At 37.8% G+C, this 59,603-nt stretch overlaps 4 pseudogenes; all 4 read left to right on the top strand.

The window, feature by feature from the left end:
- Window positions 1-4,010: 4,010 nt before the first annotated feature.
- Window positions 4,011-6,223, top strand: LOC149229428 (monooxygenase 2-like; annotated as a pseudogene).
- Window positions 6,224-6,266: 43 nt separating this feature from the next.
- LOC149229427 (monooxygenase 2-like) lies at window positions 6,267-8,304 on the top strand (annotated as a pseudogene).
- Window positions 8,305-8,577: 273 nt separating this feature from the next.
- On the top strand, window positions 8,578-10,214 carry LOC149229426 (monooxygenase 2-like; annotated as a pseudogene).
- Window positions 10,215-10,784: 570 nt separating this feature from the next.
- On the top strand, window positions 10,785-13,203 carry LOC149229425 (monooxygenase 2-like; annotated as a pseudogene).
- Window positions 13,204-59,603: the final 46,400 nt, after the last annotated feature.

Below are 59,603 nucleotides of genomic sequence, written 5' to 3'. Positions count from 1 at the left end.
TCTAGGTGTTCTTTTCCTGAATGGGCCACATGTATCTGTATGTACTAGCTCAAGAGGCATGCTAGCTGATCCCTCTTTCTCTGGAAAGTTAGTCCTGGTTTGTTTTCCAAACTGACATGATCTGCATATGGTGTTGTCAGGAATTTTGATATCTGGAAGATCGCGAACTGCCTGATATTTGCATGCTTTCCTTATTTGTGAGAAGCTTAGATGTACCAACCTTCGATGCCATAACCAGTGCTCTTCATCCTTGCTAAGATAGCATTGTTGTTGTCCTTCTTCAAATATGTACAGATTATTTGGAGTTCTTTTGCCTTTGAGTACTGTTTTACCTGTATCAAGATCACGAACAAGACATCCATTTGATCTGAAAATAACCTCGGTTTTTTGATCACACATCTGGCTGACACTTAGTAGATTATGCTTCAATCCATCAACATACAAAACATTTCCAGCCTTGACCTTTTCTTTCAAAGGAGCAATACCTTTTCCTTTTATAGTTGCAGGAGTATCATTTCCAAAAGAAACTTTCTTTCCCTTTTCTAAAGTAGAATAAGATTCAAGTTTTTCTTTATCACCTGTCATATGTTTCGAACATCCACTGTCAATGTACCATAGATTTTCCTGTCCTTCTGCATAAAATGCTATCCCACATCTTTCTGTTTGAGGTTCCTTTATTCTCCATGTTTTGGTGCTTGTGGCTTGTTCCTTTTTCTCCTGAAACCTGCTCCTGCATTCAGAGTCTTCATGACCAAAATTATTGCAAATAGAACATTCAACTTCATTTTCAAGAACCGAAAAGTTGTTATAGGTCCTTTTTGTAATCCCTGTCATACTTCTTTGTTTTTGAGCTTCCCTAGTCATGATTGTTTTATATGCAACACATTGAGCTGCTTTGTGACCAAAGTTATGGCAAGAAAAGCATTGTCCATTGAAGAAGCTTCTGCGGTTATTGCTACTACCAGCCAACTGATTGTAATTTCTATTTTCATCTATTCTTGAACCAAACTGAGAAGATTTTACCTGTGGATGGTTGTAGCTTTTGTTCACCCTTAAGATGGATTGTCCCTGATAGTTTCTGTTTGTAATTCGTCCCTGCTTTACCTGATTATCTTCATTGTTCTTCTGCTCATTTCTTCTTGCTGCATCAAGATAACTTTTTGAGGTGGATGCTTGAGAGGTTTCTCCATTATAGCCCAAACCTGTCTTGTTTAGAGGAGACCGCTGCACATTGATAATCTCATCCAAAGTTTCAGATCCTTTGACAAACTTAAGATTAATAGCTTTTGTTTTCTCAATTTCTTTTCTGAGACCAACAATTTCACCTTCTAGTTTTTCAAGATGTTTTTCCTTTTCATCAATTTGAAATTGCAAAGTATCAATGATCACATTCTTTTCTTCTATGCATCTCTTGAGTCTAGTAATTTCATCATAGAGATTATCCACATCTACAGCATCCTCATAATCATCATCTTCAAATGCCATTAACAGCTTATATTTATTACCTTGTACATCTTCATCATTGTTTGATAAGCCATCACTATCTTCATGGGTGTAGTAGCTTTTCTTATTTGCACTTTGTTTCTTGTTCCATCTAGCAGGTTCCTTTCCTTTATCCTTATAAGGACATTTTGCAGCATAATGACCTACTCTTCCACAAGCAAAGCATTTGAAAGGTAGCTTACCTCTGAACCTTCCAGAACCCCTTTGAAGATTTCTGACAAAATTTGATTCTTCTTCCTCTTCTTCTGGAACATGGCTTGCTTCATAGTAATCTTCTTTGCCTGATGCCTTAAAAGCAGCTTCCCTTCTGTCTGATGGACCTCCCTTTCTCATTTCATAAGCAGTTAGAATTCCATGTAGCTGAGACATAGTGAGAACACGGAGATTTTCCTTTTCTTCTATTGCAGATACTTTAAATTCAAACTTGGGGGATAATGATCTTAGAATCTTTTGAACTACTATAGTCTCTTTTATTTCTTCACCCAAATTTTTCATACAATTAACAATCTCATCTACCCGAAGAAAATAATTAGCCACACTTTCATCATTATACATCTTGAGAGTCTCATATTGAATCCTGAGAGTTTGAAGTTTAGCTTGTTTTACCTGTTCATCTCCTTCATAGCTAGTGATCATTTTGTCCCATATCTCTTTTGCTGATTTGAAGTGCATTACCTTCATGAATTCTGTTTGGGATATACTTCCTAATAGAGTACTGACTGCCTTTGCATTTGTTTCATACTTCTTTTTCTCAGCAGGATCTGTAGGAGTAGCTGAAGGAAAAGCATAGCCTGTTTCTACAATGTTCCAAACTTCTGTACCAAGAGATTGAAGATATGCAGTAACTCTTACCTTCCAATAATTGAAATTTGTCCCATCAAAAATCGGTGGCCTGATTGATGCTTCTTTCTCGTAGTTGCTCATGATGAACGATCTACCTTCAAGCGATCAAGCTTCTCTGAAGGACCTGCTCTGATACCAATTGTTGAAAATAATACTGAGAGGGGGGGTGAATCAGTATTATCAAGCAATTTGAATAAATCTTCCTTATTTGATCTTTGAATTATTTTTGCATATCAGTACCATAAAATAATGAGCATGAAAAACAAATAGTCACACCAAAGAACACAAGATGTAAGGTGGAAACCCAATGTGGGTGAAAACCACCTGCTGCAATATGTCTCTATCTTCTTTCAATTTAGAAACTTCTTTTACAATGATTTTGTACTGGTGCAGTCCTTTACCAGTACGCAGGCTGCAACCTGCGGAGAGCTACAACTCTCTCTCTTTCTCGTTTTCCAGTCTACTGCTGGAAGGGAGCTACAACCCCCTACTTCTTTTCATAAAGCATCAGATGATCAACAAATACATAACAGATATAGACCATTACAGATATCAGATCAGCAATAACAGAACTAACCCAGAACACCTTATCAACAGAGAAATTCAATCAACAGAACATCTTAAAACAGAGACGCAGTTTTTCTTTCAATGGCCTGCGACCAGACGCCGTTAACCTTCTGCTACTCTGCGTCCACACGCAGATATCCTTCTGCTCCGCTGCGTGCCCACGCACTGTTCCTGTGACTGCTCTGCGTTCTGTTGCTTCAGGGACGCACCCAAAGATACTATCGCGCCGCGTCTTTCGCTACAGAGACGCACCTGAAAACATTATCGCGCCGCGTCCTTCTGCTTCAGAGACGCACCTGAACCTTGATCTCCCTGCGTCCACACGCAGGTCTCTCTATACTGTGCTGCGTCTCGGCGCACTTGCCCTTTACAGTATCTGCGTCCCGGCGCACTTTCCCTTCACTGATCCTGCGACCCTTCAGATATAAATGATATGAAGACTTCAAGACAAACCCAATCAGTCAGATCTACAGATCTGATCATGCGCCATAGAGATCACAGTCCATTAGAAGATTCGCCCTCTTAGATCTGGACTAGATCTCACCAAATAAGATATTCAACCCAAGACAATTGCTCAATCCAAATGAACACCTTTGCTTTATATAGGTAAGCTCCTCCCCAAAACATGGAACAATACCACGAGCCGACACCATAGAAACACAAAACCGTCGGCTAGATACCACACAAGAAACCCCCACGTGCTTTTCTCTGCCTTGAAATGTGTGCACTGGGTAGACGCACCCCTTGAACGGCTGGCCGGCGTCCCTGGACGCGGGTTTTGCATGGTATACCTGTGGGGACGCACTTTCTGAACCGATAGTCTGCGTCCTTCTTAATTTTTTACAAACTGAGAGCCTTACCACTGGAGTTGCCATCAAGTACAACATCTGTAACATACAGTCATACCAGAAAACATAATGCCAACAGATTGCTCTTAAAATTTGCGGTGTAGGTCACTTTTTAGTCTGGTTGGTTCTTTCAGATTAATGCTTCTGCTTCTCTGTTTTAGCTTTAATGCTTCACCTACTGCTTCTTTGTCTAGGGTATACCTGTTTGTATTCTTTATTTCTGTTCCTGGTCATTTCTGCATCTAGGAGATGGCTTCAGCACTCCCTCATTACCACTATGACATGATGTAATTTCTATCCCATTAACTATTTTGGTCATCTTTTTTCACATGCTTTGTAATACTAAGTACTTTTCCTGTCTATCAGTGGAAATCATGAAGTTCGATGCGTGCAAAGGAGTGTGCTTCTGGATACCCTTGCAACCAAGAACAATCAAAATGAACTACCCTTCTTGTCTCCTTGTCACCATTAGATACCCTTAGATGATATGTTAGACGATTGAGAAAGGTTGAACCGTTCGATCACATAAAAATAGTTACAAATTCATTGCAGGTAGGTAGGTATTCGATTCGCATAGGTAAAGACCCGTATGAGAACTCAGGCAGCAAGCTCTTCAATCTAGTTGTCGAGAAGGGAAAACTGAAGGAAGAGGAAGCAAAAACTATTTTTAGCAGTTGATCAGCGCAGTTGATTTCTTGATTTTCCCATTTTGTTATCCAATGCTTCTCGTCTCAAATCCCTCACTTTTTAGTTTGGTTGGTTCTTTCAGATTAATGCTTCTGCTTCTCTGTTTCAGCTTTAATGCTTCACCTGCTACTTCTTTGTCTAGGGTATACCTGTTTGTATTGTTTATTTCTGTTCCTGCTCATTTCTGTATCTAGGAGATGGCTTCAACACTCCATTATTGCCACTATGACATGATGTACTTTCTATCCCATTAACTATTTTGGTCATCTTTTCTTCACATGCTTTGTAATACTAAGTACTTTTCCTGTCTATCAGCGGAAATCATGAAGTTCAATGCATGCAAAGGAGTGTGCCTCTGGATACCCTTGCAAAAGAATTGGCTCCAGGAACGATCAGATTCAATGCTAAAGTTGTTTCCATTCAATAGTCTATAGATTCTTCTTTAACTATAGTAAAACTGGGAGATGGAATTCCTATCAAAGCTAAGGTAGCATCTTAAATCCAAACTTCTGACTCCCATTTGAAGTAGTAAAACTAGGGCGTAAATTTAGTAATGAATTGAATCCCCTCTTTCTAAACAAAGGTAATATTAATAACCCATATGCGCTGGTTTCTATCATATAGGAATTTCTGTGGTGGTTTCTCTCATACACGAGTACTAGATGTCCTTTTGTATTTGAGAAAAAACGACAGGGGTCTGTTGAATGCAAGTTTGATCATTAAATCTATCTTCTATGTTATCATGTTTCTCTCAACCATTTGGAATTTGTTTCTACTCACATGTAATGATAGGTTGTGATGGAGGGAATTCTATAGTCGCTGAATAGTTGGGTCTTCCAGCCCCTAGTCTTTCTGGGAGATCTGCTATTACGGGATTGGCAACGTACCCTGAAGGACATAAGTTTGGGCCAAAGGCGCAGCTATTTTGGGGAGAACATTTGAGGGCAGGTTTTGTTCCATGCAATGAGAAGGATGTTTACTGGTTCACAACCCAGAGTTCACTTCCTTGTGGTATAATATTATAGCACCCTTTGTTATAATTGTTATGTGGATCATGTGTAGGTGCAGGAAATCATGAATCTTAAAAATAGATTCTTCAAAAATTATTGAAACCTTCTATTATATTCCTTTCAGATAATTTTGAACAACTGCGTTGCGTTTGAATTTTTTATCTTGATATTATAATCCTCATATAGTAGTCACAAGCTCTGTGAACTATTTGACAGAAAATAACAAGAATATAAGGCATGCCTAACTGGATGTGTTGCAGATACAGATATTGGACGTGATCCAAAGAGTATATTGGAAAATGCATTGGAAAGACTTCGAGACTATCCAGAGGAGATTCTGGATATAGTAAAGAAAACTCAAATAGACACTTTAACATTAACGCACTTAGCTTGAGGTGGCCATGGGCAGTGTTATTCGGAAAACTATGTAAGGGAAATGTCTGTGTTGCAGGGGATGCAATGCATCCTATGACTCCAGACTTAGGACAAGGTGGATGTTCTACACTTGAGGATGCAGTGGTGCTAGGAAGGTTCTTGGGAGAAGTAATGACAATCACGAATGGTCTAGAAGAAGACAAAAGAATTGAAGCACCATTGAAGAAATATGTGGAGGAGAGGAGATGGAGAGCATTTGGGCTGATAAGTGGAGCATATATAACAGGAATACTGGAACAAGGATCTGGGGGCTTTATGACAAGATTCTTACACCAATTCTTATTGGGCACAACATTCTTAACATTCTTTGCAATCACAGCACCTATGTAACCTGGTATCCAATAACAGCATAATAAAACAGAGGAGAAAAAATATGGCTATCCAGATTGATATCAAGTAGCTTTTTATTTCGCATCTAGAGGGTACCTTAAAATTCTATTTTAAAAAAAAATCTCACTTACATTGGATGTTTTCTTGATTTGCCCATTTTGACCCTATGCTTAGATCTGACCCATTACAATTCAGAACCTTCTACAATCTTTAGACATGCCGAATTCTACTAGATAGATATTCCATAACAACTGTTTCATGAATCAAGGTAAGCTTGCTCTTAAAATTTGCGGTGTAGGTCACATTTTAGTATGGATGGTTCTCTTAGATTAATGCTTCTGCTTCTCTGTTTCAACTTTAATGCTTCACCTGCTCCTTCTTTGTCTAGGGTATACCTGTTTGTATTCTTTATTTCCGTTCCTGGTCATTTCTGCATCTAGGAGATGGGTTCAGCACTCCCTCATTGCCACTATGACATGATGTACTTTCTATCCCATTAACTATTTTGGTCATCTTTTTTTCACATGCTTTGTAATACTAAGTACTTTTCCTGTCTATCAGCGGAAATCATGTTCGATGCATGCAAAGGAGTGTGCTTCTGGATACCCTTGCAAAATAATTGGCTCCAGGAACAATCAGATTCAATGCTAAAGTCGTTTCCATTCAATAGTCTATAGATTCTTCTTTAACTATAGTAAAACTAGGAGATGGAACGCTTATCAAAGCTAAGGTAGCATCTTAAATCCATACTTCTAACTCCCATTTGAAGTAGTAAATCTTGGGCGTAAATTTAGTAATGAATTGAATCCCCTCTTGCTAAACAAAGGTAATATTAATAACCCATATGCACTAGTTTCTATCATACATGAATTTCTGTGGTGGTTTCTCTCATACATGGGTACTAGATGTCCTTTTTTATTTGAGAAAAAATGATAGGGGTCTGTTGAATGCAAGTTTGATCACTAAATCTATCTTCCATGTTATCATGTTTCTCTCAACCATTTGGAATTTATTTCTTAGACTCACAGGTACTGATAGGTTGTGATGGAGGGAATTTCGTAGTTGCTGAATGGCTGGGTCTTCCAGCCCCTAGTCTTTCCGGGAGATCTACTATTAGGGGATTGGTAATGTACCCTAAAGGACATAAGTTTGGGCCAAAGGTGCAGCTATTTTGGGGAGAACATTTGAGGGCAAGTTTTGTTCCATGCAATGAGAATGATGTTTACTGGTTCACAACCCAAAGTTCACTTCCTTGTGGTATAATATTATAGCACCCTTTGTTATAATTGTTCTGTGGATCATGTGTAGGTGCAGGAAATCATCAATCTTAAAAATAGATTCTTCAAAAATGATTGAAACCTTCTATTATATTCCTTTCAAATAATTTTGAACAATTGCGTTGCGTTTGAATTTTTTATCTTGATATTATAATCCTCATATAGTAGTCACAAGCTCTGTGAACTATTTGACAGAAAATAACAAGAATATAAGGCATGCCTAACTGGATGTGTTGCAGATTTAGATATTGGACGTGATCCAAAGAGTATATTGGAAAATGCATTGGAAAGACTTCGATACTATCCAGAGGAGATTCTGGATATAGTAAAGAAAACTCAAATAAACACTTTAACATTAACGCACTCAGCTTGAGGTGGCCATGGGTAGTGTTATTCGGAAAACTATGTAAGGGAAATGTCTGTGTTGCAGGGGATGCAATGCATCCTATGACTCCAGACATACGACAAGGTGGATGTTCTACACTTGAGGATGTAGTGGTGCTAGGAAGGTGCTTGGGAGAAGCAATGACAATCACGAATGGTCTAGAAGAAGACAAAAGAATTGAAGCAGCACTGAAGAAATATGTGGAGGAGAGGAGATGGAGAGCATTTGGGCTGATAATTGGAGCATATATAACAGGAATAGTGCAACAAGGATTTGGGAGCTTTATGACAAGATTCTTACACCAATTCTTATTGGGCACAACATTCTTAACATTCTTTGCAATCACAGCACCTATGAAACCATGTATCCAAAAACCGCATAATAAAACAAAGGAGAAAAAATATGGCTATCCAGATTGATATCAGGTAGCTTTTTATTTCGCATCTAGAGGGTACCTTAAACTTATATTTTAAAAAAAAGCCTCGCTTACATTGGATGTTTTCTTGATTTTCCCATTTTTTTATCCAATGCTTCTCGTCTCAAATCCCTCACATTTTAGTCTAGTTGGTTCTTTCAGATTAATGCTTTTGCTTCTTTGTTTCAGCTTTAATTCTTCACATGTTGCTTCTTTGTCTAGGGTATACTTGTTTGTATTCTTTATTTTTGTTCCTGGTCATTTCTGCATCTAGGAGATGGCTTTAGCACTCCCTCATTACCACTATGACATGATGTACTTTTTATCTATTAACTATTTTGGTCATCTTTTTTTCACATGCTTTGTAATACTAAGTACTTTTCTTGTCTATCAGCAGAAATCATGAAGTTCGATGCGTGCAAAGGAGTGTGCTTCTAGATACCCTTGCAAAAGAATTGGCTCCATGTACGATTAGATTCAATGTTAAAGTTGTTTCCATTCAACAGTCTACAGATTCTTCTTTAACTATAGTAAAACTAGGAGATGGAATGCTTATCAAAGCTAAGGTAGCATATTAAATCCAAACTTCTGACTCCCATTTGAAGTAGTAAAACTTGGGCGTACATTTAGTAATGAATTGAATCCCCTCTTGCTAAAAATATGTAATATTAATAACCCATATGCGATGGTTTCTATCAGACAGGAATTTCTGTGGTGGTTTCTCTCATACACGAGTACTAGATTTCCTTTTGTATTTGAGCAAAAATGACAGGGGTCTGTTGAATGCAAGTTTGATCATTAAATCTATCTTCTATGTTATCATGTTTCTCTCAACCATTTGGAATTTGTTTCTACTCACAGGTACTGATAGGTTGTGATGGAGGGAATTTCGTAGTCGTTGAATGGTTGGGTCTTCTAGCCCCTAGTCTTTCTAGGAGATCTGCTATTAGGGGATTGGCAACGTACCCTGAAGGACATAAGTTTGGGCCAAAGGCATAGCTATTTTGGGGAGAAAATTTGAGGGCAGGTTTTGTTCCATGCAATGAGAAGGATGCTTACTGGTTCACAACCCAGAGTTCACTTCCTTGTGGTATAATATTATAGCACCCTTTGTTATAATTGTTATGTGGATCATGTGTAGATGCAAGAAATCATGAATCTTAAAAATAGATTCTTCAAAAATTATTGAAACCTTCTATTATATTCCTTTCAGATAATTTTGAACAACTGCGTTGTGTTTGAATTTTTTATGTTGATATTATAATCCTCATATAGTAGTCACAAGCTATGTGAACAATTTGACAGAAAATAACAAGAATATAAAGCATGCCTAACTGGATGTGTTGCAGATTTAGATATTGGACGTGATCCAAAGAGTATATTGGAAAATGTATTGGAAAGACTTCGAAACTATCCAGAGGAGATTCTAGATATATTAAAGAAAACTCAAATAGACACTTTAACATTAACGCACTCAGCTTGAGGTGGCCATGGGCAGTGTTATTCGGAAAACTATGTAAGGGAAATGACTATGTTGCAGGGGATGAAATGCATCCTATGACTCCAGACTCAAGACAAGGTGGATGTTCTACTCTTGAGGATGCAGTGGTGCTAGGAAGGTGCTTGGGAGAAGCAATGACAATTACGAATGGTCTAGAAGAAGACAAAAGAATTGAAGCACCATTGAAGAAATATCTGGAGGAGAGGAGATGGAGAGCATTTGGGTTGATAAGTGGAGCATATATAATAGGAATACTACAACAAGGATCTGGGGGCTTTATGACAAGATTCTTACACCAATTCTTATTGGGCACAACATTCTTAACATTCTTTGCAATCACAGCACCTATGAAACCCGGTATCCTAAAACAGCATAATAAAACAGAGGAGAAAAAATATGGCTATCTGGATTGATATCAGGTAGCTTTTTATTTCACATCTAGAGGGTACCTTGAACCTCTATTTAAAAAAAAAAAAAATCTCACTTACATTGGATGTTTTCTTGATTTTCCCATTTTGTTATCCAATGCTTCTTATCTCAAATCCCTTACTTTTTAGTCTGGTTGGTTCTTTCAGATTAATGCTTCTGCATCTCTGTTTCAGCGTGAATGCTTCACCTGTTGCTTCTTTGTCTAGGGTATACCTGTTTGTATTGTTTATTTCTGTTCCTGCTCATTTTTGCATCTAGGAGATGGCTTCGGCACTCCCTCATTGCCACTATGACATGATGTACTTTCTATCCCATTAACTATTTTGGTCATCTTTTTTTCACATGCTTTGTAATACTAAGTACTTTTCCTGTCTATCAACGGAAATCATGAAGTTCGATGCGTGCAAAGGAGTGTGCTTCTGGATACCCTTGCAAAAGAATTGGCTCCAGGAACGATCAGATTCAATGCTAAAGTTGTTTTCATACCCCTGTCATTTTTTGATCCTCTGTACTTTACCTCCAGATGCTCTTCCCACTATAATTTAGCTTCTTTTATGCCAATTCATAGGGCACAAGTGACTTCCTTCCCTTCAGCATTTACCAAACAGCTCTCGTACACCGACTTTGGAAAATGGTAAGTATGCCAGCATAACTCTTGGCTGATAAATGTCTCAGAAAGCATGCAAGACCATAGCAAACATAGATGTAGAAATTGTAAAAGCTCACCGTATTATTGTTTCTGCCCTCATGCATTCAGGATTTGATCGCCAAAACAATAAGACCACAATGGCCAACACACAACTTATCTCAAGGCATGCAGCGTTGCATTTAGAGTAATAGGTTTTTAGTTTTACCATTTACAGGGGGTTGATATAGGTGCACCCAGTGGACAGTTAGAAAAATGTCCATATTCATTTGAATATTTTCAAGATTACAATGACTGTAGGGCTCACTAGAGGGGTCTTCCATGGCAGATAGTCCATGCCATGCTAGAATATGGACTCCTAAAAGGTGTGAACCCTGAGTTTAACCAATAGAAATTCAAAATCATATAAGCCAATTCTTATTGGGCACAACATTCTTAACATTCTTTGCAATCACAGCACCTATGAAACTTGGTATCCAAAAACAGCATAATAAAATAGAGGAGAAAAAATATGGCTATCCAGATTGATATTAGGTAGCTTTTTATTTCGCATCTAGAGGGTACCTTAAACTTCTATTTAAAAAAAAAAAATCTCACTTACATTGGATGTTTTCTTGATTTTCCCATTTTGTTATCCAATGCTTCTCGTCTCAAATCCCTCACTTTTTAGTCTGGTTGGTTCTTTCAGATTAATGCTTCTGCTTCTCTGTTTCAGCTTTAATGCTTCACCTGCTGCTTCTTTGTCTAGGGTATACCTGTTTGTATTCTTTATTTCTGTTCCTGGTCATTTCTGCATCTAGGAGATGGCTTCAGCACTCCCTCATTGCCACTATGACATGATGTACTTTCTATCCCATTAACTATTTTGGTCATCTTTTTTTCACATGCTTTGTAATACTAAGTACTTTTCCTGTCTATCAGCAGAAATCATGAAGTTCAATGTGTGCAAAGGAGTGTGCTTTTGGATACCCTTGCAAAAGAATTGGCTCCAGGAATGATCAAATTCAATGCTAAAGTTGTTTCCATTCAACAGTCTACAGATTCTTCTTTAACTATAGTAAAACTGGGAGATGGAACGCTTATCAAAGCTAAGGTAGCATCTTAAATCCAAACTTCTGACTCCCATTCGAAGTAGTAAAACTAGGGCATAAAATTAGTAATGAATTTGAATCCCCTCTTGCTAAACAAAGGTAATATTAATAACCCATATGTGTTGGTTTCTCTCGGACAGGAATTTCTATGGTGGTTTCTCTCATACACGAGTACTAGATGTCCTTTTGTATTTGAGAAAAATGGCAGGGGTCTGTTGAATGCAAGTTTGATCATTAAATCTATCTTCTATGTTATCATGTTTCTCTCAACCATTTGGAATTTGTTTCTACTCATAGAAAATGATAGGTTGTGATGGAGGGAATTCCGTAGCCGCTGAATGGCTAGGTCTTCCAGCCCCTAGTCTTTCTAGGAGATCTGCTATTAGGGGATTGGCAACGTACCCTGAAGGACATAAGTTTGGGCCAAAGGCACAGCTATTTTGGGGAGAACATTTGAGGGCAGGTTTTGTTCCATGCAATGAGAAGGATGTTTACTGGTTCACAACCCAGAGTTCACTTCCTTGTGGTATAATATTATAGCACCCTTTGTTGTAATTGTTCTGTGGATCATGTGTAGGTGCAGGAAATCATCAATCTTAAAAATAGATTCTTCAAAAATTATTGAAACCTTCTATTATATTCCTTTCAGATAATTTTGAACAACTGCGTTGTGTTTGAATTTTTTATCTTGATATTATAATCCTCATATAGTAGTCATAAGCTCTGTGAACTATTTGACAGAAAATAACAAGAATATAAGGCATGCCTAACTGGATGTGTTGCAGATTCAAATATTGGACGTGATCCAAAGAGTATATTGGAAAATGCATTGGAAATACTTCGAGACTATGTAGAGGAGATTCTAGATATAGTAAATAAAACTCAAATAGACACTTTAACATTAACGCACTCAGCTTGAGGTGGCCATGGGCAATGTTATTCGGAAAACTATGTAAGGGAAATGTCTATGTTGCAGGGGATGCAATGCATCCTATGACTCCAGACTTAGGACAAGGTGGATGTTCTACACTTGAGGATGTAGTGGTGCTAGGAAGGTGCTTGAGAGAAGAAATGACAATCACAAATGGTCTAGAAGAAGACAAAAGAATTGAAGCAGCACTGAAGAAATATGTGGAGGAGAGGAGATGGAGAGCATTTGGGCTGATAAGTGGAGCATATATAACAGGAAGTTTCCAAAAACAACAAGACCTATTTAATGCAATGGGCATTGGGTAATAGGTCTTTACCCTCCACCTACTAATTTTCATCTTCAATAATTCTTTATATATCACAATGCTTCTTGAATTTATGCCTTACGGCGTTTCCTTTGCAGCATCTGGTGCAAATTCTAGTTATGATTATTTGCAACTCATCATTTTCGATATCTCTTTGATGTGCAAGTTGTTAAACATCTAATTTTATTATCATTATGGAAATGTTTTTGTTTTGTCAATAAAAATGCTAAATATAATGTCTAATTATAGTGGTTATTTGGACTTTTAGGGTAATGACTCTTTAAATGTTGAATTTTAATGAGTCATTTAGATAGTAACATACATATTATCCATATCTATATAACAATTTTTATTTAGAATATATATATATATATATATATATATATATATATATATATATATATATGCTTTCTTTGTATTCAGTGTTCAAGATGAGAAATACTAATATCTACATTATCATCTTCCCAAATTAAAATTTTCCACTATTCTAAATCTCCCCTATTAAACACTTTGTATTGATATATGGAATTGTTATATTTAATGCAAATATAAAATAATAATTATAATATTATTTATATTTTTCAAACAAAAATTAAAAATCAACTTCTAGAAATTATGAAATATTAAATTTAATAAAATTATAAATCATTTATAATGTATGAAAAAATTATTTAAAAATAAATAAATGACATTTATATAAACATATATATAATATAAATATAATATTTAAATATTACACGATAAAAGGAAAATTTATATCTTAAAAATAATATTACAAGCTATATGTGACATAACAAAAACATTTATAATGTGCTCTCCCCGTGGAGAAGACAAGAAAGATTAATTCCCACATTCTCATTTTCCTAAATTAGATTTTTCCACCTCTCAATCAATTATTTTTTCCAATTTTGAGAGTTTTTCCATTCCTCTCATCAATCTCCTCAACAATGGCGATTGTACTATCCTCAACAATCGAAGTTTAGGCATTGTTTTTTCATCCCACACATCATGGGGTCCCACTATATTCTCTACCTTCTCACACTCCAACATTTGATAGCCGCCACTCCCAACCTCTAACTTCCTTAGCTCATTGCAGAACCATAATTCAATGTCCCTTAAATTAGATAGCTTCTCTAATACCAATATTTTTAACAATGGACAATTTTGTATGTACAAATGTTGAAGTTTAGGCATTCCTCCATCATTGAATACACAAGAGGGTTTTGTTATAGTGTGGAAAGTGTATAATTGAAGAAGCCTCAAGTCCTCTAATTTTGGAAGACCACCACTCTAAGTCCCCTAATATTGGAAGACCACCACTCTCAGGTTCCAAGGCTTCAAAGTTTCGGCAATAGTGGATGCCTAATTTCTTTAAATGAGGTAATTTCTTAGTTCTCAATCACTTCATGTTACCACAAGCACATATATCTATATGAGTTTGTGGCGCACTCTATAGCAATATGCCCAGAAAGTCCACAAGTGTTGCAAATTGACACATTTGGGCAATCATGAGAAAAATGCACAGGGTTCTTGTAGTTATTGCAAGCATCATCCAACCTAGAGCAACGATACATATTGCGACTATCCTTGCAATGTATTATCATCTCAGCGTGTTGTGTTTCTACACAGCTAGTCAATGTATTATCATCTCACCATGTTGTGTTTCTACACAACCTTTTCAAATTTTTTTGTTGTCAAAGCATATCACTTTTACAGTATGTAAATATTCTTACTTTAATACAAATACTGCTTTTTTTTCTTACAGAAAACCCCTCATGTAGGGTGTGTCACGGTAATATAACCAATTGCTAACGACTCTGCGGCGTATGCGGTGGCTCCCTCTTTGTGGAATATGTGGTTTTTTATGGTATAATTGCAAATTTCTTTGGAATTTGAATTTTTGTTGTCAAGATTACAGGAAAATTAGTGTATTCTAAAAATTTTGGGAGAATGAGTGTATTTTCTTGCTGGGAGTAATATCTAAAATATGGTAATGTTTCCTTTGCTAAGTACTATGTTGTAGTGTAATATGAATTAAATGGTATAACTATTTTTAAATATTATATATAGGTTAGTTACAATACATTAAAAAGTTTGATCTCACACTATATTAAGTAAACAAATTGTTCACTAAACTACTAGAGTTAAGATTTTTTTTACTAAATTATATATATATATATATATAATAAGTTTTTCAACTATGAAGATTCATCCCCATAATTATGGAAATTTTTAGCTGTTTTGTTATAATATCATAGGTCAATACTATGGTTAATCAATACTACATGTTCAAAAAACTCTTACTTATTTTAACAATTTAAGTAAAAAAGTAAAAATAACAACTATTTCTGGAAAAAAATCCAACCTTAATAAATATTAATAATATTTTAAAATACTCTATAGAAACTAAATTCATATATATATAAAATTAAATAAATTTTTAATATTTTTATTAAAATATAAATAAAAAAATTGGTTCGTTCGAATATCCACATTTCCATAGGAATGTGGCGTGTGCTCGAGAATACATGGGAGAGTTGTAATGAATAGCATAACTGGAATGAGTTAATGTGTGTTTCAATGGAGGTTTTATACGAAATTTATTATGTAAACATCATTATAGGCTAACTTCAATGAGTTAATGTTTGCTTGAGTGGAGATTTTATATAAAAGTTATTATATAATAATAGAAGTTTTATATAAAAGTTATTATATAATAATAATAATATTATTATTATTATGAAATGAGAAAATATATTAATTAAGATAATATATATGAATTTAGGTTTGTAATATAATTTGTTGTTTAGTTACAAATTTAATTTATTAAAAAGAAATTGGAACATTTATATTTAATTGGTTATTATATATATTTAACATGTGATGAAATTTAGAGAGTATATGAGAAACTTCTATATAGAATTTTAGGAGAATATGATACATTATGATATAAAAAATGTAAGGATATGGTTTTTGATATGGGAAAGTATTTGAGATAGATATATAATTAAAGAAATTTAGAAAATATATAAATAATTAAGATTTTATATAGAGATATTATTGAGTTATCATAAATGATTATATATATATATGTGTGTGTGTGTGGGGGAATGAATATAAGTTAGAGTTTTATTTAGTATGTGAAGAAATTTCCATAAAGTAGATGAGAGATTTGTATATAGAAATTTAGGAGAATATGAGAGAAAATAACACAAAGGATGCAAGTGTGTGAAAAGTTGTAATATTTTTTATATAAGAGAATATTTGAAATTAAATAATAGATGTTTAAGGGAAATTATAATTAGTTAAATATGAAGAAGAAGAAAGAATGTTGTGACACAAACAGAATGATGGAGATCATCTCCTAACGTGAATTCCAATTCGACTTAAAACCCTTTGTAGAAAGCCTCCTCGAGAGCCTCAAATCTCCGCACAAAACTTCGAAATTCACACACCTATGCCAGATTAACTCCTCTTGGCGAAAAAAAAAAATTTCCCTTAACAAACTATAAATATGAAGCCTAACATATATATACGTTGTGAGTTCCACAGATGCGGGTTGGGGGTCAACCCCGACTTGAGGTCGAAAATCAGGTCTTCTCTCCCTAGCAACTTCCTCTGCGCACTCTCGACTTGTTCGTAAGCTGACTAGGCCAATTAGTTGGGATGTCAAGGTTGACTCCTTACGCTACCATTCAACTTATCTGTGTGCCCTGACTTGATTCTATCTGACTATGATTTGGTGAAAGTGAACACTCTAGCAAGGTTTGATCCCTGGTTCCTTGACTTTTTTTTGTGTAGGTGCATTAATACCTTCAATCTTCCTAGGCCCTCTATAGTGGTTGCCTTCTTTGTTGATGTGGAGTTAAATTAACTCCCAGGGACACTGGACTAATACGAAATAGAGTAGGGACCCTCTTTATTCCTACACTTGTTGCTTTCAAAGATTCTCGTCCGCGATTGGTTTTCTAATTCAATATTTCCAATGGTGGATTAAAATCATTGATCCCTTCAATGATCAATGACCAGGATACTCTCATCCACACACACAAGTTCCACTTTCTGGATGTGAAGGTATTAACTGTCTAATGACACTATTTTGACCTCCTCACTCACTTTCGATGTGAATTACTATATTTGATCCCACTATACTCTTGGGACATCTATGTTCTTAGGAACAAAGACATCTTCTCCTACTAATGAAAATTTAACCCACATTTGGACAAGGAATAAAGACACGGCAATGTCAATTCTATTAATTTTGAAAGGAATATTTACAGAGTAAGAACGATGGCTCATTCACCAAGCTCTTCTTTTTTTCTTTCTCGGACTTCTTCTTTCTACCCTCTACTCTACTTTTGTACACACATACATATATAATCCTAATAAATGATAAAATATTCTAACAAACCAAAAACTAACCAGACACTTGTCTAAAACTATTTTCTACTTAAGTTGGGTATTTCTCAATATTCACAAAGACCTGCCTCAAAATATCCTAATAGCTTAACAACCCAGATTCCTCCTAAATCGTGACATTTGTCCCTATTACAAAATCCTCTAAATAAAATGAGAAAACAAGATTTCTATCTAAAATTTACATGTCCGATTTAGGGCCTTAAAGAAAATGACCCAACTGGTGTTGATGCTCCTGCATCAAACACCCTAGGTGGAAAAAGTTTAACCTCCTGGTCAAATGTCTTCAATTGGTCAAATCCTCTAGGATCGCAAACAAAATGTTGCAATTGTCCACTTTGCGTGTTTTGTTGGGTTGTTTTTGTCTTCAACTTTCCTAGGTCCCAAACCTTACTTTGTAGTTGTTCATTCATCCCTTGTCATTGTTTCTTATTTGCTTGGTAAAATCTGATGGTCACCTCTAATGTTCAAGGGTCTCATACCTTATTTTGTTGTTGCATTCTAAATGTGTTGATGCCATACTCCATAGTTACCCACAGTTCTTTGATTTTTGTCTACTTGTGTCTTCCTTGTTGTACCAGCATCCATATGTCATGGACATTGTTCTCCTGAAAATGTTTTGTGACCTCAATTACCATCTTGTTATTCAACGTCTTCTCCCAGGTGATCAAAACTCTTGGTTTCCTACTCCAGGGTTGTCTTATGAGAGATAATTATTCTATCTTCTCTTTTTCATCTGGCTATCCTTTTTCATCATCCTAGGCTACAATATTCTTCATATATGTACTCTCTATCTCCCTTCACAACAGATTTTGTTACTTGTACCATTTCCTAAGTACTTGTATCCATAATTTTTGTTGTTGAACCAAATTCTCTAGTTGCAACAATAGTCTCATCACTTCTATTTTCGTAATTTCATGCTTTGTGCAGTACTCCTCAAGCCAATATTTAAATCTCAACTAATTTCTAAGCAGTACAACATCGAAATGTTGGTTACCCTTTCTGTCTTTTGAGTTATCTTCATGAGCCAAAAATTCTTTCTGCAACTACTCTCTTGTCGTTGCATTCCATGATTGTTCAAGGCCTCTTTCTTGGTGGAATTTGAGGTGTAATTCATCCTTCTCCCTCGTATCAAATCATTTTTTTTTCTCCACCTTCCTCATGACTACTAAGTGCCATGATCTCTTATGAGGATTGTTTGCAGGGTCCTCTTAGCACCAATCTTCCTTCTCTCTATATTTGGGACTCTACTCATCCTTTGAGGATTGTCTATCATCTACCTCTTCAATTTTACTTCCTTGGATCAATCCATCATGTTGAAAGTGCAGCAAGAAAAGTCTAAATTTTTTGTTTTCTCCTTAATTAAATTGAGGAAATTCAAAATTCCATATCAGCAGACAACTTGGAGAAGTTAACTGAGGTCACATGGCACTTTTCACTCAGTTAAGAAAACTCAATTTGAGTTAATGAGTTGAGGTTCAGTTTACTTGTTATGATTCCTAAAAAATAAGAGTCTAGCTCAGTTAATTCAAGTTAGGGACATGAAGTTCAATTGTTTGCAGTGGGTTCCTAATTTATAAGAGCCTAGGTTGAGTTAATTTTAGTTGTAGCAATTTAATTCAGTTAAATTGAGTTATGGTTAGTTAAACTAGTTCTAAATGTTGGAGGAACTAGTGGAAGGTCAAGTTGTGGAAGTGGAACTTCAACCACACCCAGTGATCATCTAGATAACTAATCAATCGGCCTAAATTAGCTCATGCATGCATAGAATTTGAGTCACCTAGTTGAGATGGAGATTCCAAGGCAATGTACTATCAGTTATAGCATATTCCAATGTATAAAGTTGGTGCATGCAGTCAAAGGAAGGACCTAGAAGAATTACACAATCCAGATGAGGGAATTTCCTAATTAATAGGGGCCTAATTCCAAGAGGGACAACACAAGGAATTAGGATCTTGGGAAGGCTTGAAATTGGCTAAGTGTTGGACAAGTTTAGTCAGTCAGGTAGAGGGATAGACTATACACCTGTAGGGTGTGCTCTGTCTTGAGAAAGCGTTGTATTTCTTCTCTATTCTCTTATTAATGCAATACATATAGTAAGGGGTTTTGAGTAGTTGATTTCTCCTAGATAAATCTCTGTGTATGTGTGATGTTTCTTGTTGCATGTCAATGATTCTTGTTTTAGATGGTAAATTGATTTCCGCAAATAAGTATAGTAGCTTCAAGTCTTGTGATTTAGTAAATTTCATGAGCGGTTTTGAATCTACACATTAAACTGTACATGGTATCAGAGCAAGAATCACATTAGAGAAGAGATTTCGAACTTGTTATTGCAGGAGGATCAAACTTGCGGGATCAATTCTTCAAAGCTAGTAGGATGGCCTTCTATGCACTAAGAATTGAGTATTCCCTTGAGGGAAGCTCGAATTATGTTTCTTGGAAGGACCGCATGGAGGAAGTGCTAGAATATAATGGGTTGAAGGAATTCATTGATAATGTTATCCAGAAACCGACAGTAGTTGATGCTCAGAATTTAGCAGATTGGAAGAAGTGTGTAGCTAGAGTCAGGAAGATCATCATGGAGGGTGTGAGAGACCACACAGTCTTGAAAGTACATAGAAAAGAGACTCCCTTTGCTTTGTGTAATACTCTCAATGAGTTATTCAAAAATAGCAATGAATCCAAGAAACTTGAACTAATGAAGAAATGGAGGATTGAAGACAAAGGGTATGAGGTAGTCTTTAGAGATGGAAAGGCCTATCGCGACCATCTTCTTCATGTCAAATCAAGAAATTTGGTTTTAGGATCAATAGCCTCTACACCTTATAGGAAGATGCATGCACATCCTTGAGGAGCAAGGTAGGGCTTAAAGATGTTGTGGTTGAGAGGGAGCATGATTTAGATCTCAAGAGGAAGCCTCAACGAGTTGGTAGTTGGGCTGACCAAGAGGATGATGATGAAGAGGACCAATCAGAGACCTAAACTAGGAGGAGAGTTCAAGCCAAGTGGGTAGAGGGAGCACATGTAGCTATACCTCTAGGAGTGAGGTGGAGCGATGTAGATCCTTAGTCCAAGAGTTGCATAAATTTGGGCAGGGTTCATTGAGGCATTCTTCTCATGGATCATTACCTTGCTACGAAGGCCCACAGTATTCAATAGCAGGAGGATCAATGTCAGCTAGATACTAAGGAGTGTAGAGGAGTGTTTAAAATAAAGTAGGAGGCTCAGTATCAGAGTCATCAGTAGAAAAAATTTCCCAGTAAACAGTTGCAGATATAGTTGATTCAGTTTTTTTTTTTATGCTTCTTAGTTGAAGAAACAATTATGAGAGGTGTTGCATGCAGTACATTCAACATGTGCAGGATAGGGGTGGGTGATAATCCCTTTCTTGCTGAGAGGGAGTGTTGAAAATGCAGCAAGAAAAGTCTCAATTTTGGTTTTTGCCTTAATTAAATTGAGGAAATTCGAAATTCCATATCAGCAAAAAACTTGGAGGAGTTAACTGAGGTGACATGGAACTTGTCACTCAGTTAAGAACACTCAATTCAAGTTAATGAGTTGAGGTTTAGTTTACTTGTGTTGATTCCTAAAAAATAGGATTCTAGCTCAGTTAATTTGAGTTAGGGACATGAAGTTCAGTTGTGTGTAGTGGGTTCCTAAATTTTAGGATCCTAGGTTGATTTAATTTCGGTTGTAGCAATGTAATTTAGTTAAATTGAGTTATAGTTAGTTAAACTAGCTCTAATTATTGGAGGAACAAGTGGAAGGTCAAGTTGTGGAAGTGGAACTTCAACCACACTCAGTGATCATCCAGATAACTAATCAATCGGCCTAAAATAGCTCATGCATCTAGAGAATTTGAGTTACCTAGTTGAGATGGAGATTCGAAGATAGTGTATTATCAGTTGTAGCATATTCCAATGTGTACAGGTGGTGCATGCAGTCATGGAAGGACCTAAAATAATTTCACAATCCAGATGAGGGAATTTCCTAATTAATAGGAGCGTAATTCCCAGAGGAACAACGCAAGAAATTGGGATCTTGGGAAGGCTTGAAATTGGCTAAGTGTTGACCAGCTTCAAACAAGCAGGCAGAGGTATAGACTATACACTTGCAGGGTGTGCTTAGGCTTCAGCAAGCATTGTATTTTTTATTTATTCTCTTATTAATGCATTACAGATAGTAAGGGATTTTAAGCAATTTCTTTCCCTTAGATAAATCTTTGTGCATGTGTGATGTTTCCTGTTGCATGTCAATGATTCTTGTTTTAGATGGTAAATTAACTTATGCGGATGAGTAGAGTAGCTTCAACTCTTCTGATTTAGTAAATTTCATGAGAATTTTTTAATCTACACATTAATTTCTACACATCATGCTCATTTTCCCTTTGGATTTATTGTCCATTTACGTCCCCTATAAAATATGCATTGTTATAAAATTCATCAATTTTTAAAACAAAAGGCCACATAGCCTCTTCCACTTCTTCCAGCACTAACTCCTCCTACATTATATGGTTTATTTCTTGGGACAATATAGTTTCATTATTCCTGTGGATGGATTCCAAATCGTGTCTTCCTTCCATGCACTGGAAAGGTACTCTATCCACTATTTTTACAGTGATAAATGATTGTCCTCCTCAATGATTTATGAAACCTACATTCATACACAACTCGTAAGAGTTAAAAATATATGGCTCCCTAGTTGAATTTTCCTCTAGACCCAGTGTTTTCTCATTGGATTATCCTTACCTAAGAGTCACAGAACTCTTATCTAACACCTCCTCCTTAGTCTGTTGATCACAATTTTCGTCTACTCCTTCCTTCAACTCCAATTTGTTGTTTTGGATATGTGCCCTCAAATTTGTTATTCTTCTTTCTAGGGAACTCAATTCTTCCTCCAAGTTAGTAAAATTATCTTGAGTTATTCATGAAAAATCCATGCAAGCTTCTTCCTCTATCAACCATTATTCTTTATCTTCCTCATTTTCAAGTTGTAATTCCTCCGACAATGACATTCCCTTATTATACTCTATGAGCATCATACTTGGACATTTTCCTATGGTTTCTTTTCTCCCATTTCCTCCTAAGTGTAATTTCATAATCTCCTCCTCCTTTGTGGTAGCTTGCAATAGTTGTCCACCTTTTTGACCTGCACATACACAAAATTGATTAGTTTTAAAAACATGAGGCTCTTGAGCCCCTTCCAATGCTATTGGAACCATATTTTGTCTTGAATCTTATTCACATCCCAAGAGACATTCGATTAGTATCTCATCAACATCCTCTTTTTGTATCTCCCTTTGTTTCTTTGGACTTTGTACACAGTCTAGGAGACCCTCAGAAAATATCTCTTCAATATCTTCTTCCCCTCTAAGGGTTTTTCCTTATTTTGGTTCAAAACAATAAATTGCTTCATCCTTAGGCTCAGCTTCTTTGAGCTCTACTTCTCTCAGTTGTGCACTACAGGTGCTTTATATTCCTCCTAAGATTTCTGAATTCAATGATTTTCCTCTTAAAACTATTTTGTCTAACAAGTGATTTTAACCTCCCCCTCAGGTTCCATCTCTCCCTTTGGTCTTCTCTTTCTAGCAGCATCTTCACTAAATTGAGCCTTTCCTTTAGATTATCCATCTCCTTATCAAATTCCTTGTGACTTAATTTCATCCTCATGTCATTTCTCTTGGCATCCTTTGCTCCTCTAATGTGGCTTCTCTTTGAACCTGGATTATGGCCATCATTAGCCATCTCCTTTCGTCCCTTCTTTTGACCTTACGCTTTCCCACTGTGAGATGCATACAAGGCCCTGTAACAAGTATTCTCCATTTCTTGTTACCTTAACACTTCACCTGCTTCTCCTCAACCTAGGTTATTGGTATTCCCTTGGTCCCCTTCTCTGGAACTTCTTTGACCACTCCTTACTCCTCCTTGGCTTCTATTGCACCCTACTCACATCTTGAGAACTCTTTTGGTTCTCTTGTCTTGAGGATCTCCTCTATCCCCTTCACTCTCCAACCACAACTGGGTTTTATTCTTCAGCAACCTCTCTTGCTGCAAGGGTCACTTTTCCACTTTCTCAAAGAATTTTGATAATTCTCTAAAAATATTGTTAGCTTCGCTATTGACATCTGCTACTTCCTGGAGTTATTAGCTTGGTTTCCAAAATTAAACAAACTCATTAACCAATTACTTGGCAGGGTTTCTCCTCAATATCTCTTCCATCTCTTCATTTGGTTGGGATCTATTTCTCTCCTTTCAACTCTGCTTCTTGCTGGAAAAAAAATCCTTTGTGCACTTCCTCTTCCAAGACATTCTCTTAATGTCTTCTCCTAGACTCATTCCTTTTTAGAATCTAGTACTGTGTTCCTCCTCTTAGGTAGCTTTCTTTTCCTATTTATGTACCTTTTGAGTACATGTTAGCTTTTGTCTGAGATCACTCAATTCTTCTGTCTCACCTCCATATCTTTCCTTCTCAATTTTTTCTTTACAAAATTATCAAGCTTTCAGTGATCATTAAAATCAACAGAGAAATCATTACCTCTCAGGTAATTTGTCTTCTCTTCTTCACTAATTATGTAATCCATTGGCTTGTCCTTCTTTCCCTTGGGAAATATTCTTCACTTCTAGGATCCCTATCATCTTGAGCATTCATTACAACCACTGTCTCCTAAATCTTCTATTGGCCACAAATTTCTTTATCTCTCCCTGTCAAAAAAATTCTTCAGTGTCTTTCTCTTTCTCAATTCATAAAGTGTTATAACCACTCTCATACCACAAATGACATAGTGGAAGCAGTGTATATCCTCTCCTAATGTGAATTCCAATTCAACTTAAAACCCTTTTTCAAATAACCTCCTCGAGATGCTCAAACCTCCACACAAAACTTTAAAATTCATGTGCCTATTCCAGATTGAATCCTCTAAGCAAAAAAAACTTTTCCTTTCACAAACGATAAACACAGAGCCAAACATATATATACATCATGGGTTCCACCAGAGCGAGTCAGGGATCAGCCCCGTCTTGAGGTTGGAGGTCATACCTTCTCCCCCCGGTGACTTTCTATGTGCACTCTCTACTTGTCTGTAAGTTGACTAGGCCAATTGGTTGGGAAGTTGGGTTCGAATCCCCATGTTGCCCTTTAATTTATCTATGCGCCCCAACTTAATTCTATTGACTACAATTTGGTGAAAGTAAACACTTCGACAAGGTTTGATCCCTGATTCCTTGATTATTTTTTGTGTAGGTTCATTAGTCCCTTCAATATTCTTAAGCTCGCTATATTTGATTCCTTCTTTATTGATGCAGCGTAAAATTAACTCCCACTGACACTAAGATCATATGGAATAGAGTGCATGCCCTCTTCATTCCTACATTTACTGATTTCAAATATTCTCATCAACAGTTGGTTTCCTAATTCAATCTCTCCAATGGTGGATTAAAAGCATTGACCCGTTCGGTGATCAATGACCATGATAGTCGCATCCACACACACAAGTTCCACTTCTTAGATGTGAAGGTATTAACCCTCTAATGACATTTTTTCGACATCCTCACTCACTTTCGACATGAATTACTTTATTTTGTCCCACTATACTCTCAGGACATATATGTTCTTTGCAGCAAAGACGTCTTCCCCTACAGATGAAATTTTAACCCACATTTGGGCATGCAATAAAGACACAGCAATGTCAATTCTATTAACTTTGAAAGGAATACTTACAAAGGAAGAACATTGGCTTATTCACTGAGCTATTCTTTTTTTCTTTCACAGACTTCTTCTTTCCTCCCCCTAATCTACTTGTGTACACACTTACATACATAATCCTAATAACTAAGAAAATATCCTAACATATCAAAAAATAACTAGACACATGTCCAAAATTATTTGCTATCTAAGTTGGAGATTTGTCAATATTTACAAAAACTTAAACCTCAAATTATCTTAACAACTTGACAGTCTAGATTACTCCAGAATCAGGACATTTGACCCTATTACAAAATCTTCTAAATAAAATGAGAAAACAAGATTTCTATCTAAAATTTGCAAGTTCCCTTTGGAGCCTTAAACAAAATGAGTGGCTAGTGTTGATGCTCTTGCATCATGTTGTCAAATTAAAGGAGATTTAGAACTAATATTAATAATATTTATAACTCTTTAAGTATGAAGAAAAAGGTTCAATATTGTCAAATAAAAAGAAGATTTAAAATTAATACTTAAAATTGAGTTTTTTTAAATTGAACAATTTGCTTATATTTAATGTGAGGTATTTACAATTACCAAATTATAACTTAAAATAATTTAAAATAAAAAATAAAAATAAAAAATGAAACAAAATTAGATAAAACAAATAGCAATCAAAGAAAATTTTAACATAGTAAAAATTGTTACACGAGAAATTGTTCCATATCGAAGTTGCAAAATTCAATCACTGCATACTTAAGTAGAAAAGTGAACCTGGCAAAAAGAATATGTCGATTTTTGAAACATCATATTAGAAATTGTGCAAATGAAAAATGTTCGTTAAATAAAAAAAAGATTTAGTCCATACTAAAATGGAGAAGAGGACATGTAGATTTTATAGCCATAATATTAGAAATTTTGCAAATGGGAAATGTTAAACAAGAAAGCATTGATTTAATCTATAAAAGGCCAATAAGAAAGCATTGATTTAATATATAAAAGGGCAATAAAATTAAATAAATGATATTTTCATACATACACATCAAGATCAATGCTTTATTTGGTAGGTGCATGATATCATTAGCATAAAAAAAGTAGAAGAATGAGTGCACGATAGTGTATATGTAAATTAGTTGGTGTAAAAGATATCCGTCTAAAGATAAAATGTCATATTTATTAAACAATATGAAAGTAAAGACATGGTAAATTTAATGGACATAAATGTGGTTATTTGTGAAAACCAAGGAATAGAGGAGATAGATCATTTCAAGATAAAGTTTAGGTAGGTTGGTTGAATATCTAATGATGGAAGATTATAAGCATTAAAATGGATCGGTCACAACTACTACAACCCATGGCTTTAGAATCATAAACTTGTATCATAGGGGACATTGTAAGGTTGCTTGAGATGCTCGAACCATTTTTAACATTATTTTAGTCCATAGACATTTGCATAATATTTTTGTTGTTATTTGAATCACTTTACATTATTATATTCAACAATTAAACGAGCCTATAACACTCTAAATCAACTTCCATTATTATATTTGACATTACAAAGGGGTTTGCAATATACTATGTCGCTTTTCATCATAAGCAACTTTCATCGTTATATTTGAAATTACAAAGGGGTTTGCAACATACTAGGGGTGGGACACCAGTTGTTTTGCACCCTCTCTACGACAAGGGAAAACTACATGAACATTTCCATATAAGTCATACGACAATTGTCCAAAAGCTAGAGCCATGCGTCGTGGTGGGTGGGTGCATTAAAGAGAGGCATTTACACCGCATTTAAGGTTTTTGATAAGGCGTTTTCCTCCAGTTTTCCAACTCCTTGTGTATTCTTTTTAGGGCCTAATGTGTGGGAACTAAGCTACCTTGATTTTCATTCGCCCAGACTCCTTCTCTAGTTGACCTATGAATGTTTATATGCATTGTTGGATGGGTGGCATTGTTTGGATAGGTTCGTGGGGGATTTACTATTGTGCGTGTGGTTGTTTCACTTGGTTCGTGGGGGGTTTACACTTTCTCTCATGGTTGCTTCTCCTGGTTCATGGGGGGTTCACCATTACTTCTAACGTTGCTTCTCCTAGTTTGTGGTGGGTTTACACATCCGCATGTCGTTCTTTTGCCTAGTTCAACGAGGGTTTACAATTAGGGTTGTTCTCTTTGTTGAATACATGCCTTGTGAACTGTGATGGATCATGTTGGAGATTCCCTTTGGTTCAGTGGTGGGCATGCAGGTTCCGGATACATGAGCATAAGTTAGTGTTTTTCCAATTTTATCCATGAAATGTTTGTAAATTTTTTTGTTGGGTGCTCCGGAACTCATTTTATATTTTTTATGTTGTAGGTAATATTTGTATCTATTGCAGAAGTGTTATGGTGAGGTTTTCAGCAACAGTTAGGCATGGCAGTGGCTTCATGGTTGGCTCTCCAGTAGGATACCTTATCCTACCAGTTACCACTCTGAGTTTTTCAACACATTCAATCCAACTGTTGGGAAGTTTAGCTCGTTCTTTGGATGTTTCAAAAATGTGTGTTGGATGTTTTTAAAACGTATGTTTTTTGTTTGGAAATTAGGTTAGGGTAATTTAAATTATGCACAGTTTTTTGTGATTATGAATAGTTTGTATTTTTATGCACATTTGTTTGTGATTATGAACAGTTTGGATTTTTATGCACAGTTGTTTGGATTAATGTTGATTGGGTTTTATTTTCGCAAGCACTGGTAGGGTTTTTAAGAAGTTGGTTTTTATGAGCTGGTAGACAAATGGCTTTATTGTTGCTACTCAAATACTAGGAAAAAAAATCTAGACCAAGTAAACATTTTTCTACTACCGTACAATTGTGTCTAAGTTCTATGACACTCTTTCTAGTGCATATGAGAAACACACTTATGCTCCATACCATATATGGAACTGTGACAAAACAGGGTTACAAGAAGGAAGGAATTGTGGCATGAGGGTAGTTACCAAGGGAGGGAGCCGAAACATGCCAAATATTGTGCCTAAGAGAAGGGAGTGAATCATTATTCTATGTTCTGTCAATTCAATTGGTGCTTCAATCCAAGGATTTTATCTAACCGAGGGTAAAACTCAATTGAAAAAACTATATACAAAATTGTAAACTAGGTTTGTGCATGGCTGGACATCCCCATGCATGGATAATTAAAGAGCTTTTTTTTTTAATTGTATTTGTCACTTTTTTGCATTTATACCAGGTGGTGTATCACCTGAAAACATACACCTATTGGTTTTAGATGGACATGAAAGCCACGTTTATGTGAAAACAATTAAAGAGGCTAACAATTTGAGCATCGGCTCATTAACCTTGCCTACTCATACCAATCACAAATTGTAACCCTTTGATGTGACTGTGTTTGGGCCTTTCTGTTGGGTTGTGTTATATTCTTTCCACGACTAACCCATGTAGTGAACCAAGGGGTTAGAGGGAGGGCCGAGTGCCCCCTTCATTGCACTAATTGTGCAGCAGGGGGGTCATAGGGGGGGCGGCAGCCCCCGCTGTCCGAGGGGTTTGAGGGGTGCGGATAGCCCCCCTCTACAGGGTCCAGGGCAGCGCCCGAGGAAAAAAAAAATTGGACCCTATATTAGGTTGGGCGAACCTACCTATGTTTTCAGTCCATGGTTTTGGATGCAATGGTTTTCGGTCCATGGTATTGGATGCTTCGGCATGTATAAATATGTATTGTAACATTGAAAGGAATATAATGAAAAATCAAGTTGGTAGTCCTGGTTTTGGGATCCAGGGGAAAATCTCTGTGTATATGTGTTTTATGTGTTATGCTCTCTTATTTTTTATTTTCTATGTTTTAGAATTCATATGCAGGTAATTTATGTACGGGGTTAAAACCTACATTTGGTATTAGAGCAGTTTTGGCTTCAAGGGGAAGCCTTTGTTGCTGAGGGGTTTCGCTCGAGCCTGTGGTAGACCCTGTTCAATGGGAGATCTGCGAGATCGATTTTGGTGGTGAAAGAAGATGGCGAGCAGTGGAAATATAGAGATCGAGAAATTTAATGGATAGAGTTTTGAGTTGTGGAAACTAAAGATGGAGGATCTGTTGGTGGATAAAGATCAGTAGATCGCAGTAGATCCGGGTACTAAACCAATGGGAGTGTCCGATGAAGAATGGAAGAAGTTGGATTGGAAGGAAAAGAGAACAATACGATTGTGTGTATCAGATTCAGTATTGCTTAATGTACCAGGGGAAGCTACGGTGAAGGCTTTGTGGGACAAGTTAGGGACTTTGTACCAATCTAAGTCTCTAGTGAATAAACTATTCCTGCAGAAAAAGTTGTATAACCTGAGGATGAAAGATGGAGACTCAGTGACAGAGCATCTAAACGCATTTAATACTGTGGTAAGTTAGTTAGCATCTGTTGATATTAAAATTTCAGATGAATATAAGTGCATCAGTTTGTTGTGTTCTCTACCAGATTCATGGGATAGTTTGGTTATTGCAATAGGTAGCAATGCAACTGCCTTGCAGTTTGATGAAATAGTCTCATCCTTGCTGATAGAGGAGATGAGATGGAAAAATATGGAGACCCAGAATGGTGATGCCTTGTCTATATGAGGATAGTCCCAGAACAGAAACAAAAATAAGTCATCAAGTGGGAGATCTAAATCTAGAGGGAGATCTAAATCTCCAGGAAAACCTGTAAAGGTGGTGTGCTGGAAATGTGGAAAGGAAGGGCACTATAAAAGGGATTGTAAATCTAAAGCTCTTAACAAAGGAAAGGGATCTGATGAGGCTCCTTCTGCAGGGGCGAAAACCACCTCAGATGAAGGTGGGGATGTGTACTTGGCTTCTTCAAGTACACATGTAGATCATGAGGCATGGTTGATTGACTCAACTGCATCCTTTCACTCCCCATGGAGAGTGGTTATACGAGTATGAGAAATACGATGGTGGTGATGTCTTCTTAGGGGATGATAGGAAGGCTAGAATCATTGGTCATGGAAAAGTAAAGTTGAAGTTGCAAGGTGGAAGGGTTAGAACACTTCCGGGTGTTCTGCATATTCTTGCATTGGCCGGAAATCTGATTTTTGTAAGCAAGATGGATGATGCAGGTGTAAAAATAGTGTTCAAGAAGGATACCTACAAAATGGTTCGAGGAGCATTGGTATTGATGCGGGGAGTTCGAATTGGAAATCTGTACAAGCTGCAAGGTAGCACTGTTGTTGATGGGTGCAACAGTTTTGTGGTTCCTAAAAGTGGAGCAGAAAATCTAGTGGTCTCTGGAGAGAAGACCATGTTGTGGCATCAAAGGCTTGGACATATTGGAGAGAAGGGCCTTCGAATACTTCATGGTAAAGGTATGGTAGAAGGTATGAGTAATAGCTCTCTGGATTTTGATTTCTGTGAAAATTGAGTATATGGGAAGCAGAATCGGGTGAGTTTCCCCTTTGGTGGTAAGAGGGCGAAACAGATATTAGAGCTTGTGCACAGTCATGTGTTTGGACCTATGAAGGTTCCATCACTGGGTAAGTCTACATACTATGTATCATTTATAGATGACTTCTCAAGGAATACATGGATATATTTCCTTAAGAAGAAATATGAAGTCTTTGACAGGTTTAAAGAATTCAAGGCTCTGGTGGAAAACCAGACAGAGAAGAAGATAAAGGTGTTGAGGATAGATAACGGTGGAGAGTTTTGTAGTAAGGAATTTGAAGAATTCTGTAAGAAGTATGGTATAGCACAACAGAAGACTACTCCATATACACCTCAGTAAAATGGAGTTGCAAAAAGAAAGAACAAGACGTTGATGGAAAGGGTAAGAAGCATGCTCAGTGGTGCTGGGTTAGGACAAGATTTCTAGGCAGAGGCAGTGGAGACAGCATGTTACCTAGTCAACATATCACCTTCATCAGCGTTGGAGGATAAAACTCCACAAGAGGTATGGACTGGTAAGAAACCCTCTCTTTCACATCTGAGGGTATTTGGATGTGATGCATATGTACATGTTCCAAATGAGAAATGAACCAAGTTGGATAATAAATTTGAAAAGTACATATTTATTGGGTATAAGGATGGTTTAAAGGGTTATAAGCTTTGGAACCCAGTAACAAGGAAGGTTGTGTACAGCCGAGATGTGGTGTTCAGAGAGGTAAAAGATGTTATTAAACATGAAGTCCAACCAAAGGAACCTGAGAAGATAGAGTTTGAGCTTAAGGAGGAAGAATCGGACTCTACAGTAGAGGAGGAATCAGAAGATGAAGAGCCACAAACTCCGGGTGTGAGAAGATCAGTTCGAGAAAGAAGGCAACCAAAAAGGTATAGTTCATCTGCTTTCTGTTCAAATTTTGCTTTATCTATTACTGATGATGATCCCAGAACTGTGAAGGAAGCAGTAGATTCAGAGGATGGAAAACTCTAGAAAGAGGCCATGGTTGATGAAATGGCATCTTTGCACAAAAATGAGGCTTGGGATCTGGTGGAGTTGCCGGCTAGAAGGAAACCCATTGGCAGCAAATGGGTGTTCAAGAAGAAGACAAATGCAAAAGGAAAAGTGGAGAAATACAAAGCTCGGTTGGTAGAAAAAGGTTATTCCCAGGTGTCGGTAATTGATTTTGGTGATATTTTTTCTCCTATTGCCAAGGTAACTTCTATTAGATTACTTTTATCTGTTTCTGCTACTTTTGATTTTGAGGTAGAACAGATGGATGTGAAGATAAAATTTCTTCACGAGGATCTGGAAGAGGAAATCTACATGAAGCAACCTGAAGGCTTTACGGTGAAGGGTAAGAAAGAACTGGTATACAAGTTAAAGAAGTCTTTGTATGGGTTAAAACAGCCACCAAGGATGTGGTATCAAAATTTGATACATTTATACGGGGACTTGGCTTCACCAGAAGCAAAGCATATCACTGTGTGTATTTTAAATTAATTGGTGACCGTGTTATTTATCTGGTCTTGTATGTGGATGATATATTTCTGGTTGGAAATGACAAAGAAATTATCTAGGATTTGAAGACCCAATTGTCCTCCGAATTCGACATGAAATATCTTGGTGCTGCAAACTATATTTTGGGCATGGAAATTAAAAGAGATCGGACAAAGAGGAAGCTCTGGTTAAACCAAAGGAAATATGTTGAGACAATACTGCATAGGTTTAATATGTAGGATAATAAACTGGTGAAGGTTCCTATTCTTGTAGGTGTGAGGTTATCTGTTGAACAGTGTCCCAAGACACAAGAAGAGGAAGAGGACATGTCCCATGTTCCATATGCAAGTGCAGTCAGTAGCCTGATGTATGCAATGGTCTGTACTAGACCAGACATTGCACATGTAGTGGGAGTATTGAGCAGGTTTATGTGAAAACCAGGAAAGGAGCATTGGACAGCAGTGAAGCGGGTTTTCAGGTATTTGCGTGGCACTAGTGATTATGGTTTGTGCTACCAAGGAAGACCAGGATTGGACAGAGTGTTGGATATTCATGGCTTTGTTGATGCAGACTGGGCTGGAGATCTAGACCAGAGAAGATCTACAAGTGGGTATGTGTTTAACCTATTTGAAGGTGCATTCAGTTGGATGAATAAGAAACAATCTGTAGTGGCACTATCAACTACAGAGGCATAATACATGGCAAACACTCATGCAAGCAAGGAAGCAGTTTGGTTGCAAAGATTGTGTTCAAGTATGGGGTTAGTACAAGGAGCTATAAGGATAGACTGTGACAGGCAAAGTGCAATTGTCTTGGCAAATAACCCCGCATATCATTCAAAGACAAAGCACATTGATGTTTAGTATCACTTTGTGATGGATATGATAGAAGACAAAAAGGTGTTGCTGGTAAAGGTGGACACTTTAAAGAATACTGCAGATGCATTGACAAAATATGTGAGCTCTGAGAAGTTCTCTTGGTGTAGAGAAACAATGGTTGTTTCAGGGCTAGAAAAATGACTAAGCTCTCCTGTGGCCCCCTATGGAAAGAGAAAAAAAAAGTGGGAGATTGTTGGGTTGTGTTATATTCTTTCCACGACAAACCTACGTAGTGAACCAGGGAGTTAGAGGGGGAGTGGAGCCCCCCCTTCATTACGCCGATTGCGTAATGGGGGGTCACAGGGAGAGCGGTATCCCCCCCTATCCGGGGAGTTTGAGGGGGGCAGGTAGCCGCCCTCTACGGGATCCGAGGCAGCGCCCTGAGAAAAAAAAAATTGGACCTTATATTAGGTTGGGCAAATGATCTGATAATCACCCTATGAGTGACCTCAGTTGAAGATTTATTAAAAAAAAGTTATTACAACCCATGTGGTGGTGTGTGTGTTCTGTGTTATTGAAACAATGGATCGATCAAATTGCCAATACACAGAAAATAAATGGAAATACAGCAAAGAAATACAGTAAGCAACACAAAGACACAAGGAGTTTTTAATAAGGATTTCACCCTATTCTCCAGGGCTACGTCTCCAGTCCAGCTTCAACGGTGGCCTTGTTTTATTGTGTCTTTCAGCAGAGAAATTACAATGCAGGGAGTCAATGTGAGTTCTCCTGAAGCAGATTTTTCTTGGCAGGGTGGTTCTTGGATTCCCCAAGCCACTCGAAGTACACAGACTCTTATTCTTCCTACCAGCTCTGTGACATTCGGTCTACAGTGGAAAGGGCCAACTGTGATGCTCAATCCGAACAGATTCCTCTATGGGAAGGCTTGAATATTCAAGCTCTCTGGTGCTCGATGTTGCCTGTGGTCAGCTCGGCCCTCTGTCTCCTCTGCTTGGCTTTACTACTCTCTATGTTCAGTCCTCCTCTCAGGGTTCACTGTTCACTGTCTCTCTCGGTCGCTTGGACTCTTCTCTCTCCATCCCCATTCCTCTGTCTCTGTTCATGGCTTTAGCCATTCGATCTCCATGCCTGTTTGGTTCCTCTCCCGCTTGCGTCGTTTCGCTTATCGCCTGCGTGCTTGGAGTTCCCTGTTCGACGTCAACATGAACGCTCAAGAAGCAGCCACGTGTCTCCATCGGAACAGCGCCAACCTGTTCGTCGATTCGTTTCTTCGATTATGTCGTGGATACGTTCTTCCTCCATTGTGGCGGTCAACGAATTCCAAATCCCCTTAAATCGTGGCTTAATTCCCTATCGATTCTACTTCTGTCTATCGGGCGCAATCTCAGTCGTCTGATCTAGGCTCCTCAAGATCCGACGTCATATGCACGTCGAGCGCAGTTGACTTGCTCAACTGATAACGCGCGATCACGGCAGTTTTTCTCTCACCTCCGCTGCCACGCATCGATCGCTGAGTGGGATCGCTCCGCTCTCCTCCAAAACCTCTTACCGTTCAAGGGCGCCCCGATCAAACCATCGGTTTCCAGGTCGTGGGTCCCACCATCGTACATTGGCGCTTTTCGTTTCTCCGCCCACGGTCCTCTAGCTCCCAACGTGACCGAGTGCTTAAGGCTCTTCCATTTCGTCCCTGTTCGCCCAGCGATGCGCGATTAGCGCTAGGCACTAATCGCACATCGAAAATCAACTCCTTTTCCCATTCTGGGGCTCCCAGGGGTTACATCGACCTCCCGCGTAGTCTCCATGGGCCTTGGTCAGCGTGCTTTGACCGAGGTCCTCTTCGTTCCACGTCGGCTGCCATGGCCACTAGTTTAGGGTGTTTTCGATTGCTTTTTTGGATTCTTCAAGGATTTTTTGTCCCGATACAGTCATGGTTCTTTGACAGTCGTTTATGGATCCGATTTGGATCACGGCCTCCCTACTGAAAAGCTTTTGGACCACCAAAAGTTGATTTTCTTCAAGCATCGACTAAGTGAGGAAACTGTTGTCTCACTTGTCCAATCTCAATCCACTTCGCACTGCTTGGCTTCGAACCTTTAAGCCCAATCCTGAGGTATTCCACCTGTCCACTGCGCGTCGTCCTTACCTTCCTGTCCAGCACTGTATCTTCCTGCAACTCATTAAGATATTCAGGTAGCAGGTTATCAACAGAAGGTAATTGACTCTGCTCTTCAGGGTCCTCAATCATTGAAGGTTCAAACAACCTCGAGCAATTTGCGTTCACAACTAAGTAGATGTGCATGTAAGCTGGCAGATCAAGGCGAAAAGCATTTTCACCAATCTTCTCAAGTATCCTGAAGGGTCCATACCTGATAGGTTTTAGCTTCTTGCCTTCACCTTGCATCCTGTCCTTGTTGATATACAGCCAGACTTGGTCTCCAACTTGAAAACTATGCTCCATCCGATGCTTATCATGCCTAGCCTTGTACTTGTCCTGGCTCTTTTCCAGCTGTTCTTGTACTACCTAGTGGATCTCCTGGATCTGTTCAATGAACCTAGTTGCCCTATCCACATCACTGTGTCTATCAACCATGGTATCTTTACCAAAGACAAAATCCAAGGGAGACCTTGGTATGAAACCAAAGCAGGTCTCAAAAGGAGATCTCTGGGTAGAAGAGTGTTTGGCTCTATTGTAAGCATGCTGCACATAACACAAGTGTTCATCCAAAAGCTTAGGGTGTTTGTTGCAATATTCTCTCAGTAACTGGATCACTGTCCTATTAACTACTTCTGTCTGGCCATCTATTTGTGGATGAAAAGTTGTGCTTTTCTTTAATTTGGTGTCCATTAGTTCCCACGGACTGGACCAAAACTTCCCCACAAATCGGGTGTCTCGATCAGATACAATAGAAGTGGGTAAACCAAAATGAACCCATACATGTTCAAAGAATAATTTTGCAGTTTGTTCAGTTGTAATCTGTTTACTACAGGGTATCAAAATACACATTTTGCTGAACCTATCCACAACAACATATAGATAATCATGACCTTTCCTAGATTTAGGCAGTCCTCCCACGAAATCCATGGAAATGATTTCCCAAGGGTGAGAAGGAATTGGCAATGGAGTGTATAAGCCTAGTTTTCTGTTACTGGGCTTTCTTTTAGCACACATAGCACACCCCTTTACATATCTAGAAACTGTCTCACTCATTCTTGGCCAATAGCAGAACCTTTGCAACTGTGCAACTGTTTTACTTACCCCGAAGTGACCTGATATCAGAGAAGTGTGTGCTTCCCTAATTATCTTTGCTCTCTCAGTTTGTGGAATGCAGAGTTTCCCACAATGATATAAGAGTCAGTCCTTTACATGATATTCTAATTCTTCTACTCTTTTGACTTGACTCAAAGTTGCATATACATATTTAAATTCCATGTCCTGAGCATACTATTCTATGTAGCTTTCATGCAGCACAGAATTATGATTAAGTATGGTAGATGCATTTATAATGGGTCTAGATAACATGTCTGCAACCTTGTTATGTATGCCCTTTTTATATCTGATGACTAAATGAAACTGTTGTAGAAAACCCATCCATCTATAATGTCTTGATTGTTGCAACTTAGTTTGGGAGTGTAGATATTGAAGTGGCTGATGATTAGTATGTATTACTGTTTCTTTTCCCATTAAGTAATGTTTCCACTTTTTCACACTCTGAACTAATGCATACAATTCCTTATCATATGTAGGATAGTTGACTACTTCAGGATTAAAAGTCTCAGAATGATAACATATGGGTTTACCGTGCTATGTCAACATTGCTCCCATGGCATAGTCACTGGCATCAGTTTGGATCTCAAATGGTCTTTGTAGATTTGAAAGTGCTAGTACAGGTGTTGTACTAATTTTTTCTTTCAAGGTGTCGAAAGCTTTCTGTTGCTTGCCTCCCCACTGAAACACCTTGTTCAATCCTGTCAAAGCATGTAAGGGAGCTGCAATTGAGGAAAAATTTGAAATGAACTTCCTCCAATACTGTGCTGCTCCTAAGAAGCTTCTCACTTCTGTAGCAGACTTGGGTTTAGGCCAGTTTACAATCACTGCCACTTTAGAGGGATCTATTTTCAATTCACCTCCCCCTACTATATGACCCAAATAATTTAGAGAGGTTTTGCCAAATTCACATTTGGAGAGTTTAACATAAAGTTTTTCTCTTTTCAAAACATCTAATGTCTGCTTAACATGCTTTAAATGTTCTTCCCACGTTTTACTAAAAATCAGAATGTCATCCAGATACACAATAACAAAATCATCAAGAAAAGGTCTGAGTACATCATTCATTAATCTCATGAAAGTAGCAGGGGCATTGGTCAAGCCAAAAGGCATAACCAGCCATTCATACAATCCCTGCTTTGTTTTGAAAGCAGTCTTCCATGCATCTTGCTCTGTAACTCTGACCTGATGGTATCCACTATGCAAATCCAGCTTGGTGAAATAAACAGCTTCCTTCAGTTGATCTAAAAGATCATCTATGCGAGGAAGGGGATAACGATTTTTTATTGTTATCTTATTCAGTGCTTGGTAATCAATGCACATTCTCCACGAGCCATATTTCTTTCTCACCAAAACGATTGGTGACCCACATGGTGATGTGCTAGGCCTGATGAACCCTTTCTCGAGCAACTCCTGCACCTGCTTCTTGATTTCAGCATTCTCTAAATCAGATAACCTGTACATCCCAATGTTAGGCAAAGGAACATCTTGCTGCAAAATAATATCATGTACTATTCCCTTTTTGGGTGGCAGACCTTGAGGTTCTTGAAACAAGACATCATACTCTGAAACAATATTTTCTATATCAGCTTGCTTATCAGAATTACAGCCCTCAAATACATTGGTTTTATTAGTTTTCTTTTCCTTTACAACCATTAGTAAGAACTGTTTGCATGAATTTATCATTCTTTTCATCTGTCCTGAGTTTATGAGAGTATAATTATTCTTGAGCTTGTGAGCTCTTACAAAGTATTTGATTCCATCTTTAACAAGTAGATACTTGTTCTCAGCTCTATAGAAAATAGCCTTTCTATCATACAAGTAAGGACTTCCTAAAACAATTCCACATATATCCAAAGGAATTACATCTAACTCAACCTCATCTACAAATGCTGACCCAAAAGAAAACTTAAGTTTGCACTGTCTAGTCACTTGTAGTTGTGCTTTATCATTCAACCATCCTAATGGGTATGGCTTCTTATGAGGTGTAGTTGCTAATCCAAATTTCATTACTATTGCTTCAGAAATCAGATTTACTTGTGAGCCACTATCAAACAAAGTATCAATCTTTTGATTTTTGGAAACAACTCGAATATGGAAAAGCTCATGTCTTTTTCTCTCATGTTCTTCATCAATAACAGATTGAACAGAATTACTAGTAGATGCTTCAGAATTCTTACCTTTTATACCTGTGGTTGCAATGATTGTTTCATCTCCTGAGTCTGACCCCAAATCTTTCTGAATAGCTGCAGCAGCCTTCTTATTCTTTCCCTCAGACTTCTTAGGCCTCAGCTCTGGATGCAAAATCCAACAGTGCCCATCATCATGCCCCTCCTTTTTACAGTGAGTGCATGAGGCTTTGCCTTTCTGTGCAGTGTTAGCCTTCCTTGCTTTCCACTTCTGCTTTCTTTTCTCCTTGCTTTTGCTTACAGTGGGTTGGGATGGTCCCCCAACTTTTGGATTTCCATTCTTTCCTCTAGCTTCTAGATGAGTAGCTTGTACAAATACCTCATCTCTACTAGTGGGATTAAACATGAGGATGGTATGCCTCATGTAGCTATGTAGACCACCAATGTACTTCAAAATAGTTTCTGGTGAGTCTAATGAAATACCCAACATCAATGCTCTCTTTCTGAACTCTTGAGTATACCCTTGTATACTTTGCCCTTTCAACTACCGAAGAGTTTGCCAACTCATCATGGCTTGTTGCATGTAGGCCAATGGATATAACTGCATTTTGATTGAAGTAACAAATTCACTCTAGACAGAGATGGTCTTACCATGCTTCCTCATATCAGCTTGGGTTCTCCCTTCCCACCAAACCAAGGTAGTGCCCCCTAGGCGAAGGCTTGCCAGCTAAATCTTGCTCTTGTCTGAGTCTATATTTTGTACTCTGCAATACACATCAATTTGTCTAATCTAATTGTCCAACTTTTCAGCATTTAGCTCTCCATCATATATAGGCAAATCAAATTTAACTTCTAACTTAATCTAAGATGCTTTCTTATTATGCACAGGGCTACTAGGAGGTGTAGGGAAGCTTTCTTCTTTCCCCTCTCCTTTGGAGTGGTCATGGGAATGAGATTCATCTTCTTCTTTATCTTGCTTAGAGCCTGATGAATCTTCACCCTTATGCTTTCTAAAGTCCCTATATATTTCTTCTACCATAGACTTTATAGCTAGGAAACTTTCTATGAATTGAGGGTCTGGCCATATAGAACCTTCTTCTGACATTGTCTTTCGCAAATAGACTCTCCCAATTTCAGGATTAGTTTCCACCAACTCTCCTTCTCCTAATTTGAGCTTTGATCTAGTGAGCATTCATAGCTAAACCAACAAAATCTTGTCTAACCTTATAGCCTAGAGCTCTGATACCACTTGATCTGATAATCACCCTATGAGTGATCTCAGCTGAAGATTTATTAAACAAAAGGTATTGCAGACCCATGTGCTGGTGTGTGTGTTCTGTGTTATTGAAACAACGGATCGATCAGATTGTCAATACACAGAAATAAATGGAAAGACAGTAGAGAAATACAGTAAGAAACACAAAGACATAAGCAGTTTTTAATAAGGAATTCACCCTATTCTCCAGGGCTACGTCTCCGGTCCAGCTTCAGTGGTGGCCTTGTTTTATTATGTCTTTCAGCAGAGAAATTATAATGCAGGGACTCAATGTGAGTTCTCCTGAAGCAGATTTTGCTTGGCAAGGTGGTTCTTGGATTCCCCAAGCCACTCGGAGTACACAGACTCTTGTTCTTCCTACCAGCTCTATGACCTTTGGTCTATAGTGGAAAGGGCCAACTATGATGCTCAATCCGGAAAGATTCCTCTATGGGAAGGCTTGAATCTTCAAGCTCTCCGGTGCTCGATGTTGCCTGTGGTTAGCTCGGCCCTCTATCTCCTCTGCTTGTCTTTACTACTCTCTATGTTCAGTCCTCCTCTCAGGGTTCATTGTTCACTGTCTCTCTCGGTCGCTTGGACTCTTCTCTCTCCATCCCCATTCCTTTGTCTCTGTTCATGGCTTTAGCCATTCGATCTCCATGCATGTTTGGTTCCTCTCCCGCGTGCGTCAATTCCCCTATCACCTGTGTGCTTGGAGTTCCCTATTTGGCGTCAGCATGAATGCTCAGGAAGCAGCCATGTGTCTCCATCGGAACAGCGCCAACCTGTTCATCGATTCATTGCTTCGGTTACGTCGTGGATACGTTCTTCCTCCATCATGGCGGTCAATGGATTCCAAATCCCCTTAAATCATGGCTTAATTCCCTATCGATTCCGCTTCTGTCTATTGGGCGCAATCTCAGCCATCTGATCTGGGCTCCTCAAGATCCGACGTCATAAGCACGTCGAGCGCAGTTGACTTGCTCAACCGATAACGCGCGATCACAGTGGTTTTTCTCTCACCTCCGCTACCACGCGTCGATCGCTGAGTGGGATCGCTCCACTCTCCTCCAAAACCTCTTACCGTTCAAGGGCGCCCCGATCAAACCATTGGTTTCCAGGTCGTGGGTCCCACCGTCGTATGTTGGCGCTTTTCGTTTCTCTGCCCACGGTCCTCTAGCTCCCAACGTGATCGAGTGATTAAGGCTCTTCCATTTCGGCCATGTTTTCCCAGTGATGCGCGATTAGCGCTAGGCGCTAATCGCGCATCGAAAATCAGCTCCTTTTCCCTTTCCGGGGCTCCTAGGGGCTACATCGACCTCCCGCGCAGTCTCCATGGGCCTCGGTTAGCGCGATTTGTCCGAGGTCCTCGTCATTCCGCGCCGGCTACCATGGCCACTGGTTTAGGGTGTTTTCGATTGCTGTTTTGGATTCTTCAAGGATTTTTTTCGTCCCGATACAGTCATGGTTATTTAACAGTCGTTTATGGATCCGACTTGGATCAACAAACCTACCTATGGTTTTCAGTCCATGGTTTTGGACGCGATGGTTTTCAATCCATGGTATTGGATGCTTCGGCATGTATAAATATGTATTGTAACATTGAAATGAATATAAAGAAAGATCAAGCTGGCAGTCTCAGTTTTGGGATCTAGGGTAAAATCTCTGTGTATATGTGTTTTATGTGTTATGCTCTCGCATTTTTTATTTTCTGTGTTTTAGAATTCGTATGCAGGTAATTTCTGTACGGGCTTAAAACCTACACTTTCAAGAATTATTTCAGGTCAGAGAAAGCTTCATGGATGAAAATAATCCAAGAGTGAGCTAGATGAGTCTTCATGTAAATCCTTTAAAAGGGCTCTCACACCATCAAATATCAAGGCTATATTTAGCAGGACTAGAATCTAGCCTTTGAATTATGATGCTCTTATGCATGAACTGGTTGTAGCGAGCATTTCATGTGGATGGTCAAGAAGAAGGGAATGTCCAAGAACATGTTGATGCACAAGAAGAAGTGGATGAACAAGAAGATGTAGTTGCAACTAATAATATGATTTCCCTCTCTCAAGCACACTTCTTTGGAGATGATGATGAACATGTCAGTGAAACATAGTATAATCATGAGCCAATTGATAGTAACATGGATGTTGTTCTACCAATTGAAGCACGTGCAACTTCTGCATGTGATATTCTTAATTATTCCATTGATCATGCCATTGTCATTGACAATGTGGTTGAAAATGACATTATTGATATTGCACCAGGAAGCAACATTGATAAATTTACATTTCCAAGTTAAGTAACCCCACCATCATGGCTAGAAAAATTGATAATGAATATAAACAAACATAATGCCTCAAGAACCAATGAAGAATGCATGAACATGCCTTCACAACCAGCAAAATTAAACAATGAAATTGTTCATTTTTGTGGACAATAGATCAATGGAAGAAGATACAATACATAATGAGGACTCAGATGAAGATGACAATATAGTTCAATCAGTTGTCCCAAATATTAAAAGGAAAGTGTCAAGGAAGGAGTAGTTACTTGGTCGATTCCTAAAGCTACTAGTAGAGAGAGTGTTAATGAAAATAAGGCAAGGAATAGCAAATATTCTTTGTTTGGGTTGAAGTTCATATTTACTGAGCTCAAAATACTATATAAATTTATTAGTTGAGTCTGAACAAAAGAAAATTGAAATTGAGGAGTTAAAACGAAAAAAGAAGGATTTAGCCAAGGAAGAGAACGCAGAAAGGATTGTTTCATCACAACGTCAAGTAGATGAAAGACTTGAAAAAGCGTAATTAAGGCAAGAGAAGGACCATCAAAAAAAATTGGCAAGGCAAGAAAAAGAATCAAGAAAGGCTCAATAATTGCTTCAAAAATAACAATGAATGACCCTACTAGTGCTTACAAAAAAGAAACATAGTATCACACTTCCACTTAACCCAATTCTACTCACGTTCCTATAGATGTGTTGGATACTACCAATATAAAAGGTGTCTCCTCGATGTGAAGTCCCAATTAGACCTCACACCGTTTGTTGTAGGAGCCCATCTAGATATAAGATCCAACCACCATTGCAAATGATTTTAAAGGAATTCCTTGCCTGCGAAACATACACAAGAGATCACACGTATAAATTTGGAGTAGAAAGTATGTAATCTCTGTGAGATACCAAGTGTTAGGTGTAAAAGGAGCTTCCATGCGAGAGATATAAGAGACGGGACTCTACTAGAAAAGTATTAGTATTATCCTAAGAGAGACATGTGAAAGAAAATGGGAAGATTCGTTGATTAACCTGCAAATTAGTTCACAAGATAACAATGATCATATAAACACATAAAAACACCCATTCAAAAGGAGTCATAGATAAAGCAACGAAATAGTTCATTTATCTTTAGTATGTGTAATACAACATATAGCACAAACATCTAAATATTAGTCTTACAACATTTACGATACATGCATGAAAGAGTGTTGTCTCTAATAGATTCTGATAATTAATGAAAGATCTAAGTACACAGTTACATTGATGAAACACTAGCTCCAATAATGGAACATCAACCTACAACTTGCTTCTCCAAAAAAATAATATTCTCCCTTATGCACAACTAGAGAATCCAAGGCCAAATCTCTAAAATTCCAAGCCCTTTGCTTGAGTTATGAGGGTTTATTTATAGTAAATGATAATGACTCTTGAGTTTCCTCGTGGCTCTTTGACTTCCAAAACATATGGACTTCTATGTGACTCTTCATATTCTATATGTGTCTCTTGGAATTCTTTTACATTAAACTCTTTATTCATAAAAGGCAAAATACATGAAAATTGTGGCCTCATAAGACAAAACTAGAATAAGACAAAACATCCTCATGAAGGAGGAAAAGACAAATCAGTGGCTTGTGAATAAAGTTCATTTGTGATGTAGGAGTGTCATGCTATGAACTTTAACCCTGACTGGTAGCTCTGTAATGTACTGCATCTTTACCTCCAATGCATCTGGTAATATGGATTTGGAGCTTGACTGTATACTATTCCATAGCCAGGATAATTTCATGTGAACTTTACTTGGCCCAATTGCATATTGTATAAAAGTGTTTTTGGTTATCTCAAAGCCTTCTTGATATGTTTCTTTCTTGATTTTTTCAATGTACTCTTTTATGTCCTGCATGATGACATCCTTGCTCCTTATTTAGCCAAATGAACCCACAGAAGGAATTTTATGTTTCTGTGTTAGGGATTCTAAACCAATATGTAGTCGAACATAAGAAACTATAGTGTCAATCGCATGTTCACTAAGTTTGGTTTAGTTCTGAGTATGTAACCTTAATAGTTCTCTATGCACCTTAGTTACTATCTTGTGTTTCCTAACCAACTACTCAGGAATCTTAGGATATTTGATGCCCCAATCCTGTATCAAATCCACAGCTCTTCTTGTGACCTTTAAAACCTTCAGGATTTTTTGAGATTTCTTCTAAATTTGTACCAGTGGCATCACTACCTCCTGCAAGAGAATCATCTCATTGTATAGTTGCTTCATGGTGTCTTCCATTGGCTTAAATTCTTAAAATATGGTTGATTGTAGCTTCATTATGTTGATACTAGTGGAAGAAAACCATTCTTTGCGGTGAGATGATAGACTTGTTGTTTTATGGAAGCTAGCTCTTTTCACAATCATGCATTCTCACTCATAATATACTATGTATTATCTTGTGTTGTTGTTGCAAAGCTACATTCGTTGCCATGACTTCTCAGGGATTCCTCCTGGTAGTAGACATTATTACCTTCTCTGTGGATATGGAGAATGGATGAACAGGATCATTGGGGAAGTACCTTCGCCTTTCTTGTACAATCCTCTTCTTTAGTTGCTCAAAGTTAAAACTGGATAGATACATAACCCTATCATCAGGTTGAGGAACAATTCCTATCTTATTGAATGGGAGATAGCCACCAATGAGAGAAGGTTTTGGTTGAGTGTTGGGCTCATATGTTATTGGTTCAATGGTATCCTCTTCCTATAATTCTACTTCCATTTCACGAGCCATTTTTTCTTCTTCCATTATCTGTGTGGCTTCTTCCTCATGCACGTTCTTCATTTCTTGTTCCTCTTATAACTGCTTATGTTGATCCTCTTCTTCTGCTCTTCTTCTTTCTTCCTCTTCTTCTTACTTCAACAACTCATCTTGCTTCTTCTTTTCTTCTTCTTGTTTATGTAAGTGTTACTCCTCTCTCTTGCACTCTTCTTCTAGTCTTTTTTTCTACTTCTGACCTTCTCTTCTCATCCTCCTTTTATTTCCTCTATTTCTCTACCTTAATTGCACCTTTACACATCAGATCAAATTTTAACTTTCTACTTCTCTCTACCACCGCATCATGTTTTATCCTCTTTCTGGGTGCTATGATGTTCACTTGGGAATTAACTTCCTATTGAATCTCCTCCATCTATACATCAAGTACCTGTGGAACCTAGGAGGGCCCTACCTCATCTCTTGGTTGATTCTTCCTTAGTTCATTGTACTAGTTCTTGATTTTTTCATCTTCTGGAATGGTTATAGGTCCATATGGCCAATTGTATTGTATCTTGTCACAATGTTGTCTGCAATATTTTCTGGGATCATATTTATGAAAACTCATCATTCCAAAATGAAGGCACATGAGTTCTTCAATTTTAGCATCATCCACCTTGAGATTCTTGAGCTCATAAAGTCCAATTTGTAAAGGAAAAGAGGGCCAAGGAGCCTTCTTCCTCCTCTAGATTTATTTAAACAATCCATTGTTCAAATGATAGATACATCTTGAAAAACCACCTTGTTGGTCACATACCTAGGCATAAGGTGAGGGGTTGTCTAACACCTGAAACATCTGATGTATGTGCCCTGCGGTGAAGAAAACCAATCTGCAATCTCATAAAGTGCTTCCTTCACCTGATCTGTCATGTAGGGAGGTTTTGTCTCAAATATCATCTTGTAGACAATTTCAAAAAAATTCTCATCTATTTGTGTATATACTCCTCGAAAATTGGCTTCTGATAACATTCTAAAGTAGACAAGTAACTTCTCCTTAGGGGTCCAATTCCATTTCATCTTGGTGAACTCACAACGAGCACAGATACTATCTTGTAAATAAGTTGACATGTAGAACTCGGGTGCTATTTTGGCTTCTAATGGTGTCTTGGCCTCTTGTATGTAAATTTGTGGTTCATGGGAGAGGATATCAACCCAATTGAAAATGTTACCTCTTGAGACAAACAAGTTGAGCAAGTAAATCCAGTTCTCCTCAAAGCATTCAACATTCTTCCATCCATGTAGTCTGTAACACATCGCCATGAGATATTGGTAAACCTTTCTCAAATATTTGGCCCAGTGAATTGCACTTTGTCTCTAGCGGAATTTTGCAAGCTCTTGGCACTAGGATTTGATAACTTCCTTGGTATTGATATTTTCCCAAGTTGTATAAAATTGTGTGTTCACATACTTCTTGCGGGAGAAATTTTGTCATGCGGATGGTAAGTAGAAATCTCATTCCCACTTTAAATGTTGAGGACCAGATTCTTGCTATCCATGTGTAACAAGATCCATTCAATAGCTTTTGCACAAGGTAGCACTAGTAATTTGCATGCAACTCTATGTATCCTGGACCTCTTGATGTTTATGTACACTTCCTTGTCATCCAAGTCTTTTGGCAATTTATTTTGGATGAAAGCATTATTGAAATGTGTAACTAGGTTCAATCTTCATAATGTCTATTTTAATCATGATTTTACATATTTTATATTAACGAGAAAAGAAATTTATAATTTTCATTCTTGATGCATGGGTCTCATGCTCAAGATAAATTTATTTATAGGTCAAGCACCCATTGAGTCATGCTTCTAGGTTTTTCATAGAGTTATGAAGTCAAAAGATTCATTGTCATACATGGAAGACCCCTTTGAGAATGTTGTATCTTGTAAAAAAAAATGAAGTCAAAAGTGCCATAAAGGCCCTCCAAGACCTCTTCAAACAAGTTGACCTACAAGAAGGATTAAGTCAGCCTCATGAGTAGGAATTCAACCTCCTAAGAAGCCTATATATAAGGGAACCTCAACTTCATTTAGAGACATTCATTCAAGAAAGAAAAAAAGTTTGATCTCCTCAAGAAAGAATTTGGAAAAGGACGAAGATGAAAGAAAGCAAGAAAGAGAAGCAAGATAAAAATTTTGGACCTATCTCTCTCTCTCATGTTAGGGTTTCCAAAGTAGTTTCTAGACCAAAATTGTAGAAGTTGTTGGGGAAATTGAAGTTGCAGAAGAAAACTATTGAGGAAGTTAAAATTTCAGAAGAATTTGTTGGGAATTCAAAGTTGATGCTAGGTCAAAATTGTTGGAGGGTCGAAGTTGTGTGAAGTTGTTGGGTCGAAGTTGTTGGGTCGAAGTTGTTGGAAGTTGCTAAATCGAAGTTGCTAGAATTTGTTGGGTCGAAATTGCTAGAAGATGCTAGGTCAAAGTAGCTGGAAATTTTCATCAAGAGGGAGAAGTTTGACTTGGTCTTGGAGGGGTCTTTGCCAAGGGTGATAGGTCTTTCAATCCATCATTTGAACATTCTATAAGAAGAGAATAATTCTTGTGGGTTTTCCTCTTAAGAAGAGAGGTTTTGGCCCTGGCTTGCAGCTTACATTTTTTGTCCTCTTGTCTGTTTTATCTTCAATGTTTGGTAGTTTTTTTATTATAAGAACATAATAATAATCAAGTGAAAGAATAATTTAATTAAGTTAAGTAAAAATACATCACAATCAGTTATCAAAGTAAGAAAAATCATTGAATCTAGTTACCCCTAGATTTCTCAACGTGATATCAAAGCTAAGGTGACTACAACAAGAAGGAAAAGGCAGCTTGAAGAAGGATACACAAGGACCGAGCTCAAGGATGATCATCAAAAGGAACACACTAAGAAGCATCAAGAACATCAAGCATCAAGGAGGACCATCCATCGCATATTAGGGATCACATTATCACAAGAAGAAGAATACCTCAAAGACCTACCTCCATTCAAAGAAGGAATTTACATTTAAAGCGTCTTGAGAAGCCTTTACATTATACATTCTACATATAAAGGAAGCAAGAATAATCATTGACATCATATTCAAATAAATCAAGGTAATCTCCCTTTCACTGAAGAAAGAATCACATTTCAAACATACTTGAAGGAAGAAATCTTCATCAAGAAGGCATCTTCTATTATCATCATCATCAAAGAAGCATCTTCACTTTACAAGTAAGTATTTTTATATTTATGTATGAATCTACTATCAACATGACTTCATTATGCAAGGAAAGCAACAAATAGGTTGGGTCATCAAAATTCCTCAAGCACTATGAAAGTGTGTGAAAGGGGAAATAAGAGCTCAAATAATCCTCATAGAATCAATCAGGATTTCCTCATTCCTTATGTATCAAAGTTGGATAAATCGAAAGATATCTATGAAAAGTTGGTAGAATTGTTTTTTTGTATGCACTATAGGAGAATTTATATGATTGAGAACCAAATTATATAAGATGAAGGTGTCAAAGGAAGAATGGGTAGCCTCATAACTTATGAGGTTATTGTTTAGTCAATTTAGTGTTTCTAAATTGATGTCATTAATTGTCAACCCGAGGCTCGTAAGCTGATGAAGTGAAGGTGTACTATATGTACTTAAGCAACCTCTTAGATCTTTTTATCGTTTGGGGGTGTTGTTTGTGGTCAATTTATCTTCCTAAGATGGAATGGAGTTTTTATAAACAGATGAGTGAGTGTGTGTGTAAGGTGATTTCTAGATGAGTGAGTGTGTGTTACAGGTGATTTCTAACTACCTTCTAAACTGCAAAGAAAAAGCTTGAAAGAAATAAATAACTTGAAATGAGCTGAAAGCAAAGAACCACTTTCTAATGGCACTAGACACCATTCATGCTGCTGCAAATAAAAGGTAAGAAAATCACTTTAAAAACCAATGATAATGTTTATCTCTTCCTAACTCTCAAAGTCAAGTCTTGTAGCAACCTTTTGAGGTGTGCTCAAGTCAATAAAGAATGAATCTTTGTTCTCTGTGATCCCCATTTTTCTTTGTAACCTGCTGCTCCTTCTCACGGTGGTGATGCTCTGTTTTTCTTTTTGTGCCTTTTGCTTTTGTTTTTCCACCTTCTTGGAAAGGGCAGTCTCATGGAGTTTGGCCATTCTTTGTGCTAAGGGCTGAGTGTCTTCTTCGCTGGAATTTTCAGGAGTAAGGTAAGTTTCTTGGACTACAGCTTTGCCTTTATCTTTCTTTTGTCTCTTCCTATTCTCCTTTTTCTTTTGAGCAGCTTCTTGTACAATTTCTTGCAGGGTTTCTGTAATGATTCCTTGGGCTGTTTGATCAATGTCTACAGCAGGTTCAAGGTCAACTTCATGTTCAGAATGATGGACATCAGTTTCTTTTTCAATCTGTTCTTGGACAGTTTCTTCTTGGACAGCAGTTTCTGGGGTAACCTCTTCTCTTTTTCTTCTACTCTTTCTAGGCACAGAGGTTTCTCCTGCCTCTTCGAAGTGGTTTCTCACAAGAAATCTTTCCCAGGTGTCTCTTTTTGATTTCAACTGTTCTTCAACTAGCATTTTAACAAGACCATGATGATACAGATGTGGCTCAATGTTTCTTGGGTTCCTTTGGACAATTGAACACATTTTTCTAAGACTTGAGAGTAGAAAATATGGAAGGTTAATATCATCTCCTAAGAAATGCATCATGATTTTGGCATGGTAAACATATAAAACTCCAAACCTTCCCTCACAAGTAAAGAATTTTTGTACTAATAAAAGTAAAGTTGTCCATTCTTCCTTGACATAAGTAACAGGAATCCCTTTTGTAAAAATGCTGGTATCCATACCTGGATTCTTTAAAATTTGCTTCCACTGTTGATCTTGTACTGACCGGTTTTTAAACCATCTTTCTCCAGTTTGTGGGAGTGAAGTGGCTTGTGCTATGCTGCTCTCAGTGACTGTAAACTTTAGATCCCCTACCTCCACTTGATTGTCTTTGTCTCTAAAAGACCGTGCAAAGGCCTTCGTAACCTCTTTGTGGTAACCTCTGAATTTCTGGATGCATTGGAGCCAGTTTGCTTTCTGTAATGCTTCTTTAACTTGAGGATATCCCTCCAGAAATTTTGAACCCTCTGGTTCTGCCCTTAAGAGTTTACCCATTGGCTCTACGGCTCTGTTCTAGAACTTTTGGAAAAGAAGGTTACACGGCTTCAACAGTGGCCTTAACACAGTAGATTTACGGCTCTAATGTAACAGCCGTAACATACTTTCACTGGTAATCAAAATTAGCAGAGAGGAAGGAGTAAAACAGAGTATGGCTAAGGTAGCAGCGTAGTGAGCACAGCGGAATAAGGGAACTGTGGAAATGAAACAGCGTGAATGGAATGATACGAGCGTAGGAGGGTTATGAAATGATGGGTAGAAACGGTTAGGTCCTTAGGTATCGGTCATGAATTTACACTTGGCTGCGGGATTATGACGTAGAGAGACGTAGTACAGTAGTCTACGTCACTTAGGTACAAAAACCTTAATGGAGGAGCAGCCGTAATGGAGTTTCAAAATCGTGATGAACAGGACCGATAAGTTTGGGGGATACGTGGATTTTTGGTCGCATGATGGGAAAGACTGGTAATCATTACATTAAATGGAAAAAAACATATCCCGGAAACTTTGCAAAATGAGATAACCGTAGGTTTAAGATTTAGATCATACCTCATATCCGTGCTTGGATTGCTTTTGATCATTTTCCACTAACCCTTCATTGGTTTATTGCTGTTGCATGACTCTTTTCCACTTATTGTTGATGACTTCTGAACTGCAAATTTTTCAAACAGACTGTGTTTCTTTTGTTATATGCAGGTGCAGAGAGCTGCGGAATTGCGGAATGGCTACAGAATTGCCAGACAGCTGCGGAAACTGCAGTGGTACTCTCCGGCTGCACAAAACAACTTTAGCTACCAAAAAAAATGACTTTATTGGTGGAATGAAATGTAATGAATGGATAGATGGAAAGAAATGAGGTGGAGTGAGAGTGGTTGAATGAATAAGATGGTGAATGAAGTGAATGAAATGGCGAAATGAGATGGAAGAGAGAGAGATTTTTTTTGGAAAACATGAGGTGTCAGGTGACCCTGATTTTCACCTCAGGTTTTCTGCATAAGACTGCCAATCAGAGATTGGTTTTCAGGCTTATACATTTTTTTTATTTTTTTTTTTTTTTTTCAAAAACCAAAGCTTAGGCTGATGGAGGAGAAGAATCCTTCTCCACCAACCTGATTGCAGAATCTTCTTTAAACAACTTGACAAACTCTTCTTTTGAGAATGGCTTTTGGTAGATCTTCAAGCGATGGCCATTCACAATAAGAGGAGTATGAAATTCATCAATAGTTTTCACTCGAACTGCTCCATTGCTAAAGACTTCATCAATCTCATATGGCCCAAGCCAATGAGTTTGAAACTTTCCTTTGAAGTCTTTGAATTTTGAATCAAACAATAGAGCCCAATCTCCTTTCTGAAACTTTCTTTCTTTGATATGACGATCATGCCATTTAGATCTTTGGTGCTGAACTAGATCGGTCCTTAGAATTGCATCTTGTCTTATTTCATCTAGCTCATTTAGTTGGTCCATTCTGTGTCTTTGGGCTTCTGAGAGGCTCATTCCCAATTGGACTGCCATCTTGAAGGTCTTGATTTGGAACTCAATGGGAAGCAGGACTTCCTTCCCATAAACAAGTTCATAGGGAGAATGTCCTGTTGTGTTCTTCCATGTAGTTCTATAGGCCCATAAGGCTTCAGGGAGCCTTTCCGCCCAATCTCTTCTATGAAGATGAACAGTCTTGGTGATAATGCTTTCAAGAACTTTATTGGTAGATTCCACTTGGCCATTTGATTGTGGATGGTATGGAGTAGATGTTCTGTGCTTGATCTTATATTCCTCCATCAGCTTCTCCATCAATTTAGATGTAAATTGGCTGCCCTGATCTGTCACAATTTCCCTTGGGACACCAAAACGAGTGAAAATATCCTCAAAAAGAAATTGAACAACTGAATTTTCAGTGGCAGAAGGCAATGCCTTGGCTTCTACCCACTTAGTAACATAATCAGTACAAACCAGTATATACTTCTTTTGCTTTGATGGTGGATTAATTGGTCCAATGAAATCTAGAGCCCATTTCTCAAAGGGTTCGATGCATACCTGAGGCTGTAGTGGCATTTCATTTGAAGGAGTTGGTCTCCCAACTCTTTGGCAGCTGTCACACCTTCTAACATACTGCTTTGCATCTTTAAAGAGAGAAGGCCAATAATATCCTAGAGAAAGGATTTTATAGGCTGTCCTCTTGTCAGCAAAGTGCCCGCCGCATGGTTCATCATGACATGCCTTAAGGATGTCAGGCATTTCATCTTCCCGAACACACCTTCTGATTATACAATCTGGCCCTGTTTTGAACAATTCATTAGAAATCCAAGAATAATGTGAACTCTCCTGAATGATTTTCCTTTTCTCATTAGGAAATAAGTGTAGAGGAAGCTTCCCTGTAACTAGATAATTAGCCATATCTGCATACCAAGGAGTCTTGGTAGTTACTGCAAACAAGTATTCATCTGGAAACTTATCTTCTACTGGAGAATCTTCATTAGTGTTTTGGATTCTAAACAAGAAATCGGCTACTGTGTTTTGTTTTCCAGGTCTATCTAACACAGTAATGTTGAATTCTTGTAAGAGTAAAAGCCATCTTGTAACTCTACCATTAGTAACAGGTTTGTTCATTAAATATCTTATGGCAGAGTGATCAGTATGGACAAAGGTTTCATAGCCGGTTATGTAGTGTCTAAACTTATTGATCGCATGTACCACAGCTAAGAACTCTTTTTCTGTAACAGTATAATTTAACTCAGTGGGAGTCAAATTCTTACTTGTGTAATAAATGGCATAAGGGATCAAATCCTTTTGTCCCAAAACAGCTCCTAGAGCTGTATCTGAAGCATCAGTAGAAATGTGGAAAGGGAGTTTCCAATTTGGCCCCCTTAAGATGGGTGCTTCAGATATTCTAGTCTTTAAAGCTTCAAAAGCAGATTGACACTCAGGATCCCACTTGAACTCACAGTCTTTGGTAAACAATTTGAAAAGAGGAGATGCTACCTTAGTGAAGTTTTCAATAAATCTTCTGTAATATCTAGTAAACCCAAGAAAACTTCTAACATCTTTCTGGCAATTTGGAACAGGTAACTTAGAGATGACTTCAACTTTGGATCTATCAACCTTAATCCCATCTCCTGAAATATGATGTCCTAAAACAATCCCTTCAGTAAACATCATAAAACACTTTTCATGACTTAAAGAAAGATTTGTTTCCTTACATCTTACCAGTACTTTTTCCAAATTTTCCAAAGCTTCTTCAAATGTATTACCATAAACTGTGAAATCGTCCATGTATACCTCTACACAATCATGAATCAGATCTGAAAAGATTCCTAGTACAGCCCTTTGAAATGTAGCGGGTGCATTGCACAATCCAAAAGGGAGTACTCGGTAGGCAAAAGTTCCCCAAGGACAAGTAAATGTGGTTTTGTCTTGATCTTCAGGTGCTACCTGAATCTGATTATATCCACTAAAACCATCCAAGAATGAGAAATACTTTTTACCTGCTAAAGTGTCTAGTACCTGATCAATAAAAGGTAGAGGAAAATGATCCTTTAAGGTTGCCTTGTTCAATTCTCGATAATCAATGCAAACTCTCCATTTACCATTCTTTTTGGGCACTATAACCAAGGGAGAGACCCATTGGCTATCTGAAATGGGGTAAATGAAGTTTACATTGAGAAATTTCTGAAGTTCTTCTTTCATGATTTCCCTAAGGTTTGGATTCATCCTTCTTTGTGGTTGCCTAATAGGTCTGTTGTTTTCTTCAATATAGATGTGATGAATACAAGTCTTAGGATCGATTCCTTTCATGTCAGTGTATTCCCATGCAAAGGCAGTGGAATTTTTTTGCAACAGTTTAGTTAATTCTTCTTGTTGTGGTCTTTCCAAGTTTTTGTTAATGTTCAATGTTTTTCCTGGAAGGATTTCAACTGTAGAACTACCAAACTCTTCCATTGAGAAGAGAGACATCTGTCTAGAGGAGAGATATTCAATGTCTGCATCTAACTGAAATTGTGTAGAGTCATATTCTAAAGGTATTTCAAAATTTTCTAATGTATTTAGAATTTGACTATCCTCACTGATCTCAGAGATGGTTAGAACAGGTTGAATAGTATCCTCATCATCGACCCACTCATCTTCTCCTATTTATGTTATTGCCTTTGCTGGAGGATACAAGTTGAATTTCTTGGTGGAATTACCATCTGATATATACATGTCCCCAGACCTACAACTGATAAAAGCATCAGCTGTTGCTAACCAAGGTCTTCCTAAAATAAGAGGATGTCCTCCTAGATTGTTCTTGGGAGTTAGAATCATAAAATCAACTGGATATTCCCAAGAGTCTAGGGAGACTGGAATGTCTTCCAATACACCATCAGGTTTAATGATTGATCTATCTGCAAGTTGCAGTAAAGTAGGTGTAAAGAGAAGGTTAGGAAGCTTTAACTGATCCATGGTCGGTCTACTCATGATATTGATAGCGGCTCCTAAGTCAATCAAAGTATTTGGGATTTCAACCCCATTAATATGAGTTTTGACAATAGGGCTACCGGGATCCACATACTTTTGCATGGTAATCTTACCCATCATAATGTCTGCAATTTTTCCAACTAGATGTATCCTTTTGGTATCTCTGGTTCTTTTTACTGTTTTCTTCAAACTCAACTCCTTTATTGTCTTTGCTAGAATGGGAATTTCCTTAATGGCTTGTAACAAGGGGATCTTGATACAGACATTCTTCAATTCATCTAGAAAACTATAGTCAGGCACCCATATCTGCTTTTCCACTCCTTTGTCAATTTGTAATCTTTCAGGAAAAGGAGGTGTAGCTAAAGATGTAGGTTGCTCAACTATGGGAGTTGTAGAGGTTGATTCTTTTTCTTTTTCTTTTTGGATATTTTGGTTTTGAAGTGATACTTCAGAACCTTTATTGACTTTGAGAGATTCTTCCTCAGAAATGCTTGGTTGTTGAACACTTGTAGAAGGTTGATCTAAGATTCTGCCTGATCTAAGTTGTACTTCATTGAGAGGAACAACCATATAGGTAGGAAATGGTTGACCTTCCATCATGTAAGCATTTTGAGGGTTCCTATTATTTGGATTTGGTAATGGCTGAGAGGGAAGTTGATTTGACTTCTGCTGGGATTGAAGCGAGAGTTGAGAATTTTGATTTTGTGGAGGAGGTTGTTGTTGTTGAGGGTATGGCAATGATAGTTGTTGACCTTGATTTGGAAGTTGTGGAGCTTGCTGATTCTGAAATGATGGAGGATATTGATAGAATTGAGCAAATCTCCCATAAGGATTTTGCATGCTTTGCATCCATGCTTGAAAAGCATTTTGAGGTTGAGGCCAAGGTTGTTGCCAAGGATTCCAATTTGGTTGGGATTGAGAATTCATAGAGTTGTTAAACCCTTGATTCTGTTGTCCTTGCCAAGGTCTCCTTGCAATAAAACAGAGAGATTCAAGTGTATCTGGATCCTCTTAAAAGACTGCTTTGAGGCCAAGTATTGAAGGACAATCCTTAGTCTCATGAGTTTCTGAGCAAATTACACATGTTTCCACAACGTGTACGTCCAAGGGACATTCCCTTAAAGCATGTTTCTTTCTACATTTCGGGCAAAAAATGGCCAAAGCCTCAGCTTCTGCTTTTTGTTTATTGTGAATCTTAAGGGTATCTAGTTGTTCACTAAGACTCCCTAAGATGTCAGTTTTGAATTCATCAAGCATATTGCCGATTTCAGCCCTACTCACTGATCCTGTTGCAGATTTATTTGCTCTAAGGAGAGAAGGATCTCTAGGCCCTTTTTGAGTTTTTGATTTGCCTCTTGAGAGATGGATACAAAGTTCTGCTATATCATTGAGTGAAAGTTGAGAAATATCCCCTTTCCCCATCATGTTTAAGATATCTATCCATTCATCCCTAATGGCTTTTAAGGTCTCTTCATCCAAGCTACTCATTTTTGCTCTTTTCAGGTTATATTGAAATCTTTCAAGTAAATCTTCTAAGCTCTCATCTTCTCTTTGTATCATTTTAAAAACCTCGTCCTTGTGATTAGTAGGCATACAGTAGTCCAAATACCTATCCAAAAAGGTTTGTTTCATTTCATCCCAAGACCTAATGGATTGAGTGAGTATTCCCGCCTGTCACGCGGGTGACCCGGGTTCGATCCCCGGCAACAGCGCCAAAATGTTTAGTCAATTTAGTGTTTCTAAATTGATGTCATTAATTGTCAACCCGGGGCTCGTAAGCTGATGAAGTGAAGGTGTACTATATGTACTTAAGCAACCTCTTAGATCTTTTTGTCGTTTGGGGGTGTTGTTTGTGGTCAATTTATCTTCCTAAGATGGAATGGAGTTTTTATAAACAGATGAGTGAGTGTGTGTGTAAGGTGATTTCTAGATGAGTGAGTGTGTGTTACAGGTGATTTCTAACTACCTTCTAAACTGCAAAGAAAAAGCTTGATAGAAATAAATAACTTGAAATGAGCTGAAAGCAAAGAACCACTTTCTAATGGCACTAGACACCATTCATGTTGCTGCAAATAAAAGGTAAGAAAATCACTTTAAAAACCAATGATAATGTTTATCTCTTCCTAACTCTCTGCTTCCAACATATGGTACTATGTAAAACACGATTAGGAAGTAGTTAGAGATGAGTTTAAAAAGTGATCAAAAATGAGAAAAATCTACTTTAAAGACTAGTTATAATGTTCAGCTCTTCCTAACTCTCTGCTTCCAACATATGGTACTATGTAAAGCACGATTAGAAAGTAGTTAAAGATTAGTCTAAAAAGTACTCAAAGCCAGCTGTAATTTATTAGTATTCTGATCTCTAAAAGATGAACAATTTATGATAAAGAGACCATCAATATGTTAGCAGACAACTTTGAGAAACTAAACTAGAAATCAGCTATGAAAATAAAGTAAAGGCAGCAACTTTGAATCTGTCAACTGAAAATACCATTAGATATAAAGCAAATACACAAAGACAAAAACAATCCCGGGTTAAAAACCTGCAAAAGAACAATACTGATCAGTTTAAAATAAAGGCTGGAAATGAAATGACATGAAATCAAATGGTATGCTATTATACATGATAAAAGAAATAAAGATTGCTGAAAGCATGAAAATGAAACCAAACACTATGTACACGGGCTATCACAGATGGGGGCCCTCCATCCACGCAGCCAACTTGAAAGATCAGCTACTAAAAGGTGAACAGAACAGTCTTCTTTTATAAAAACATCATGTCAAAAATACAGTGAAAAGTGCTGTAGGAACAACCTTCTTAAAACAGAGTTTTTATACAAAGTCAGCGCAGCAATTACAATAATCCAAAAGCTCCTCTACAAGCGTTGGCACACGCTTATTTATAAGCACAGAGGCAACTACTCTCTGCGTGAACTAAGCAACTACAGCTTAACCTATTAACTACGCAGCAACACGCAGTCATAGCTAATTAACTTGTGCAGCAAACACGTGGGTAACCCCGTGCACTTTTGAGGGAAACGGTCATCATGGGAGACAAATCTATGCTTGGATCCTGTCTTTAGCTGTCCTCGTGGCATGGAAGAGGTGCCAGCTACAGTTTCGTGTCCCAACTGCTCACGGCTCCTGTGCCACCGTTCAGAACTTGACCGTTTGACCGAGGGAATACCTGCGTTGACCAAGGGCATTCGTGACTGGTTTGGCTCAACCAATAGCATACAATCCATGTGTACATCCAACCCAACATGCCCATGTGGCTCGTTCCTTGAGAGGACACGTGGAGCATATCAAACAACAAAAAGGCTGCGGGATCACCAGATGGCTGCGGAATCGCTGAATGGCTGCGGAATTGCCAGACAGCTGTGGAATCTCTGTAAATATGTCAAAATCTAAACAAAACAGTCACACATTAGCAAAGTTCACTTGATCATGCTTAAAGACATCTAATGTAATGATCTGGGTAGGTTTACAAGGAAAATGAGGCAAAAGAGAGAGATAAGTGAGGAAAAACTGTAGGTAATAATGGATGATTAGGTGCAAGTTAGAGGCTCTACAGTTATCTCAAATAAGAGATCAACTACAAAAGCTAGGGGAAATAATGTTCGATAAATAAATTACCATTGTTGTGCTTAATGAACTACCTGATGAATGGGGCAACATTGTATCAAGTATCTATGGAAATAAGGTATCCAGTTCATTTAGTGAACCTTGGTCATTATGTAAGATTGAATAAACTAGGTTGAAGGAAAAGAGTGATGTTGGATCAAGTGAAAAATCTCAAGCATATGAAGCTATGGCTAGAAATAAAGGGAAGTTTGATCCTCGGAAAAGTAGAAGCTTTACATTTCAAAGATCCAATGCTATGAATGTAATGAATATGGGAAATTTAAGATGAATTTTCATAAAATCGAGAAGGACAACAAGAAGAGAAAGGAAAGATATGAATCCCATGTTACCAAAGAAATGGAAGAATCAAAAAAGAAGAAATCAAAGAAGGAGGTAGTGAAAGATATCTACTATGACTGAGATAACCTCCTTTGTAGCACCCTCCTCCCACATTTACGCAAGTAACTAGCCAACCGGGTTAAACATGTGAGGAGAGGCTACTATGATTGTATTCAACCTCATATGTGACCTTAAGGAAGTGGAATCAATAGAAACGGAATATACACACCTTCCACATCAGCTACAAAACTCCCATGAACCATCCCAACCACTTAGGTAGCTACCCCCTGGGTCCCACTCTAGACGCTTACATGCTATGGGCTTGACAGCATCTAGAAGCCTCTCGACACTCTCATGATAAGGCATGCCAGGGTCCAAGGACTATTTTTTCTCAGTGTTGTGCCATGGTCCCCAGGATTTGAGCGAATTTTTCAAGCCCAGAGCCCAGGTCACTGCACAAAATTGTATGACACCTTCAGAATAGAAAGATAACAAGGAAACATTGATGCAAACGAAAATACTTGAATTATCCCTTAACTAGACCCCTACTAGCCATGACAATCATTTTGTCAAACATATCACGAATATGTAATCTACAGGTGTAAACAAAATATTTAAGCATAGGGGTCTCATACTTATCTAAGAATCACTATGAAGCATTGTTCCCTTACATCATTTGCTGCATTATCATCTATTTAGGTCATAGATACATTGTTCATTCATTTACAAGAAAAAACATGATGAGAGTCATACATGGGCATTGTCATAAAACCCTATACATAACCAGCATAATAGAAACATAAATACCAAGGAAATCATAGCCATATGATCCACATATAAACCAGTATAATACTCAAAGAAGGTAGAGGATAAATGACCTCATATTGATGATGAAAAATCCAAACCTGGGATGGGACTACCACGTTCCACTTGACCATAGAATGGTTGAGCCAAATATCTCTTCAGTCATTCACCCCCATGCCATATTCCAAGCATGAATGTGGGACTCAAACCAAAAGAACCAACCAAGGCATCCCGAGGCTAAACCACCTCACCCTCATCAATAGAAACTAGGCTTTACCATAATCCATCCCAGATCACTAGGCCAACACAATAAACATGTAATAACAGGCTTTACCATGATCTCCACCAGATCACTAGGCCAAAACAAGCATGGATGCCACCATATTTCTCCACCTACACCATGAGGAATTTTCTTGTCTCTTAGTCTCTCAGGCTTTACCGCAATCCACACCAGATCACTAGGCCCTAAACTGAGACCCACTCTCCAAGATT

This window comes from Pinus tabuliformis, chromosome J (assembly GCF_031772625.1).
Source record: "Pinus tabuliformis cultivar Carrire ecotype Pingquan chromosome J, CPIR1, whole genome shotgun sequence".
NCBI classification, from domain to species: Eukaryota; Viridiplantae; Streptophyta; class Pinopsida; order Pinales; family Pinaceae; genus Pinus; species Pinus tabuliformis.
Note: the sequence above shows the minus strand (reverse complement) of the source record. Positions and strands in the feature narration are given on the sequence as shown.